The 69732-nt window shown below is 44.6% G+C and overlaps 7 protein-coding genes across 7 annotated transcripts; 2 read left to right on the forward strand and 5 right to left on the reverse strand.

The window, feature by feature from the left end:
• Positions 1-5094: 5094 nt before the first annotated feature.
• Positions 5095-25799, reverse strand: LOC311372719 (cohesin subunit SA-2-like). Its single transcript, XM_084489677.1, has 34 exons — positions 25639-25799; positions 23421-23548; positions 23224-23317; positions 22476-22619; positions 22268-22364; positions 21941-22017; positions 21534-21738; positions 21217-21368; positions 20285-20358; positions 20053-20176; positions 19846-19944; positions 19617-19696; positions 19173-19280; positions 18625-18736; positions 18398-18515; positions 17569-17672; positions 17307-17399; positions 17107-17196; positions 16704-16907; positions 16515-16585; positions 15950-16037; positions 15763-15843; positions 15560-15652; positions 14245-14419; positions 13678-13817; positions 13180-13281; positions 12933-13081; positions 12350-12478; positions 11730-11980; positions 9739-9964; positions 8971-9081; positions 8743-8869; positions 7916-7993; positions 5095-7076 (listed from the first exon to the last, which is right to left on the reverse strand). Exons 2-34 carry the CDS (start codon positions 23462-23464, stop codon positions 7053-7055), a joined length of 3864 nt encoding a protein of 1287 aa, XP_084345803.1. The 5' UTR covers positions 23465-23548; positions 25639-25799; the 3' UTR covers positions 5095-7052.
• A 631-nt stretch (positions 25800-26430) lies between these two features.
• Positions 26431-32430, reverse strand: LOC311372720 (E3 ubiquitin-protein ligase XIAP-like). Its single transcript, XM_084489678.1, has 8 exons — positions 32285-32430; positions 29866-30142; positions 28611-29211; positions 28232-28331; positions 28004-28082; positions 27705-27741; positions 27371-27547; positions 26431-27145 (listed from the first exon to the last, which is right to left on the reverse strand). The coding sequence occupies exons 2-8, from the start codon at positions 30103-30105 to the stop codon at positions 26955-26957; spliced, it is 1425 nt and encodes a 474-aa protein (XP_084345804.1). The 5' UTR covers positions 30106-30142; positions 32285-32430; the 3' UTR covers positions 26431-26954.
• A 256-nt stretch (positions 32431-32686) lies between these two features.
• Positions 32687-36507, reverse strand: LOC311372721 (uncharacterized protein). Its single transcript, XM_084489679.1, has 5 exons — positions 36334-36507; positions 36123-36221; positions 35222-35368; positions 33519-33685; positions 32687-33264 (listed from the first exon to the last, which is right to left on the reverse strand). The coding sequence occupies exons 1-5, from the start codon at positions 36445-36447 to the stop codon at positions 33111-33113; spliced, it is 681 nt and encodes a 226-aa protein (XP_084345805.1). The 5' UTR covers positions 36448-36507; the 3' UTR covers positions 32687-33110.
• Positions 36508-36699: 192 nt separating this feature from the next.
• LOC311372718 (NTF2-related export protein 2-like) lies at positions 36700-38178 on the forward strand. Its single transcript, XM_084489676.1, has 4 exons — positions 36700-36794; positions 36909-36995; positions 37127-37271; positions 37967-38178. The coding sequence occupies exons 1-4, from the start codon at positions 36780-36782 to the stop codon at positions 38149-38151; spliced, it is 432 nt and encodes a 143-aa protein (XP_084345802.1). The 5' UTR covers positions 36700-36779; the 3' UTR covers positions 38152-38178.
• An 88-nt stretch (positions 38179-38266) lies between these two features.
• LOC311372717 (long-chain-fatty-acid--CoA ligase 4-like) lies at positions 38267-48413 on the reverse strand. The gene is made up of 15 exons (XM_084489675.1): positions 48366-48413; positions 46755-47366; positions 46469-46646; positions 46028-46137; positions 44694-44832; positions 44358-44508; positions 43947-44070; positions 43044-43115; positions 42745-42884; positions 42254-42426; positions 41629-41703; positions 40834-41022; positions 40530-40644; positions 39890-40047; positions 38267-39593 (listed from the first exon to the last, which is right to left on the reverse strand). The coding sequence occupies exons 2-15, from the start codon at positions 47109-47111 to the stop codon at positions 39436-39438; spliced, it is 2139 nt and encodes a 712-aa protein (XP_084345801.1). The 5' UTR covers positions 47112-47366; positions 48366-48413; the 3' UTR covers positions 38267-39435.
• A 6119-nt stretch (positions 48414-54532) lies between these two features.
• LOC311372726 (eukaryotic translation initiation factor 4E-binding protein 3-like) lies at positions 54533-59000 on the reverse strand. The gene is made up of 3 exons (XM_084489683.1): positions 58645-59000; positions 56715-56891; positions 54533-54677 (listed from the first exon to the last, which is right to left on the reverse strand). Exons 1-3 carry the CDS (start codon positions 58769-58771, stop codon positions 54649-54651), a joined length of 333 nt encoding a protein of 110 aa, XP_084345809.1. The 5' UTR covers positions 58772-59000; the 3' UTR covers positions 54533-54648.
• Positions 59001-61705: 2705 nt separating this feature from the next.
• Positions 61706-69415, forward strand: LOC311372716 (cysteine-rich and transmembrane domain-containing protein 1-like). The gene is made up of 3 exons (XM_084489674.1): positions 61706-61842; positions 65591-65921; positions 67324-69415. Exons 2-3 carry the CDS (start codon positions 65615-65617, stop codon positions 67425-67427), a joined length of 411 nt encoding a protein of 136 aa, XP_084345800.1. The 5' UTR covers positions 61706-61842; positions 65591-65614; the 3' UTR covers positions 67428-69415.
• Positions 69416-69732: the final 317 nt, after the last annotated feature.

The raw sequence follows: 69732 nt of genomic DNA on the forward strand, positions 1-69732 counted from the left end.
GAGCTGGTATCCAGAGCGAGGTGGATCACACCTGGCCCGGGCTGACGGCAGGCGGTGGGGGGGGGGGGGGTGGATGACAGATGATAGCAGCCGCAAACTATTCCTGGGGAGGATGTTTCGTTTCTTCACGGTCAGAATGAACCAACATCTCTCAAAGTGACCTCCTTATCACAGCTGTGACCTCCCTATACTCCTGTAACCCCCTCCCTCCCTCCCCACCCACCCACCCCCCCACCCACCCCCCCCACCCCCACACACACGCCCTCCCTGCCTCACCCTCCTTATCGTTGTTCGCCTCCTCCACCTTTGCAGCTTTTACCCACTTCCTTCCTCTCCCCTTCCCGGTCTGAATCGGTCCACTCCCACCCATCAGCCAAAGTCAGCCCCATCCGCTCCGCCTGATTCACCCAACGTACTGCATGTTTATTCTGCGTGTGCGTGAGTGTGTGCGCGTACATGTGTCTGTGTGTGTGTTGGTGAGTTTATGTGGGAGAGTGAAAGAGAAAGAAAAGTGAGATAAAGAGGGAGCGACGACACACACTCAGGGACAGAGGGTGCGATTCGGGCTGTGATACGGGTTTGTTTATTGCCATCAGGTGCTGTTTACCGGACTGTGGTGTAATTTATGGCATGACCTTATCCCAACCGCTCAGCCCGCTGGTGATGAATTAACCATGGAGACGAAATGTAACACACCAATATCGCTGCGAGGAAATACCTCGTCTCCAGGTGCCGGTGGGGGTGGGGGTGTGGGGGGGGGGGGTCAGGGGTGAAGGGTGAGGGGTGAGGGGTCACGAGGCAGGACCCCAGGCCCCTGGGACCCTGACCCCTGGCGACGGCGCTGATGAATAGCGCGCTAACAAGGACCAGCACTCACAGCCCGCGTCTGTACTCTCTCCCGCTTTCTTCTTTGACGAGGACAAATCGTGCCTCCTCTCTTCTTTCTCTCTCTGTGGCTCTGCTTTGCCCCGGCTTTACCTCTCTCTGTTTCATCTCCCCCGCCGCCCCCCCCGCCCCCCCGCCCTCTCCGTCTCTGTCGCTTTTGGAGGACAGCAGGCTCAGGGCAAAACTGGTTCCCCGCTGTCCTTCTGAACCCTTAAAAATACCTTTCCCTCCCCCTGTGGGTTTATAATCATCCCTGTATTACGTTGTAACAAGCCGCTGTCACAGCCTTACATAATGGAGCTCATGCAGAACAACCACGGCTACCACTTAAGAATAGATTGAATAAATTATTATTGGGTGAGCTTTAAAAATCTTGGCACAGCGGCGGAGGTGATTGTGTTTCCCTAAGTCCCCGTGGGTGCGGACCGGATGTTTAAAAATTAAAAAAAAAGTTAACAACCCACACCCACTGATAAGGAGTATTAAAGCACATGCACACGCACACACAATGGACACCCACACACACAGTCACACACTCAGGGCTGACCACACACGCCCACTTATGAGAAGGAAAAAAGAAAATGCAAGCTCATGCACACACACACACACACACACACACAGATACGTGCGTTCGCACACACCCACTTATAAGTGGGTAAAAGCTCATGCACACACACACTCACATGAACACACACCTACTGACGCACCCAGACACACTAAACACACACACACACACACACACACACACCCAGGGGCACTGATACACATGCTGAGACACACACACACACACACACACACACACACAGAGTCGTGAACACGCGTACAAATGCTGACACAGAGACACACACACAGAAGAACACACAGACACATGAGATCCACACACAGAGGGCAATTTGCGCACTCGGATTGTGGAGCCAATTAAAGAGATGAGTCTTATTAGCGGAGGTGGCCTGGCCCCCCGTTAATCTCCCGGTCTTCCTGGCACGGACGCGTGACACCGCTCATCTTAATGGGCCCCGTCTCATCATCCCCTTGTGAGACGCTCGTCCAAACTTCAGCCAGACTCCCATGATTCAGCCGTAGCGCCCGTGCCCCCCCATCTCCATCAGACATCCACAGGGTGGGGGGGGGGGGGGGGGGGGGGGGGGGGGGGGGGGGCGGTCACCTCTGAACGAGCCTAGGAGAATTGAAGGAGAGGAGGGGGCATTACGCTGTACGCCATTACCTCACTGGCTCGGACGCCCTCTCTCTCTCTCTCTCTCTCGCCCCTCTCTCTCCCTCTCCCTCTCTGGCCCTCTCCCCTTATTGGATACCATAATAATTCTTCCTCTTCCTGCTGACAAAACCATTACGGTGCTGGGGGGCCACCCGGCAGGGCTCGGGGCCCGGCCCCCCCCACAGGGCCGCAGCGGTGCGAGGCGAGGACGACACGGGAGGGGAGGGGAGGGGAGGGGGGGAGAGGAGGAGGAGGAGGAGGAGGCGTGACTGAGAGCCTGATTGGCAATCCCACGGGTCGGAGTTATGCTGGAAAGCTTGTCCTGTCTTCACGCTCCCCCCCCCCCCATCAAGGTCAACTGCCCTGACTCGACTCGACCCCCCCCCCCCCCCCCCCCCCGGACCACCTGCGGTTCAGCCGACGACAGATCCCCTCCTCAGCGTCGTGGAGATGACAGACTGATCCTCCTGCTCCTCCTCTCCGCCAGAAGCAGCAGCAGCAACATGCCCCGTCACTCGCTCTCTCGTTCCCGCACACCCTTTCAGTTTTTCTTCCCTCCCTCCGTCTCTCTCTCTCTCTCTCTCTCTCTCTCTGCCCCACCTCCGTCGCCACGGCATTAAACCAACAGGAGCCCAGTCCGTGGTGGGTTCCCACGGCGACCTGTTCGTGGTTACCTGCAGGAATCTCTGACCTGTCCTGGCCTGTTCTGGAGCCCCCCCCCCCCCACTGGATGAAGCAGCGCTCTGTGCCACGCGGAGCCATGGATCCCTGTGTTGTTTAAGGGTTATTTAAGGGACGGATCCAGAACCATAGACAACCGTGAGACCGTCATCTGATTGTTTGCGTCAAAGTGTCATTTACGACACTATTTTTTTTTCCGAGGATTTCAGGATTCTCAGGCAGCACAAGGCCTCATCCAGGAAGAGATGCCTTCCTCTTTTTGTTTGGAGTGCTGATGTTTTATTTGGACGAGGCACTATTTCGAGCAGGGTTATAAACGGCGAATGTCAAGTATCTTTTGTGTACTTTATTGAAGGGGTGTGCGCTGACAGGAAAGGGTTGTGGTTTCTGTATTCAAATGCAGGCTTAGAGTCCATAGAGCATTGTGGCTTGTTGCGCGTTCATCTTTGTGTGTGTGTGTGTGCATGCCTGTGTGTGTGTGTGTGTGTGCGCGTGTGCGCATGTGTGCGCATGTGTGTGTGTTGAATCCGAGGAGAAGAAGTCTCCTCGGGTAAATGATTTTCAGGGGTCAGCTGGTTTTCCTTGCCCTATGAGATTACAGCTGATGTGTTCATTAATGATTCAACTGAAGCGCTTCATCCCACAGACTGATATCCATCGGTTAAACAAAACATGGAGTGCAGGGAACGGGGCCAGTCCAGTGGCTGCGTCAACAACAGTCCTCATTGATTCCCAGAAATTATTTATATGAAGAAGTGACTGATTTAATTGCAACCCCTAAAAAACAAATCGATCATTTTTTAACGTCTTGAGAAATTGTTATACAAACAAACAAACAAACCGAAAGCCTGAGTTTGGATTAGGCCCACGTTGCACTGTCCCTTTCTTCTGAATAAATGTGTGTTCCTGTGACCCTCTCTCCCTGGTACGTCCCCTATAGGTTATCAGGAGGAGATATGAACCTAACCGTGTGTTCACATCAAAAGCCAAGACGCGGACGCAAAGTCAATGAAAAAATGCAAAATAGATGCAAATTTTCCAACGCGCAGATGTGCCACTTACGAACTGGAAATTTGTGTGTTCGCTCGAGTTGAAATATTTGAATTTCGCTTAATGCTGAAACGCTTGTGTGAGAAAAGATCATTGGCCTCTATTCACGTCTTTGCATTGACTTTGTATGTATTCGCTGCAGTGCTTTGCTTTTGGTTTGAATAGCCTGGAATCAAGGCCATTCAAACCACCCCTGACCCGCCTTCAGCACAACTTAACCTGCGCTGGACCGCTGCTATGGCTTTAGAGAACAAAATAAACGCAAAATAAGAAATGCCTCGCCGTAGTAGAGGCCCAAAGTCCTTGACGGCAGTTATAAAACGTGGCAGTGTAATTGTGAAAGTGGAGCCTCATAAATTATTTACGCTTTACTTTAGTTCACCACCACCAGGATTTTGTGATTCCTACTTTCTTAGCAGTGCTGTTGAACGCCGAGAAGAAATCAGATAAGCAGCCACAGTAGTATTTTTCTTCAAGCCACTCAGCAGCCAGGTAGGAGGAATCACTGCTCCGAGAGAAGAAATCTAATTAGAGCAGCGCCGCCGACAGAAGAGCCTCTCCGTGTATCGCTGAGCTCCTCCAAGTCCCGTTTAATAAGCCCGCGTTGATCTCACCACCTTCTTATTATTCCTGCACTTAACGCTAGTCGGGTTGAGCCGTTCGTCACGTGTGCGATGCCATTTCCATTTGCGTTTCCATGACCCGGTTTCTCTCGACTCCCCACACAATGGGCCCTTTTGATCGCCAAAACAAATGGGTGTCAAATAGAGCAGGGTATGAGCAATTAAGTTACCGATTACGAGGTTGCACAGGCTTATTTTTTTCCTCTGTGGAATACAGAAACTATCACGTAGGTAGCCTTAAATAAACGTTTCGAAAGGAATGCCTACACGACGCCAGTTTAAAATGAATGGCTTTGTTTGCCAGTCCTTTCCTTAGACTCGAAGGCACAAGGGTAATGCGCAGTTATGTATCTATTCCTGGATTGCACCGCCCTCTAGTGCCAAATCCTTGCACTGACGGTTTCTAATGAGCCCTGAAACGTGTGGGGAAAAGACCGGATTCCGTCTCTTTATATTTTTCCAGTGAAAGCTCCGTGAGCTTCTTGCCCGGATATTGGGAAACCTGACCCACAAGAGCTCCACCAGTGTTGGCCGGCAGCGACGTGATGAGGTCACACCCGCATGAGCCGCCTTATGTGGAATGCTAAGTAGGGAGGACTAGTGGGGGGGAAGAGACTCAGGAAGCAGTGGAAACGCCGATGAAATGTGTAGATTTTTATTCAAAAGTCTCCAGACAAGTACAAATCAGAAACAGAGTGAGTGAAAGAGAATGGGATATAGACAAACCGAGCATGGAACTAAAAAGAGTGCAGAGGAAACTAAAACAAAATGTAAAACACAAGAAATGGTTTGAGAGGTAAAAGAAAAATAAAGCTTGAAATTTTGTATATATGTACACGTGATCCAATAAGAATTTATACCATTGTAGTGGTAGGTAAAGTAACAAACAATAAACAGTACTTTTCTTCCTTAAAAGATTTTTTTTTTTACTTACATAAAATAATTAGGCAAAACACACACACACACACACACACACGCACGCGCGCACACACACACACACACACATCATACACACACACACACACACACCTGGCTGTTCATCTACTTTATCACATTACGCCCAGCCACTTCACGTTTCATGTTATAAGAAGCCAATTATCCCCCCTTAAACATGAACATGATCCTCTGACATGGAATATTACGGTGAGAGAAGGTGATCTCCACTAGCATGTTTAAGGCTTAGGCATGGAATGACTACAAAGTAAAATATCTCAGTAGACAAACATCGCAATAAAACTTGTGTGTACGACAAGTAGTTGTCAAAATCTAAGCTTTGTCTAGCTGCCAGAGCACTGCTGAATAAACGTTCACCTTCAGGAGGGTCCCATTGACTAGCTTCGCTTTTAACATTTGAAATTAGAAGTATTTTGTGACAGGACTTTTTTTTTTTTTTTTTTCCCCACGTTGAGAAAAAACCTTAAAGCTGAATTTCACAAATCATCCCCCATTAGTTTTATCCAAACTATTTTACATGTAGGAAAAAAGGTAGAAACCCAAAGACATTATCAAGACAAACCATAAAAATACAAATTTAAAAATCTTTCGCGGCGCATGGACTCGCACATGCTCTTGATTTTTTTATTTTTTTCTTTACACATTTCTCAAACTTTGTGACCGTCGGTTGAAAATTTGAAAATAAGAAAAAAATAATAGCACATTTATAAAATCAGCACCAATTCATATATAACTTTATTTAAAATGTAGATACCCATTTCAACATTAATATGCTGGATTTCAAAAGAGAGGAAAAAAAAAAAAAAAAAAAAGAGGATATTTTCTTCAAATGCACTGTTTTTTCATACTCCACACAGTGGCACTACCAGGAAAGAAACCAGCTCACTTTGTGACGACGGGGGTGCGTTTCAGTGGGACGTAGGTGTAGGGAGTGATCCGAATCTTTGGGTGAGCGTCAAACGCTCACGGTTTAAACTGTAAAGGGGCGTTCAGCCGAGTCTCCGGGACGTTCACAGCACTAAAGGGGTCCTGACTCTACACTTACAACTCACCATGGGAACCACCACAGGCGACTGGGACCACACATCAGGTCCGACCATTAAGGGAGGGGGTTAGAAACTTAAAAACCAGAGGGGGCGAAATAAATGAAAAATATAAAATAAAAGACCTCCGTCCTTTTGGCTAACACATTACAAGCAAGCTACTACAGTCCGTTTATAAATTACTACTTCACACCTGGTTACTTACTACTATTATAAAAAGGGTTAGACATAAAAAAAAGTTTTTCTTAAGTTAACACACCAATCCATCCCCATTTGAGAAAAAAAAAAAAAAGCCAAAAAAAAGGAAGAAAAAAAGGACTAGTATGGATTTTTATTTAGACATGTCTGAGCTCTAATAGGTTTGGTAGTGGCCTGTCACTATGGATTCCGAGCAGGAAGAGCTTACCCAAGGTTATAAAAAGTAAATATTTGAAACAAAGTCCTCTCTGAGCAAGCAACACTGAGCGTGGGGGTCCTTGGTCCATGTGGAGCAACAGCCAGAAATGTTCTCTCTACAGGATACACACTTCTGCTTTCGCATCTAAAACTCTTTAAATACAAAGGTGCCTCCACTCTTCTCCCAGCTTCTTTAATATCTGTTTAAAACATCGACACTCCAAGGACCTGGGAAGTGTGTGAGAGAAGACTTCAATTAATCATCAGACGAGAGCAAATAGAGGCACTTGAGAGAAATCAATAGCCCATAGCAGTCTTTTAAATGGTGAGGAAGCGCCTCCTAATGGTTAATCTCCCAGTTCAACAGCGCTGCTGTCGCGGCTGCCGTCGCGGCTGCCGTTGAATACACATTTCTGTTTACGTCCAGACTGCCGGTTTTCCATCAACTTGCTTTAAATGTCAATAACTCATCCAAGAGAAGGTGTTTAGCAGTCGGCGTGTCTATGTGAATGAATATAGTAAAAGACAATAAATGCATAGGGATGTTTGATGGAGTTGCCTCCGGGCTGTCACTCAGGGGTATTACTGTCACCGTAACGGCTGCCAAGATTAAGAACAGTGAAGGCCTACAAAAAAAAAAAGAGTAAAAGCCAAGAGCTTCTGCTGTCGCGTCAGAATAAAACTTGGTAGAAACAAGACTGAGGAGGCTCTTGGCGGCTGCTGCACTCCATAAACCGTCCATGCGTACAAGCAGAAGCTATTTGATTCGGGTTTTGGTGGATTGCCTGTCTAATTTGTATCAAATGGGTGATGAGAGAAATGCAGAGAATATTATTATTTTACCAACCAGTAGAGCTGAATGCATTAATAGTAATTGGACGTGAGTGAAGGCAGTCAATTATAAGGACTGACGTGAGAAAATATCGACTTCCCCTTCAAGTATTTTAATGCGACAGAAGGCTCATTTGAATGCTGCTCAAAAAGAAGCATTGGTTATTGAACGCTAGTTTACCACTTGGTCGTTTGTGTTTGGGGTTGGCTGGTGCTCGAGAGAAGAGACTGCTTACCGATTCATCCATGATAGAAGCCGGGTCGAAGTAGTCTGGCTTCAGCTCGGACCGCTCACGGCGGTTCTTAGAAGGAGGCTAGAGGAGAACATTTACATTTAGGGTGTTTAGCAGACGCTTTTATCCAAAGTGACTTACAATAAGTACATTTGTCATAAGAAGTGAAGCAATATATCGCAGACGGTACAGTAAAGATGATCATAGAACCAAGTGCAAGTACTAACAGCGGAGATAGCTAGCTACTGCAGATGCTACACAACTAAGTACATGCTACACAACATGCATGCACAACATAATTAAGTACATGCTACACAATTAAGTACAATGAATGAATACAACCTGCATTAAGTGGAGAACACAAGGTTAGCACAAGGCGGATCCAATAGTACCAGTCAGTGTTCACACGCATCCAACCCAGAGTGGGGCCTTCCTCACTCTACTAAACCAAACGCTGAACCATTAGAATGACTAGAACCAGAAAGCTGTTCGTCTAGGTTGGGAAATCTTATCTTCACTTCTGGCCGCAGCGAGTGGCAGCCCGACACAGCAGCTCCCGACGACCCCCTTTTCCTATTTTCAAACTTTTTATAAATTTATTTGTATATATACTCTTGTTTCGCACTCTTTTCCCACTGTACTGCTGGTCACTTGTGAATTTCACCTAAGGGGGATTAATAAAGGACTATCTATCTATCTATCGAAATGCTTTCAAACTTCCGAAAGGGGCAATGAAAATGAAATAAAAACAACAACAACAACAACAACAACAGGTGCCTCATTCCGGAAGCCATTGCACTTGATAACTGAAGCGCGGACAAACATCTCACCAGATCTATGTCCATAGTATCAAAGTCCATGCCCTCGTTGAGGTCGTCCAGCCGTCCTTCAGAAGACATCATCACGTCCTCCACGATGGGCTCCTCGTCCTCCTCCATGAGGCCGGTACCACGGCGACTGTGGAACACAAACACAAAAACAACGGCTGTAGCGAACCGATGCCAGCGCAGCATGGCAGCCGGCCCCCCGCGGCTCGGTGGGAGTAGCGGGGCTCTTACATAGCGTGCTGCAGGTTGGTCCTGAGCTTGGCGTAATTCATGGCTCTCTCCTGCTGCTGGCGCGCCTCCTCCTGCTGCTGCCTCTGGGCCAGCATCCACGTCACCTGAGAACTACACACACACACGCACGCACACGTAGACACACAAACACACACGCACGCACGCACGCAGAGACACACACACACACACACGCACGCACACACACGCAGATAGAGACACACAGTTAGTAGTGCTCTGACTGCAGTCGTGCACTGAGTCCAGCATTAAGGATGGCCCACTGGTCCGTTGCCAGGGAGAGAAAATGAGGTCCTGTACGGCCGGAAGTAGGTTCGTCTCTGTCTCAACGGAGCCCAGGAGTTGGCAGGGAGCTCGCCGTATAATCTGTTCATTTTTATTATTTATTTTGCTGCTGAAACCAATGCCACACAAATAGGACATTACGCACCACTGTGGATGAATGCGTTTTGGCAGCGTTGCAGAATCTCTGACCCCCATGTACCGATCCGAAAGGAAAACATTATCATTAAAACGGAACCCGTATGCTCAGAGACTACAGAATCGTTCAATAACACCAGAGCAACACCGTGTTTGACAACAGACTCGCAGGCATTCTGACAAACTGCCTGGCAGGTAGGGAATGGTATTCAGTCATGGAGATACTCCATGACTGACCAACCCCGGGGTCAAGGTGAGGAATGTCCTTTATTTATTTATATCCGGTCGTGAGAGAGGCGGTTGTCGGGTTGGGGGGGGGGTGGGTCTACTCACTTGTAGTCCATGGGGGTTTGGATGTGCTGTGGGGTCTGCTGTGGATGGTGCTGCGGCGTGTGCGGATGGGGGGTCTGCTGGTCGTGGGGCAGGGGGTACACCCCCATGTAGCTGTCGTCGCGGCCCCTCTTGGGCTCACGCATGGCGGTGGACGTGAGGTGGGGTGAGGGCATCATCACGGGCGTCTGCAGGCTCGGCCACACGTCACTGCTGCTGCTGCTCTCCTCTGGATGGGGCGGGTGGGGGGGCAAAGAGAAACACGGCAAAGAGTTGAGTTCATGGCCACCGGGCAACGATCTGAAGGAGACTCGCCATTTTCTCAATTCATCTCATATTTCCATCACACTGCACAGATGGTGCATAACGTTTAGGGCTAGGATGAGACTGGGGGGAAAAAATACAGCTGCGATGGTTTTGCGGCTACGACATGACACAGAAGTCGTTTTTTATTTAATTACAATATCCCGTTATCTCGACCGCCGAATAAGCCAATCCCAGAAAGATTGCTGGCAGACAGCCGTGAGCTCGAGGGACGATATGTTAAACATTGGGCACTTTCACTTGATGTGGATTTTGGTAGAGAAGGCAATGTACCAATTTTTTATTCCATGAATTGGTGTCTTTAAAGTGTGATTACTGAACCATGCATTTCTTTGATCGTTAAAACGTAGCTGCTCTCATCAGGGGGCAAAACGCCCCAGAAAATAAAATACAGGGGAGAACTTGGCCTCATGCAAGACTGCACACGCACACGCACACGCACACACACACACACACGGTTCCATTAACATTTGAAGTTCCACAAAACAAGCATGGCATGTTTCCATTTGTTAAAAAAAAATTTTTTTCTCTTGACCCGGATGGTAATCTAAACGACCCCGCTTTAAGCGGTAAGACACAGCTCCATCTTGTGACCCTCCCACCATCTGCTCCGTAATCCCTTCCCCCAGCACAGGGGCTGGCAGAGCCCAACTGGGAGGAGGCAGGGGGGGGGGGGGGGGGGGGGGGGAAGCTCATCTGGGTTAATCCAGGTCTCTGCGTTGCCTTCATGACATAGCAGTGGGGCAACATTACAGCTCTGTAAACGGGGCTTTTCCCTTTGAGCCAAGCTACTGCTGATGCTGATGGGCGAGATAACGGGACTCGCTGGGTCACAACCAGTGTTGGAAATGTTACTAGTTATAGATACTCACTACTTGTTCCAAAAAGAAACTGAGTTAGTAACTGATTTACTTTATAATAAAATTACTAGTTACCAGGGAAAAAACTATTTGCGTTACTGTAAAAAAAAAAGTTGCTATATGTCAATGAATAAGTAGTGCTTATATCTCCACCTTGAAAATGCCAACTTTTCATCGGATTGCTCCGGACTCGCCATCTCTGCCGCTTCTTCGAAGGTGTTTGGGTGTGCGTGTGTGTGGTGTGCGTGGCCTGGCTTGTGTGTAAAAACACTGGCTCCGATTGGCTACCATGAAACATGACTCTGCCTTAGCCAATCATAATCGCTTATCTCGTTGTTAACCCACCCGGTCTCCTCCCTATCAGTTTGTGTGTGGAGCCAGGGGTGCGTTCGGATTACGCAGTTTATTCAATCAATTCATAGTAACGCACCGCATTTAACTGTCAGTAACAGTAACGGGGTTGTAACGACGGAAACAGTAATTATTTCAATTATCCCGTTACTGAAAAAAATAACGGCGTTACTTAACGCCGTTATTTTAAACGGCCAGACCTCACAGCGGTAAAGAAGTAAAGAAGCAAAAAGACATTCGCTAAAACTAAGAACAGATAAAGCCTGAAAGTGCCTTAACACCGACGCCCACCCCAGAGACAATATGTAGTTCAACCAAGATAAACTTAGAAAAAAAAGTCTAAAAATAAAAGATGTATCATTCTGTTCATGGGGCCTCGGGGGGGGGGGGGGGCCACCATAGCCTGGAAAAACCAAAACGTCTGGCGTGTGATTAATGTCCCCGTTCCATATAGGATACCTTCTGGAAGCTTCCGCTTGGCCGCGGTGGCGGCGGCGGCGGCGGCGGCAGCGGCGCTGGTGGCGGCGGCGGTGGGCTTGGCCTTCTTGGAGCGCACAGAGGAACCGCGGCTCGAGTAGCCGCTCATCACCGACATGGTGTCGTCGTCGCCGCCGGCCTGCAGGGAGTTGCGGTAGGAGATGAGGGGGAGCCAGCAGTCCTCGCGCTGCAGGGCCATCTGGAACGTCATGAAGCGCTCCAGGTACATGTGGCTGTGGAGGGGGGGGGGACGGGACGGGACGACAGGGACCATCAGTCAGGGGGCTGCTGGTTTTAGAGCCAGTTGTGTGCACACACGCACACGCACACGCACACACACAGGAAAGCACACACACCGCGGATAACAAATCAAACAGGCCCATGCACACAAAGCCAGGTGCACATTTCAACTGAAGAGGAAGAAGCAGGACGAGAGAGAGAGAGCTTGAGAGAGAGAGCAAGAGAGAGAGAGACACAGCCTTGAACCAAGCACTTGTGCAACACAAAACAGCCGTTGCGGCGGTTGTCACGGACACCTGTTGTTCCGAGGAACGAGAGGGAGACACTTCCCCTTGGCGAGCGGCTCAGACACGCAGACTTACACAGTCCTCTTGTCCTGTCTCATCAGCTTGGAGGAGAACTCGCTCAGGATGTCCAAGAAGGCCAGGTGAAGGGGCGGGTTGCCTTCTCCCTGGGGGCTCGGCTCCTTGAATGCAAACTCTATCCCGTCCCTGAAAAGAAAGACACGCGCACACACACACAGGCCAAACCATAAATCCAAGCGCGCCGTCATAATTTACTCCCCCCTCCCCCCACTGTTTGATGTCTGATTTCCGTGCGAAACCAATTTTGTCTTCTCATAATACACACATCTCAGGGATATAAACACAGGTGGCTTCCGACGCCTGGCCAATTCCCAACACTTCCATGCTTCCAAATGGAAGTGCCAGATTCACAGGGGGCAACCGCCCAGCAGGGCTCTACCGGCTAAGCCTCTGGAAAGGGCAGGACATAACACGGCTCATATACACCGTGGAAAAATAGCAACCCAGGGGTCATTTGTCTGCGGGATTTGACTGCGCCCTGGGCCAAGGGCGGTAATTCTAGATATGCGCAGTGCAACCAGATACGGTGTGGCGGCGGAGGGGGGTGGGGAGGTGGGGAGTTGGGGAGGTGAGATCTTACTTATGCAGCATGGCGATGGCATCCCTGGTCTTGACCTGGTCCAGGCCAAAGGTGAGCGAGAAGCGACGGGCCAGCTCTTTGATGCCGCAAAACGACGAGGAGGAGCGGTCGAAGCCGTGACCCAGCTCTGACAGCATCTCGTTGAAGAGCTGGAGGAATGAGGTGCGGAGGTTTAAATAAAGTCGAGCGTTCACACCTGTCCATCACGGTGCTCTCGTGTGTCATTCTGAGCGGCGGCGGCACTGACCTGCTGCAGACTGAGGATGAGCGTCTTGGCGCACTGGATCTTGTCGATCTGCCGAGTTTTACTCATCGTCTCCTTGATGATGTCGCCGTAGTCGTTGTAATACTGGAGACGGATGTGACAGTCAATGGAACAAATGGTAAATGGTCCTCATTTATAGAGCACTTTTGTCCAAAGCGCTTTACAGTGCTGACTGACATTCACCCATTCATGCACACATTCACACACCAACGGCGGAGTCGACCACGCAGGGCGACAGCCAGCTCGTCAGGAGCAATTAGGGTGAGGCGTCTCGCTCAGGGACACCACGACACTGAGCTAGTAGGAGCCGGGGATCGAACCAGCAACCTTGCGGTTACCAGCCAACCCGCTCTACCTCCTGAGCTAATGCCGCCCTTGTTCACTCACCAATCGGCCCCTTGTTTGTAAAAAAAGAAGTGGATCATCTAAACCCTAACCCTAACCCGAGAGCATCCCGCAGCGAGCCGCCGCATGCCTTACCCTCATGTACTGCTTGAAGATGTCGGCGCCGGTCTTCATCTCCACCACGCAGTAGATTATGAGCTTGCAGTAGGCGGCCAGGAGGTTCCTCCTCTTGTGCAGTGCTTCTATCTTTCCCGCCTCGTCGTCCTGCTGCCCATCTGTCGGTGCGATCGGAGCACAAACATCAGCCCACATCACGTCTCCGTTACACGCGTTAAGCTGCTGCCGTTTCTGATTAAATGGGCGCTCGCTGATTTAAAAAGTTGGGGCCGCAGAGGTCACAGCAGCGAGTCAACCAAGGGTTTAGAAAGTGGTGTCAGTCAAGAGAAAGTGTGAGTAACAGTGGCCTGACAGTTACTCGTCTGTTAGAGACATGCAAATACAAATAAATGTTTTGATTTTTAATCTATCGACTATTAAAATATTCATGACCATTGATTTATTAACATCCAATAAATGAAAGTGACCATTGACGCACACAATCAACGTCGAAGCAACCCCAATTCTACCAGACATGACTATTTGGGGATTATATTATTATATGATTTAATAGCACTACCACAGTGCTACTAAATGAGCCGCTACCTGTGCTGTTGGTCTCCTCGTCCTGGTCGATGAAGACGTGGTTGAGGATGAAGGAGAGCAGCTCCACCTGCAACGAGTCTTCAGGGCAATAGACGAGGGGCTCGAGGTGCTCCCGGCCACCTGACACCATCTGGTGGCTGAAGATGAGCAGCACATCACACAGGATGGTGAAGGCCTGCAGATGGAAAGGATGGAAGAGAAAAAAAAAAAGAGGAGATGCTTGGCGCCTTGTTCGGAGAGAAAACGGCATCGGACATCAGAACACCTGGGAAACGGGCTTCATGAAGAGAGAGCCCCCCTTTGCTCCAACTTTGAGGGAACAAAACACAGACCTGACTGATCACATTCTAACAGAGGAGCGAAGAGGAAGAGGAAAAGGGAGGATTGCTCGGAGGCAGGGATGATACACTTAAACAGAGAGGGCCTGTTAATCTCATTTGGGCCAGATTACAGCCCGGGGTTTGGTGGTTCTCAATGAAAAGAAGATGGGATCAACATCAGCCTCAGGGGCTATTAATTGATGAGGAAGTAAGGCTAACGAAATGAACTCTGTATCATACAGAGGCACTGCTAATAGGTCGTTTTGCTGTGATCTTTAACCATTTTAACATTTTGTTGCAATGTTTTTCAGATTATTCCTTCCGTTCCTTATAATTTAATAAGTCTAAATTCTTACGTATGGCATTTTCAACATTACCAACTGTGCTTTCATTAAAAAAAAACAATATACCGCCCCCATTATTGTCCCTTTAATTGTCCCTGTATTGTTGTAGGTTCCACTGCCAGGCCTCCCATAACACCGTAGCGCCGAGCCCCTTGCTTTGCAAACCAGAGGGTTCAATACGCTTTGGTTGTTGTGGAGCCAACGACTGAGTGGGAGTCACTACTTGCACTTGAAATAAAAACAGAAGGAGATGAGGTAGCAAGCTCCATTGGCAACGAAATAAAAAAGGTGTAGTGAGCCAACCACAAAAAAACAAACGCATGAAAAGAAAAATAGTCTGGGGAAAAATAATATTACATTTGTTGGAAATGTATCTGGACGAGATCAATTTTCTTCTGGTAAGAACTCAAAAAAAATGGATGTAGAACTGTGCACAGATTCTCTTGGGATGTTATAATAATAATAATAATAATAATAATTGGTGGGATGGAGCTACATTCAAGCACAAGACCACATGGTGTTAACCCAACTGTGCGCCTAAAAGCTTCTTTGAGCTTTTTTCTCAAACAGCATATTTGTACTTAACAACTTAATAGCAACAGCTTGTACAACAGCATGAAACATGGGAGCCAAATTTAAACACAGCCTTACCTGCTCTTTGACCGTCGTGTTGACGTTGGTGAGATAGCGCTGGCACATCATGCAGAACGCTCTCATCTGCTTCCTCAGGGTGACCATATCCTCCTGAAATCCCCCAAAACAATCCACATTTATTAACATTATACCTCCATACCAAATGATTCAGCGTTGAAGCCAACCGACCCAACCCACTACCCATGGGGGCCGCAGCTTACCTTTCTGGAGCTGCCTTCGGAGAGCTTGGCCAGGTTCCACAGGATCACATAGTGGGTGCACTGCAGTGACTGGATCACAATCTGCTCACGCCAAAGACAACAACGTGGTGGTCAGATGAGCCGCAAAAGAACACGCATAAATCATCATGTGATGCCTTCGCGTGCCGGCAGGGGGCTTAGTGCTCACCTGCTCTGGCATGTCTCCGTTCTCGATGCCCGTGTTGAGCAGCTTGAAGTTGCTGGTGAAGAGGTCCCACTGGGAAAGGTCATGCGCACTGAGGGAGCAGAAGAGAACAGTAAGAGTCGGCTCATGTGAGCCACAGGCACGGCGGTGATTCATGGATGACAGTACAGAGGAGAATGAATGGGAGTGGGTTTGAAGAGAGGCAGGAGGAGATGTCAGGACCCCAGACTCCCACCAATTTGGAGTGACTCATTACCGTAAATCTGTCGTCTGCGACTTAAAAAATGTTCATGGCACTGCTGCCGCTTGACTTTCATCTGTGTTTTTGATTAATATCGTGCTATGTTAATAAAAATGCTCCTCCCTAAAATTGGCGTTGCAATCACTCCGTTTTTTGTGAAATGATTTGCTGCTGCCACTAACTGTAAAACGTAGTGCCTCCATTGTGAAAAGTTTGCCTGGAGCCCTTGATGTACATTAATGAATCCCGGGCGGGATGCTCGGGTGGCAGTAGAGGGAACTCAGCTCGAGTGTGATGTATACATAAAGAGGCGGTTGGGTCACACACTTGTGGAAAGCGGTGATCCTCTTCAGAGTGGAGAGAATCTGGTAGGTGTCGTCCTCATCCACCTCCTCACCCTGGGGAAGAGACACTCGACAGTTAACCACATCATCACAGCAGTGCAACGCAAACCTATAACACCCCAATAACTCTCTCTCTCTCTTGCTGTGGAGTGACACTCCGTATCCTGCTCACCTCTTGCAGGAAGTCCTCCAGAAGCCGGTTGAACTTGTCCACCTGTTCGTCTAGGAGCTGGGAGCGAGCGATGTCTACCCGGTTGAAGATGGTGAACTCCTCGTTGCAGAGGGCGTGGTAGGTCTTGGAGCAGACCTCCAGGACCTCCGTGTCTGTGTGCTTCTCCACGATCTCTCTGACCTGACGCAGCAGAGCCTCCAGGTGCTGTGGGGGGGGCAGACCGGAGGGTGTAAAGTTAAAAGTGAGAGAGAGAGCAGATGCGTGATAGAACTTATAAATGAGCCCAGCAGGTTTGAGCTGCTGGTGCAATGACTTTAGATGACTTTGGTTAAAGCAGAAAAAAAAAAAAACACCACAGCAAGTTTGACTTTTTTTTTTAATTCCCTGATGGCTTTGTTTGTACCTTCTCCAGACGTCCTGTGGTGTATATCTCAAGGTCGAAGAACTGAGGGAGCTGTAACAGGTTAGTCACCTTCTCCGAATCCATTGCGTACTGCCAAACACAAGCAAACACACATGCATATTAAGTATACCGCTTTAAACCCCCACCCCCCCCCAAAAAAACATCATTGAGTCACTGAAGAAAAGACAACTGTAACTCACCTTGGCCAGTAGAGGGGGCAACGACACAGCGAAAAGCTCTGTTATTCTGGTTCTATCATCCAGCTGTGTTTTCTTCTCCTTAGCAGTCATAACCTGAGAACAGACAGCTTGTGTGTTCAGCTTGCAGGCTCATGCCATATGGTGGATAACTGACTCGCCCGATAACAGAGTCAATTACTGCTCAATTAGGGCCAAGGCTGTACAGTGGTGGCTCAGCGTCAGTTCGTGTCGTGTGGGTTACTGGATAGTGTTGTGGTCGTACCCTCTTCCCGGTGCCTCTGCCAACAGGGGGGTGGCACTCGGCCGCCTGACGAACCGTGCACAGCATGATCTCAATCAGCGCCGTCTCCTGCCTGTCCGTCAGAGCTTCAACAAACACGCGGGGGGAAAGAGAGTTGTACACCTTGTAACAAAAATATTAACTTTTGGTATTGCTCTCATTGTTTATATATATATATATATATATCTTTCTGAAATCTGTCAGATGCACAATCATAATATTGCCCATTCTGAAAATGAACAACAAACTGTGCAACATAATGGCACTTAACACTGAATTGCACGTCCATTAGCTCTACAGCAGCAGGCAGGGTCACAGGTAAAGGTTTTGTTTACATCAGCATGCTAGTGTTAGGACGGCAGCTTGGCTGTGATTGGAAATGTGCTTACAGCAGGCTTATTATCGTTGTACTTTATTTTATGTTAGTCTTTATCCTATTGTGCTTCTTTATCCTATTGTGCTTTGCACTTTGTTGCACTTTGTTACTTGTTTTATTTTCTTGTATTACTTCTCCACTTTTATATCGCAATTGTTGCACAGCAATTTCCCTCTGGATAAATAAAGCTTCTTGAAATCTTGAATCTATCCTGCACAGGATTTGAGTCTGCGCGCAATCTACCCAAACATTGTCCGCAAGTAGTTTTCCTTCAAGTGTGACATCAAGTAACCGCCACACTTCTCAATGCGTCGCGGCTGCATGCCTTTTCATAGTGTTATCGTCACTACACACAGACACGCGGGGGCCGCCCTGATTGGTACATCGGGACGTATGGCACCAGTTTGTCGGCCAATCAGAGTGCGTGTGTCGTACCTTCTTCTCCCGGCAGAGGGTCGTCTAGCAGTAGGCTGGTCATACACTCCCAGTCCTTGAGAAGCTCTGCGCCACACTCCCACAGGGAATCCACCAGGTAGGCAGCGTGCTCGTGGAGCTGAGGAGAGACATGAGAGTCCGTGTTCAGGAGGAGGGCTGTTTGGGGTGTCTGCACCACGGTCGACAGGCCGAACCGATGGGGGCGCGTGCGGTGGCTATCGTCATACCTCGCTCTCCAGGAAGAAGAAGACCGTCGTCTTGATGAGGTTTGCGTTGGGGCTTTGTCGTCCTCTCCTCTTGGGGGCGCCCTCCTCCTCTGGCTCCCGTTGGCTGAAAAGTCTGAAGGAGAGACACACACACACACAGTCAGTGTGTCTAATCTTGTCCAATAAATACACCCATGTCTTCCTGAAGGGGTCAAAACTTGCAACCTCCAGATTAATATCCACGCTGAATCTGATAACAGAGTAGTGGCGGTAGCCAGGTCCTTATTCCAGCAGAGACAATTATTAGACCTGCACAATCTCGCCCCGGGATCAGATTCCTCAGGACAGAATTGTAAGGGTCGACAAAAGCGTGTTTTTCTTAGCGCAATTAAAACATAGAATTCCGTCTTCATCCCTCCCCTGCTTCTCCCCCTCTCCTGACCTCTGCCTCACTCGGTTCAACACAAGCGTTGCATTAACAGTCCTCACACGCTGTGCTAACCTGGATGGGCTTCATTGTGTTACTCCTCCTACAGTACAGTAGAGACGGGGTTCGTCCCACAACATACTTTTTGAAGAGGAACTCCCCGGCTGCTATGGCGACAGGTCTGTGAGCAGAGTACACCAAGTGATAGACGCTCTCGCAGTCCTCGGGGCTCAGCACCTCATCGGTGCTACTGTGGACACAAACAGAACACACATGGTGGGGGGGATCAGCCAAACAGTGCTGACATTAACACGGAACGGTCCATTGCACAGAACACACATGCGGTTCCATCCACACTTGAAGTGCCTGATATGCCTATTTTTGGTTTGAAACATTAAACCATCTTCCACGATCTTGAACATTGTATACGCCATTTTCTTTCCCCGTTTTTACCATGTTCATATTTTTTGAGGAAAATGCTATGTTTTTGCCAACCAGGTTATTAGAAGTCGAATCGGAAGACGCGTACTTGCTTGTCGGTGCATGCATACATTCTGGAAGACAATCATGAGCGGCTGCTACTTACTGCAAGACAAGGGTGAGCAGTTTAATAGCTTGCACTGCGACGTCGTACTCCTTGTCGAGGGTCATCGAGACAATGCGGTCCTGTGCGTGTGACAGAAAAAGTCATCCTTTTAGCTCGGGTACGTGAAGCACATGTGTGTGTCATCGGTTAGTCACTGACTACATGTTTGACACAGGGTGGCATTATAAGCAATGTGTGAATCAAGTTTTATCCAGCAGGTGGCGCTGACCTTAAAGCGACTGGTGAACAGCTCCAGTCTCGTGTTGAGCTCTCTGTTGTAGTACAGACCCTGCAGCGCGGTCAGGCACTTCAAACGCACCTCTCCTTGCTGAAACGACAGGTGCACAGCGGTCAGGGGTGACCACCTCGGAGTTCATATCAGGATGTGTTAAAAGGGAAACTTTTAAAATGCGTTTTAGACGTAATCCTAACCAACCTTGTCGTGCATGGTCCATCCCACATACTTCAGATAGCTGTCGTTGAGGAAGGCGTCGCTGTATAGTTTCATCCACACCCCGATCTCTTCTATACAGATGGCTCGGATTTCTGCTATAGAATCGCTGTCGACACAATGCACACACAATGTAATAAGCACAGCGCAATGAGGCGTCAAATTCGGTACCGAGAGGTAAGCATGCGTAACAGAGATGACATATGTAAACTCTTACCGATATCGATGAACAAACACTCCTTTGAAGATGGCATTCATCATGTTCTCGATCTCGTCCTGATTTTCCTGGAGCTGGAAAATGAACAACAAAGCACTCGATTGAACACAATAGCAGACAGCTTTTGTTCAGTCAAACGGTACCAACTGATGAGAGAGAGAGAGAGCGAGAGAGAGAGAGCCTGAAAGGCATAGTTAGCATAACGAGGCAGCGTGTGACGGCCAACTATGCCACCCTGCCGTTGTGTGGCAGCAGAGTGTGCGCTAGCAGATGGATGCCCAGTGGGACCTGCTGTTGCATAACTGAATAAACTGCCAAAGCTTGCGGTATTACAGTCGGCACCAGCACCACTGTGACACCACAGTACCTACAGTGACGTTAAACTGAGAGGAGGGCCAGTGCAGTCCACATCAATGCTGGACCCGATCTCACACAACCCAATAAAAAGCCATTTGGTCTTGGGATTATTTTATTTGATGCACTTGGTGCTAAGCGGTCTGTATATATTTCATTACTTAACACTTTAACACAATGACCTGCCCAAGGGTGTAGCCCATAATTGAACCCATTGCATTAAAATGCAATAGGTCGGTAAAGATGAGCTATATAAAACTAGACTATGGTTTTTCTAGACATCGATACGTCACCGTTTAACTGCATAAGAAAATATAAATCCTGACCCCACTTATCAAGACAATTCCCCCCCATGGAAACCACAGATAGTATATGGGACAAATAAGTGCCATTAAACTAATTTCCATATATTTTAGATGCATGACAAGTATTGTAATTGCTAGCTGTACTGAACCAAGTCCCTGGAGGTAAACGTGAGTAGGAACCTTCCAATTAGTTGCATAGTTCTTCCATCATCCCGTTACGAGTTCACAAAGCAGCACCATTTGAAGCCAAACGTAAAATCTGTCTTTGGTTACCTCCTTGCGTTTCTGTAGGAGCAGCTCCAGGCGATCGTTGGCCCTCTTGGCCACAATCTTGTTCCTCTCTGACTCGTACTGGCGCTGGGTGTTGTCCATGTTGATGCTTAGGTTCAGCGCTACATTCACCAGAGCCGTCATCAGCTTCATGGCTAGGCAGAAGACATGACCGCAGTACAGTAAGAGCCAATGGTGAAACATCGCTAACTTCTCTTGGTCGGTTTGGTAGTGCAGCATGTTTACAATCGGTCAGGAGGTTACTACACCAACACACACGGCAGTTAATATTGGACTAGCAGATGGTAGCTCTGTATTACCTGCCAGTGTGGAGGTGTGTCTGAACGCACGGACTTGGGAGTCGGACAGTCCGGTAAGGAGGGAGATGACCGTGTCCATCATGTACTCGTCGTAGATGATGCTGTATTGACACTGGCGCACCAACACAGCAATGAACTCGCAGAAGCTGGTCTTGAACCTCTTCCACTGGGGCCCTGCTATAGTCAGGGGGTAATCCCCACTATCCTACAAAACACAAACAGGACATGGCGTGTTTACACAAGGACATATTTAACTCATTTACACATGTATCTATTTAATCAGACAATTAAAAGTCACAAAAATATCACTGACTTGTTCCTGCATCGATGTCAACAAATCATTTATATGCTGCACTTCATAAATTCACAACTTCCCAGGGAGTTAAACATCCCCAAGATATAGCTACCTCATCAAATTCCTCCGTCATTCGTCTGATGATTTCAGAGTTCTGCATGTTCCTGAACATCTCCCCACTGACCACACCTGAAAAGAGGGAGAAACGACATTGGACAGGGTCACTCCTCGGTTTAGTCACAGAAACTGGCTGTTTCACATATCCCGCCTGTTGAACGACTCTGTCCTTGTGTTCTCAGTCTCTCACACACACACACACACACACACACACACACACACACACACACACACACACACACACACACACACACACACACACACACACACACACACACACACACACACACACACACACACACACACACACACACACACACACCTTTACATCCCGAGCACTGTATGAAGAAATTGATGAGGTCCAGGAGGGCGACGTCTCGGTCTGTTTTATACGACTCGATCCAGTCATCAACAACCGACTGCAGGAAAATAAAAAAACATGTGTTGAGTTGAAACACCATCGGCCTCTCTTAAAAAAGGGAACCAGGATTCTTACTGGTACTAGAGGTTCAAAGAACAACAGGTTGTACCTGCATCGCACTCCGGCCCAGTTTGACCACCTCAAATAACATCATGTTCTCCATGCCGTTCTCCTGGTGGTGGCCGTTGAGCCGCCCCGTTCCCTTGGCTCCTTTTCCCTTCTCCCCGGCCGGCTTCTTCCCCTTCTTCCCTCCCTGGAGGGACGGGGGGGGAGGGGGGGGGGGGGGGGGGGGCGGTTAGTGGGGATACAACTTGTGTGTTGATTCTGGAGAAAGGGTACCAGGTGACCAGGAACCAGGTGACCCTTTTTCCAAGGGTTTTATAAAATAATGTTCTCAGTGATTTAGAATATTAGAATATTACCTCTCAGGCGTTGTTATTTTTTACATGCTATGTCCATATCAACAAAATAACATTCTGTGTTTTAGAGACTAGTTTTAACACAAAATTAGAGCACGTTAAAGTGTCGAATCCTGCTGCTTTAGAAACCTACACAGAAATGATAAAACCTACATTATAAAATCATCATTAGTACAAATTGGAAGTTGAAGAGTACAAGTTAAGGAGTATAAGTTGGACTTTACACACAAACGTGCAGTGGTGCTGGTGAAATGTGGCCATTACGTTATCAGAAAGTTACGCTGCCTCATAGTTAGACACCTTATTTGTAGGTTGGAAGTGGGTTAAGCGTACTGGCGCCTGTCCATATCAAGCTCCTCACACATATTTAAGGAAACGCTGCGGTAGCAAAAAAGTCTTTCATGTGAAGCCCCGGGGCAGTCAGGCAGTAGTACACACCTTTCCTTTGGCTGAGAGGGAGACTGTGACTGCAGTTCTTCCATCGGGATCCTCTGAGAAGTCTGTGTCTGAGGAGAAACGGGTGTCTGTGTCCCTGTTGAAGGGGGGGGGGGGGGGCAAGTGCAACAGACGTGTTCAGGTCAACCCAGACATCATTGTTAACGTAATGCGCACGGGGTCAAAAGGTTGCCACTTACTGAGGGAAGGGGAAGTCTGACGGTAATTCTGGTGCCGCTATCATTTCTGTAACATCTTCTGGACAACTGCAACTTATGACTGGCTGGAGACCCTCATAAAATTAAGGCCAGAAGTGGTTGCATGTGACCTGAAACAGGAAAACAATCCATTTAGAAAAAAAATAGACATTCACATGGTAGTTTGGAATAGATTAAAAACAAATGCAAAAAGACATTACATATCATACAATTGTTTATCTGGATATAAAGGGTTAGACAAATGTGATATATGATAATATGGCCATGATCCACTTGGAGAAAAAAAAAACGTTCACATGGTAACAGGGGGCGGGCACGAATGGGCCTGTCAAGTGAGGCCTCACTCCTATTGGTTCTTTCTCATTCTGATCCCCCCCTAGTTTACGACCAGTACAGCAGCCAGTGCAAAGGTTCTTCCTCATGGCCAAATATGGCAATGGCCTATCCGCCCTACACAAATCTGAACCAATCAGAGCAAGGCATCAACATCAACAAGAAACAGTTGGATTTAGTCGACTAAATGCACTGCTATACGCGATTCATAAAGATATTTAGGTCAATCAGGATACAAAGCTAAACGATGTGATTGCTCAAATCCACATGTTCTACAAAGTATAAATGATCCAAACATTGTCAATTATCTAATCGCCGACATTTGTATATATTAAATAAAACCACTCGACTGACAACAGATTAGTAGAGAAGGAAAACAAACTCCTCCCATTTGAGCAATGGTTCTGCTCTGGGTGTGCCTTTCTGTAGCGTTCTACTGCCATAGAAAGTATGTCATTCAAAATCAAAAGTAACCGATACACGCGGTGTACTTTAGACAAGGTCCGGGCATGTCCTCGCTGTTTACTACTTCTAAATATATCGCACGGCATTCACATGTTCTCCGGACACGCCACCATATTAAACAGACCCAGATAGAAAACGTGTCCACTCGCAACACGACACATCATGCATACAGTACAGTAGCACCGCTTAAAATGTACACTTTTAATCCACACCGTTCCTTTGAGAACCGGTGTCACCTCCTGCCCCCATTAGGTTATTAGGTTAGGCTTTGTTGACTGTCAAGTTTGGGGGATTCGGAGGGTGCTGAGTAGAGAGTGAGTATTAGAAAAAAAAAAAAAAAAAAAAGTGGCGCCAAATCACAGAGCTATAAACTTCTCCCCCGATATGAGCGGAGCGGATACCGCGAAAAAAAACCCGCACACGACCCCCGGGAGCCGACGCCACAACAACTTCCCGGTGTGTTCCATCCGACAGCACCGACAAGGGCGACCCGTTTCCCCGGCGCCTGTCAAAATTGACACCGGTGCATCGGTGGTGGTGGTGGTGGTGGTGGAGGTGGTGCTGCTGCTAGCGCTAAAGCGGCTAACCCAGGCGACGGGTCCTCCTTGGTTGCCTCGTAGTAGCCTCGCAATAGCTCCGAATATACACAACACACAGGGTCTCCTTTTACCCACACATCCACCACCGTTACACACACCCGTCTCACACGGTTCGTTCTCAAAGCACAAATGTATACGGTGCGTGGACACGACCGAGCCCCACCGCCGCGGACAAAAACAACAAAACAACGCATTCGGTGCGGCGGCACTGACGGGAGCTAACGGCGGAGCTAGCCGCGGAGCGGTCGCATATTGTCCCCGGGAACCGCGGTCGGGGGTGTCCGCGTTTTGGCTTTCCCGACCACGGGGGTTATATGGAACATTACAAACAGCCGTTAGGTATCAGTCGGGGTTTTTTAGTGTTTAAAACAACTCCCAGAACCACCACCATGTCCACCAGCAGCAGCTAGCGTTAGCGTTACCTAAAAAAAAAACATCCCGTCCTTGCGTCCTCCATCTTGCCTCGGGAGTTCAGATTGCATAAGCGGCAACCAACACTTTGTTTACATGGACGGACCCCGGGTCGCTCCGCTCGCATTCGCCCACACTTGTAATTTTTTCTCCCCGTGGCGAATAACTAACCGAACACACACACACGCGAAATCCCCAGTTTTGTGAGCCCCCCCACACAGGAAGCCCGAGCCGTTAGCGTGTGTGTGTGTGTGCGTCGCTGGCTAGCAGCTAGCAGCTAGCTGGCTCGGCTAATCTGATGCTAGCCCTGCTAGCGGGCTAACATGCTAACTAGCAGATATACCATTCAACTAACTTCCAGATTGCGCTCCGCCATTTTACAGCTAACTTACCTTGTTGTCAATCTTCGCTCCCCAGGAATACAAACTTTATATGTTCTCAAAAGGGACCCCCGTCGCAATTCCGAATTACAAATCGGGGAAAAGAGTTTGAAAGTCGCGGTCAGAGGCGGTTTCGGACGTTCTCTCGCCAGCTTGCTCCGTAGTTCGGTTTGTTGTTTCGACGACCCGGGGGTAAGAATCCTGGTGCAGAGCTACCACCTAGTGGCCACAGCGGGTAGGGCAGGGAAACGCGAGGGAAGAAGGCTGCAGGGTCACACGACATCTAGTGGACCGCAGTGGATTGCAACAAAAGACGAACTCCAAACCATTGCACGCTATCCAAACAGATCAAATGACGCTTTTTGTATCCCCATGTTTTACAAAATTAAAATTAAAAAAATACAGCTGCAGCAGAATTAAGAAGTAATGAATAAAGCAATGCAATGATAGCGTGGCACATTGTGAACTGTCTGAGTGAACCACATTCCTAATATAAGATAATCCACATATTAATTGACAATAGGGCTATATTTAGCCGAGCCGAGCCGAATATTCTATGGTTGGCCCCTCTACAGTAAATCAGCACATTTAAAGTCATAACGGCTAAATCCCTACCTTGCAATAAAATAAAAAATGGTTGATAAGATTAACAATCATTATTAAAATCAAAGTTTTATTTATTTTATAAATGTAATTAAAGATATGTATGTATATTGGTAAGGGTGTACATTAAAAAATGTGAAATTATGGTTCATAAAACGTCCCAATTCCAATTGATTCCAAGAATTAACATTTCAGACCAGATGATTTATTAGATTTCTTTAATTTGAAAACCACAGTTGCATGATGGGAGTTAACTGATTACATAAGACAAAACAAAGCCTTTATTTATTTATTACAAACCAAATTCTCTTTGTTTTAACATATTTAAGTCTACAGATATTGACAGATTTAAAAAAATAAACCCAGCGGAAGGCACATCAGGTAAAAAACATAAGGAAAGTGTCCTACTCCTAATTAGTGTCATCTCACGCATACATGGCATACCAAATCAAAGTTTGCCAATCAGCTATATAGTCTATATAGTCTATACATTATATAAATATATATAGAACAGAAGATTTTCATTATGAAAATATACTCTGCTAAGAAGCACAGTAGGCTACCCCTTACACACACACACACACACACACACACACACACACATTAAATATTAAATCTATATACATATAATTTTCAAGAATATATATTAAAAATATACAACGTTAACAGAACAGCATTAACATGGAGGGAGTCAGAGAGAAAGAGAGAATGGTTGCAGGGACTGGTTAGGCGATGTAGGTCTTTATCTTCTGAGTGATGGAGCCACAGCAGATTGGACACTTGCTGAGGGACTGGGAGCACTCACTGCAGCACACTAGGTGGCCACAAGGGATGAACACCATGCTGATGTCTCGGTCCATACAAACCTTGCACTGCTTCTCTCTCTGAAGCCGCTCGAGTACATCACTTGGATCCTCTTGTGTAAAAAAAAGAAAATCAACAAAATCCTTATTCATAAATAATCACTTTCATTCTCTTGGGATGAATCGGATTTATATATTCAATTAAATCACAGCATAGATGCTATACCACAATCATACATTATTGGTCTTCCGCGTGATAACAAAGGAGTTCATTTTGAATGCTTCTTTGTTTACACTATGGACCTTGGACCACTGGTCACACCCTTGAAAGCACACACCTTCAGACGTGGCATCGTTCGCGGGGCTGCTGCTGTTCAGACAATCTTGGACAAGTGCTTCCACGCTGGGGTATTCCGATCCCGTCCTGCAGAGTTTATCAAGGATCGTCCTCTCCACGGTTACGGGGTCCAGACCCATGGCCAAAGCTGCCGCCGCCATCTCTGATTTGAGAACTTCTGGGGAGGGGGGGGGTTGACGATGAGAAAAGGGACGCTCTTCACTTCACCCGCACTTACAAATGCACCCAAGTGCCAAAGCCAACTGGAAAAGCTTTCATGGCAAAGATAACATTGCAAATGTATAAATAACATCTCAGTGAATCAGACGCGTTACCATTCTGTTGTCTTGAAAAGCCATTCTGCGATGAAGCCTGGAAATTGGATACAAACAAATAGTATATTGACACATCATTTTAAATATCAAATAGTCTTGTTAAACAGATGTTATGTCAGATGGTGATGCACAGAGAACCTGTCAAATCATCTAGATGACTGCAATTAATGGCTTACACAAACGAGAAACCGGAATGAAACGCTCTGGGTAAGCGGCCCGTCACACACTAAACAGATCCCTTATGGTTTTGACCTGAGGGTGGCCAATCTTTGAATGCATGAGTGTTTTTAGCTGCTTACAGCTCCATTCCGTCGCGGCTCCTGTAGCTGCACTTGATTGACAAAGTCCTGTCCCTTTTCTGACAGCAAGAAATGGCATCTGTTGGAATTTAAAAAAATAAGCTAAAGATTAGATATTAAAGAAAGATTTAAGAATATGACAAAATGATCTATGGATGAGTGGACATTGATGTTGATGTGTGTGTGTGTAAATATATATATATATATATGTATTTATTTATTTATTACCCAGGGTAGTGTTTTGCGTGTTCCATCCAGGGGTCTTCGTCAGGTAGCCAGTTTTTGACCCCTCCCCCACATCGGAAACAGATGACCCGGTCTCCACCTCCTGCAACAGGGCACATTAATTACTCCTTACTTTGTCTTTTTTGTTCAGCCACATTCAAATACATGTAAGCACACACACACACACACACACACACACACACACACACACACACACACACACACACACACACACACACACACACACACACACACACACACACACACACACACACACACACACACACACACATTTAATTCATCGATCAACAGTTAAGTCAAGTATTTCATTGCAGTGCCATTGGGCTGGTTACTATTTGGAATGGCCCTTCATAAGATGTACCTGTGCTGTAGAAGCCCGCTCTGGCCAGCATCCTAGAGTCGATAGGGTGCTGGGTCCCTGCGTAGCTCTCCAGTCTCTCCTGAAAGCTTCCCATTGGCATACCGGGGCTAGGCTGTGCTCCACCACCACCACCACCATCACCACCACCAACACTCGCCCCCAGCTCCACCCTTTCCTCCTCCACCTCGCCACCTCCCTGGGACGGCACGTTGCCCACATCGTGGCCGAGGATAAAGAAACAGTTGACAAAGTGTCTGGAGTGCTCCCCCCAGGCCGTGTCCCCGGCCTCCCAGCCCCCCAGCATGCCGCCGCAGCAGAAGCACTGCACCCGGTCGCTCTCCCCCAGGTAGAAGAGGCCCGCCTGGGCCAGCGTGCGGGGCCTCACGGGGGCGCTGGAGGGCCAGGTTTGGAACGTGTGCATGCGAGCGTCCTCGCTGCACATGTGCGGGACCTTGGGGTACGTGGTCTCGTCGACCACCTCTCCGGTCCTCAGGCGGTACTGCAGGTCTTCCTCCTCCTCGCTATAGGGGGCACCGTTGCTGAACAGGCCGTGTGCACCGGACCGGTGGGTGCAGCTGAGGAACTGGCACGAGGGAGAAACCTTCAGGAAAAAAACAGAAAACGGTGATGAGAGGGTGATTCAGCATGAGAGAACATGAGACGGATCATATCAACCAACCAGACATGATGACCCCATTTCTTTTTTCATTGAAAGAATTCCTGCTTGTTGCATTGCTGGACAACAGATGTAAATTAGCCTTGTGTCTATAATCTGGCTCAATTATATATTGTGCATTGTCCCTGTCAAATAAACGTAAATTGCGAAAAACGGGCAAGATTAAATACATTCAAATATGATCTCTAGGGTTTGCTGTTCTGTAATTAGGTCCAATAAAATAGTTTTTGAATGAAAATCTATCTTCCATGTACAAGAAAGTATGAACTATATGGAATGGAAGCTTATTATCATCATCATCATCATCATCATGAAATCCATGATAACGACCAAGCACACGAAAGTTTGTTAAATTATTATGGTAAAGGCGCAGTTAGGGATAGGTGTTGCTTGTATTAATTACGTAAAAAAAACAACTCACTTAAACTCGCTATCGCCTACAAATTCTGGCCTATACTGGAAGTATTTTTCGCCATCTTCCAATTGAATAAGTTCACAAAGACTAATACATTTGCCCTTCAATTTCTATTACTATTGCTCCTAACCTTTGATTCAGCACCCCCAGACCCCGTGCATTACCTCTTTGTGTCTCTCTACCGGCCTGTCCCCTCTGCACCAGTTCTCCACGGTCTTGCTACAGCTGAAGCACTGGACCCGGTCGGCGGGGCCGGTGAAGTAGAACCCGGCCCGGGCCAGCTTCTCCGCAGACACCTGCTCGACCACCTCTGAGGACCGAAACGAGTCCACGCGGTGCTTCATGTGGGACCAGTCGAGGTAGCCGTCCGACTCCAGCTGGCTGTCGGGTGCAAGGTGAGCCATTTCTAGCTATTGAGATGATGACTGAGACAGAAGGTATCTGAATAGAGAATGGAGAAAAATGAAGGTACTTTTGGTTATCAGGACTAGAAAGTACCATCTGCATTGTTTGGTTTATTTAAATGACAGTGTTTTCCCCACATGCATCCAGCCATGGTGCCCTCTGGATTGTGACATTGTCATTACGAGAAATATTGACAGAAAGGTAGCGTTCTGCTATAGAAGAATAACAAACACATGCTACTGTAGTTGGCGCTCAGGATTGGCTTTATACTAAATGTAGGAAGCATAAAGAGAAAGTAACACAACAAGTGACTAAATAATGACAATATTTAGTATCCCACATATTTGATTGTGTAGACCAGAAGAAAAAATTATGAATCCAATCTCATAACTTCAAATAAAAAACTTTTGTCAGAATTCTTAGACAACCATTATGTTGATTCCGAAAAAAGGGCAAACTTTTTTTCTTGAAATACTTGAAAAAGTAACATTTAACTCATTTATTGTCTACTAAATGGATACATAACACATATATAATATACATAAATATAGCCAATAATATATAGACCAGTGGTTTAGGACTATATCTTTTAGTAGCCTGGACACCACCCTGATCACGTGGGCTACATTTTGTCAATCAAGTTTCAGTCTGGACCTCCGGCCGCCCACATGGATTTCCAAAAATCATCATCATCATCATCATCATGTGGTTGATGACCTGGCCGGGCGAATCAGGGTCTACGTCTGATGGTTGTTGATGTATCGAGTCGAGTAAACACAGCCATAGATAAAGTTATAACAGAAATAAGCTCAATGTCAACTATGAAACAATAACAACATTACTTTGCACTAGCGGAGTTCGGCCATTCTTTCGATGGGAATGGATAACTGAATCAATGGCTGAAGGAGTTTGAACTCCATCGATTTAAATGGAAGTGGGCGGCCAGAGGTCGACCGACCCGGCCGGGTGGCGAAACAGATTGGGAGGTCAGGTGATCAGGATGGTGTCAGGCTTCATAATGTGGAGGAAGCACTACTGTCTATCCACAGGCTGGTGTCTCTGTCCCTGTGGCTTTAAGAGGAACCGAGTCACATGGACGGGTCGACTAAATCCATGTGCAGGGCGGGATCGCGGTTGATGAAAGGAGGGTTGTTTGGTATGAGTGGGCACGCAAATACACGCCGCGCAAAAGGCATGCAAAAGGTGTAAATCATAATCGTAAAGAAATCCCAGATTTAAGAAGTTGGCTATATCACCTGGGCGCCAGCATATAATTAACTTAAGCCCTTCATAGGTTTGGAAATAGCACGCTGACGATACACCTCCCAACTGTCAGTCGTACATTTGCACAATTAGTCAAGTCTCTTCAAGTACACGGGGCGGGCCCGTTCTTTCACCTTCATACAACGTTCTTTTATAGGGAGTAACTGCTTGACTCATTTAATGTTATGATGCCGGATATGCAAGGTCGGGACATTGAACTGCACTTACTAATCTGTGGACTATGATCATAAACTCTGCCCATCCGTTTCAAAGACAAGTGAAATTCAAGATACATTGAGATCTAGTATGCAGTAGGTAAACAACGCAAATTAATAATTATTTTTCGTTTTGTTTAGAATTTATTTTCTAGTTATAAAGGTAACGCTAGTTCTAGAATAACAATGTAGCAGATGGTCAAATGAGATTAAGGGATCTTGATCAGTGTCTACATTTTTACTAACGTTAGTTGATCAGGTTATTTATCCACCTAAAGCGATCTAGTTCTGGACCGATCGGAAGATGTTTCATAATATATCACTGGACAGTGTGAGGTATGACCAGTGTCACCGACCCCCCTATTCTAGAAACGCTCACCGTGTATCTGAACAATGGTACAATAGCCAACCGCAATGTGCTTCTCAAGGTAATCAAACCGTATCCATGAAAACGGACGTTTGGACGGGAGGCTGTTTAAAGTAGTCATTATTACTAAAATAGAATAGCGCGGTACTACAATGTTACGACAAAATGCTTCTTGCGACTGACAATATCGTAGTCAAAGCGAAACCATAGCTGCGCTATGGCGGAAATGCCCTAGTAGGCTGCTGCTGCTGCTCCGCGGAGCAGAGCAGAGATAGCCTCCCCCAGCTCACTTACGGCAGGGCTAATGCTGGGGTTTTTAAGTCGCGGACCTACCTTCCGATTTTCAGGAAGCCAGCTGCAGAGTCAGACCTTATGTTCAGCTAAATGTTGTCTCAAAAGAGACTTTTTGGACAGCCCAGTCGAACTATGTACGTTACGCAAGGGACGTTCTAGTGACGGCGACAGACGTGGGAGGGGTCTGTGGTGGAGCTCCGGTGATTCCTGAGGTGAGGTGGAATTGGTGTTTCCACTGCGTGCATATTGATAATAAAAACCACTAGATCTTAAAAAAAAAAAAGATAGTGGGCGGCCTTATTAATCACAGACGGGAAATTACGATTTGTATCCTCAGCAACGTAAGTAAATCGACCCAATGCTCAATTACTAGAATTCATATTGTGGTATAAATAGTTGGACTGGACTTTTGGATGAAAAAAGTCATTGGTAACATTATCCAGTGAAAGCCAGGGGGCAAACAATTTATTAACAGGAGAATGTTCAAAGCAGGTTAATCAGTAGAAAAATAGAGTAGTCATGTAGCAAACATTACGCTATTGTATTAGAGATGCACAACTGAATCAAATAGGTATGCATTAAATGTAATGGCTATTGGAATAGTGATATCCCAAAGCAATTTGTATGCCTTTGACTTGATAAAAAATAAAATCAATATTTACAAATGTTTTCAGTTGCTTGTGGATTGACTGCTGTAGTAGGCTGTTCACAATTGTGATCTTAAATGTTAATGGTTCTTTCGAGCGAGCGAGTGATGAGTGAGTGAGTGAATGATGGCATACAGTTCCATTAAGCCTCTCTCATCACTGTGCTGGAAGTGAAATCCCGACTGTCTAATAGGAAGATGATGGCTGAGGTGGAGGCGTCATCCTTCAACCAGGCGCTGGAGCATGGAGCCCAGGCCACCCCTGGCTATCTGGACGGGCGTCTTCTCCTCCTTGTTCTCAATGTAAATACTGGCGCCGTGCCCCACCAGTAGCTTAGCAGCCTCAACGCGTTCTTCGTCACACGCCAAGTGGCTGGGCAATAAAAAGGGTAAAAAAGAGAGCAAATTATGATCAAATGAACAAACAAGTTTAGGAATCACATAGCGAAACACAGCTGTAAGTCTTCTCAAAAGGTACGGCACATTGGAGGAGGCATAGTTTAAAAAATAGTTTTAATTGCTGTTAATGATGGCTGCTTATGTTCAATTAAAGTGCACATGATGAAACTTAAGAAATATTTCATGTTCTACAACCACACAATGTCCACCACGCTCAGGTTCCCTTACAGCGGAGTGTTTCCCTCAATGTCCTGGATGTTTGTGGAGGCACTATGCTCTAGAAGCAGTGTGATGAGCCGGCAGGTGCCCTTAGAAGAGGCTCTGTGGAGTGGCGTGGAGTGCAGCTTGTCCGTGGCGTTGGGATCTGCTCCGTTCTCCAGCAGCACCAGGGCTATCTGGAAGGAATAGTAGAATATACATCTACTGATATACTAAGACACATCATCAGCCATGGAACCTGGGGTCATTGGGTGTTTCAGGTCTTCTCAAGCAGCACCAGGGCTGTCTGGAAGGAATGAGTGTCACCGGAAAGATCTACTTTAAGTCACAGCTACCGTACAACTAAATGGATTATTTAGGTTATAAGGTGACTGGAATATATGACTTGTAAATAACAAGCCATTTCTTTATCACACCTTGTGCCAAAATAATGTAAGGGTCGATCAACTGCTTGTTAACACAAGATTAACATTTATCGTCCAGACCTAGTTCCAAATTTCTAAGAAACGTGTCCCCTCAGTTTCGGTTTAGATTTCCTTCTAACGCCCCCGTGTATGGGCCACTGGCCCTGACATTCCATCCTGTGACGTAGCACAGTTCTTGGGTAGCCCCCTCTGTGTATCTAAACACACACTCTCGCTATTCATAAGTTCATGAATCCATTTGAATCAATTCTGCTTTTTGAATTATGGGGAAATCTGACTGTAGGAAGCGATACTATGGTTACTGTTGTACTGTTTAACTTGAGCTTTCAGCTTGCAGTAAATTCCAAAAAACTTAATTTATAACAAAAAATCCATCATGAAATATCCCCTTTCCATTCCACCCCACACAAAATGATGGGCCATCACTTCAGAAGAACATACCATTCAGGGGTGTGGCTTTCTTAGCTGACTAAATTTGAAGCATTATCACATTGAATGATATAACTGCGTATTTCCTACAGTCAGGTGTGTGAAATGCATCACTTCCTAAATAGTTAATATACGTCATTGGATTTTTTTGTTGGTGATACTCGACTGCATTGACAGGACAAAAGAGAGTTGTAATACTGTAACATGACTAAATCAAGATAAATATATCTTAACCTTGGCTAATGAAAACTTAGTTTGGCCCAGTCTTGCATGAAAATGAAAAATGCTTCGGTAGTTTCCCACCCAACGATGTGAAATGACATTGTCATTACGGGGAGACAACTCAACAATTACCAAAGAAAACATTACAACCAACATAATAACTAACATTACAATGGGCGGATGGAGCAGAGAGGGATATGCTCGGCGCAAAGAAAGTTAAATATTTTTATCTGTGTGTTCATTGTAGACCTACATCATTACCTTTTATTTTTCATTAATCAAATGGGATTTATAAATTATTTAAGTGTGTTACACTCCATGTAACACATGTACTCCATGTACTTGCCATGGCTTAATAATGTCCACTAGATGGCAAGTGATAAATATATTACATTATAGTATATTACAGACAAAATTAGTAGGTTGCCATGAAGTTCTCATGTGAATGTATAAAGCAATCAATATAAAACACTTGTGATATAAAAAGCTGGTAAAAATGCATCACAGGTTAGTAGAGAAGAAACTCGGAAAAGCAGCGTCTACAGTTTGTGGTATGCAGTTCCTCAATAGCAGTAGAGAATATTTTAAATACGTGTCATTTCCTAGAAGAGAAATATGAATGAGATTTGATCTGACCTCATATCTGTCTTTAGACGATGCGTAGTGCAAAGGGGTGCAGCCATTCTGATTGACCGGGTTCAGCTGAGCTCCTTTGGATATCAGGGCCTTCACAATGTCCTCTCTGCCTGCTGATGCTGCGATGTGGAGAGGCGTCCAAGAGGCCTACAAATGTGCATAAACTTCAACAACACCACACTGGTCTTACACTGTTGTATTTGACTAGTGTTTTTTATTAAGATGTTGTTTTGACAAGCGACAAATCCGTACTTCAAAAGCATGAGTTTTCTCCTTAGACGGGGTTCAATCCTACCAGTGTATAAAATCTAATTGCCGTTGACAGTGTTTGTTTTGATAGGGTTATGAGGTTGGATCGGGTTGGACCTTCCAAGAACAGCTCTATTCTACGGCTCAACACTGCCACCATTAGTCGAGTGAAAGACACGCATGCAATTTATTTTCTGGGGAACTTCTGGTGGAAAAAAAGATAACTAATAATTTAAAGTAGTAGTTTATTTGAGTGCGTGTCTGAAATGTAGACACTTTCTTGGAAACCATAGGTAAAAGCGAGCTCTTAAATTAATATGGTGTTTCCACTTTGAAAGGGCAACGAGATAGTATTATACCATGGTGGGTGGGACAGATGGCCGTTTAAGGAGAACAATCAAGCTTTGAAATTGCCTGAGAATTTTGTTCTAGAACTCACGGTTTGCAAAATACTGTCAGCCCTCTATAGAGCTAGGTCTCGCCTAGTGATGGCCATTATTATAAGAAGGTTAGCTGCTTAAATAGTAAATAAATACACTAACCATTAATAACATTGCAAATAATTTACCCAAAACGTATTAGTTTAAATAATATAAAATCATTCGCTTTAAGAATACACATTTTGCCCACTGAGAAATATCTGCAACATTACATCATCTGGTAGATTCACTTCCACTCCCAGATCAAGAAGAAACTGCACAATATCGTCGTGGCCCGCGGAACAAGCCCAGTGCAGGGCGGTCCTCTGGCCCTGAAAGGCACAACCACATGTGGATTACATTCAGAACTTTCGATATGACAAAGAACAAATAAATAGAAATCCATGTTATCGATGGGAGTCGAACGATGACTCGTACAACTACCTGGTCCGCTTTGCAGGCGAGTGTCCTGTCCGTTATAATGCATTGCCTCACTTTGTCCATGTGGCCTTCGTAGGCATGATTACAGATGTCCACGTTTGATACTGAACCTGCCATCTCCCAGTGTGCGTTTAATCAAACTATACCGATACTAAAACATAACGTGAACTACGTGAAGCATGAAATACGAGCGATGACTCTGGAAGAGAAACATTATGTTTCCGCTCAGGGTACACGACTTTTTTTTATGCCTTCAAAGTAAAACACCGTCACTTGCTTCGCCACCAGCCGAGCCACATTTCGACGCGTCTACGACTTTTAATTTGAAGACGAGATTGTGGTGCTCCGGGTGTAGTATGTTTTAACAGATTGTGGTTGTTGTTTCACAATTTAATGAAAAGAAAAGAAACAACTTATCTCCTGAAGAACAACATTCAAAGTCTGAACCCATGGCGTCCACACTGGTAACGTTACGTGTATTTCCTCGTGGTCGGAGTGCGTTTGGTTCCACATACGTCAAGCTACAAACATGTATTAATAAAACATGTATTAATAAAACACATGTTTCAAATCCTCAGGATTTCAAAACACATGCTGACCAGTCGTGCAGGTATGCAGAGGAATTCGTCAACATTTATTATGACTGCATGGACAAGAAAAGGAGGGTGAGTTGTGGGGTCTTTTCTATCTACGACGAGTCGAATACATCCATGAGCCGACTCGCCTTGGTGGTCGGAACGCTCATGTGATTGTGTGCATACATTAACTTTTTGGATTTGCTTTTGATTTAACACAGAATCTAACCCGCCTCTACCTGGACAAGTCCACCCTGGTGTGGAATGGGAATGCAGTTTCGGGCCAGGATGCGCTGAACGAGTTTTATGAGACGCTTCCATCGAGCGAGTTCCAGGTCCACACTCTGGACTGTCAGCCCGTCCATGGTGAGAAGAACCATTCGTTATTAGAACATTTCTGCTGAAATCAGTAGAACGTAGCCCACGTCATTTTAAGGAATATTCAACACATGTTGACTATTGTGTAAAGACGTTTATACCTTCGGTGAATGAACCGCAGTCGCTCACATCACAAGGACAGACTGGTCCCATCGATTATTTTCCCAACTTCATAACCCATTCTTAATTTTTCTTGACGGAACACTAATTGCTAATCTCATTGTAGGTCTAACCACATAAGGCTGCTGTTTTTCAGCTAACCAAAACAATGTTTTAAGTTTATACGTTTTCAACACTACAAATAAGTATAACAACTATAAATAAGTATTTATAGTTGGACATTTTCTTTTGTGTGTGAGATAAGTTCATTCATTTTGGGTAGTAGCTAGCTACACTAACATCTCAAATTGGCTTTAAAGTAATTGACGGACCAGGTATTTGCGTGGTCTAATTATCCATCAATTGACATCAAAATCTTGCAGTTGAGCAGACATATCCATAGACAGAGTACCGACCATATAGTAGTTATCCCTGCCTTACAGTTACTGGTAAACATTTACTCAGGCACTCATTTTGATCATTCTGCACTGATAGTGTATACAGAGTAAACAGCCTACAAATGTCTTTTTTGTCTTCTTTTTTTTGTTAACTGTTTTTACTGTTACTGTGTTTACTATTTACAGAACAAGCTACCCAGGGCCAGACAACGATACTGGTGGTGAGCTGTGGAGTTGTTAAATTTGAGGGGAACAAACAGCGTTTTTTCAACCAGAACTTTCTGCTAACGGCGCAGGCTACGCCGAATAGTGAGCAGCCCGTCTGGAAGATTGCCAGTGACTGTTTCCGTTTCCAGGACTGGCACAGCTAAGCTTTTCTTGGGACATTTTTTTATTTGCTTGGATACCTCTTTTCCCCCCCATCTGTAAGGCTCAACATACCGACATTGATTATGCCTTTTTATTTTAAATAAAATAAGCCACAAAACCGTTTACAAAATGACATTTATTTACCAAGTTTTGAACAAAGCATGGGCTCCTAATGATGGCATACGTTTAACAGCACAGAACAACCCATTTGAAAGTGACTGATTTAATGTACTAATTCGATAAAGACATTTAATGTCTTTATTGAATTGTTTACGATATTTGGCAGAATTTCTGAGACCAAAGTAGCCTTCTAATTGAGGTATAATCTGCATGAAGCTGTATTGTTATACCAGTAACCACCGTAGCTTATGCCAAAAACAAGAAACGCATGCTAATGGTTAACCTCAGAGTGCTTGTACTTAAATAAATAATTTTAAGAGCTTGGCAGAACAGTTAAACGGATGTACTTAATTCATAAATAGCCCACTATTGGCCAAGTTCAAATATTAAAACATTAATCTTCCTGAGTCCTGTTGAATCCTATACATTTGGTTGGACATTTCCAGTGTATTAGGACAAAAACAATGCTTAAAAAGCAACTTCATGGTTGGCAAGGGAAACACAACTGGAAAGCATGGAGAGGAGACATGAGTCTACCAGACCAATACTGAATTACTAACCCTACTTGACAGTAAGACGGTATCACTTGTAAACATGACATGTCTTTTGAGCCTTTCTTGTACCATGAGTACGATTGCAAAATTACATTTTTTGGTAACTTAGTGCAACCTACTTCTTCATGACTAAACATGGGCACTGCTGCAGACAAAAAAGGCACAGAAACGTCAACAATCCACCACAGCAAGAGCAATGGACACCTTGAAATTAAATGTAGGGATGGCGTGAATATCTAAATGGAATAAGTTAGAACGGTTAAGCAAAAAGCTACACACAAAAATGTAAATAACTTGACATGTTAGTTACAAAGATTTTCTTCAAAGGATGGCAGTTCAGCGCTGTCATCTGATATCCTTCGAATTGAACAAGTGGTTCTGTTGGGATCTAGTTTACCGGGGGTGGAACCTCTCGAAACTAGTTGATCTCAAATCACAACATCGAAGAGCAGCACTGCTTATCCAGCGACCACTACTACCTACAGAGTTTTTATTTATTTTTTTCAAATTGCTGAAGACCTGAAATGCTCTCTTGAAATATTATGTACATGAAATTAGTGGCATTATGGCATCAGAGTTGCTCTGCTGGAGATGAGGGCGAGAGTGGCACACCTATTTACCCCCGTACATTCTCTCTATCTGGTGGAGATAGTGGTTCTTCAGCTCTTTCCTCTTCAGCTTGAAGGCGTCTGTGACCAGACCCGTCTCTGGGGTCCATGGCTCGGGGCTCAGGTGGACCTTCATGGGGGTCTCGAACCTTTGCATTTTGACTAGATAGAGGAGAAGAGGGTATGTAGAGTGAGGGTTGGGTTCAGTGATGTTCATCTACACCTGTCACACAGGTGTAGATTGGCTTTGACATGTTGCATATTGTATCCAAAGCACTTCTGTTTCCCTTTATCAAAATGCAAAAATCAAGGCACATGCAAAGCTGTGTAGCTAAAACCGAACTTGTGAAAAAGGTACAAACGATGGAATGGCGTGACATAGAAGCAAAAAAAACCTCTGCAGCTAGGCAAGCATTATGCATCATCGGTCAATCTGCAACATGTAAACTATCCCTTACTGGAAGCAGCAACCTTCTTGATCTCATTCAGAACATGTCTCTCCATGTCTGGATGGGTACAGATCTCTTCCCAGTTCCCGACGATGCCTCTTTGCATGGCTAGTGCAGTCAGCTGCTTCTGGTTGGGCACCACAAAGCTGATGACGTAGTTCTGGTCACTGAAAATAAACAGATCATTTTTACATTTTACGTGATCATTTTCACATCAGTTTTACAGCTTATGAGTCATAGTTTTACATAGTCATGCCCCGGACTGGTAGACTCTGTCCAGCATGCATCCAGGTGGACACTCCCACTAGTCAAGTCCCAGAGCAGGAAGGATTTGAAACGGCTAATCACACCAACACCTGGTGGTACAATAGGGCCCCCTTTATAGTGGTATCCAGGATATCGGGAACCGATAAAATACAAAATATACAGTATTCCATTGTATATTGTTCACAATAAATAATCGACTCATATGAGACACACCAATATTAGGTGGATAATGAGTTTGAGTTGGAGAAGGATATTGAGTTGGACCTCTTTGCAGAACCAAGTACATAGTCGTATGAGGTGGTGGCAACACATTTGACAACACATCATGGCGGCAGGCTGTCACTGCATGGCAGTTCCTGGGACGCTCAAGAAGTTAACTGACCTGTTTGCGTAAGCACAGATGTTGTCTATGAGGTGACAGTTCTTCAACACCGACTCCACTTTGCCCAGAGATACGTACTCCCCGGCTTGCAGCTTCACCAAGTCCTTTTTACGGTCTACATGGAACAGCACAATTGCATTCATTGTACGTTAGCACTTACGGTGTACCCGAAAGCCGTATGCATGTCATGAGTATGAGTACTTGAAAACAGTTTTGGTGTTGAAAACCAAGCATCAATGGTTCTTTATGTGCCCGGTCATCTGAAAGGGCGAGTAAAGGGGGGGGGGGGGACGGTCATACACACCCACTATCTGGAGGCAGCCGTCAGGGTGAATTTCCCCCACATCCCCCGTGCAGAACCACCGCTGGCCACTCTCGTCCACGAAGAAGTCCTGATCGCCATTCTCGTGCCTGTAGTAACCCATGGTTACGTTGGGCCCACCGATCAGCACCTCCCCTCTGGGGTGCGGCATGTCCTGTTTGGTGTAGCCACCTGTTCAAAAACAGTTGATTAAGTGACTGGTATGTGGGCCTGGAATTCTATGCATGTGTGTAATGTAATTTAGTACTTCATTTAAGCAATCTTCTCTACTTGAAGCACAGGACTTCGGAACTCGGCGCAAGCGCCTCGTTCCTACGGCTGTGCTTCGCGTACCAATAATGACATTCAAGAACGCCATCTCGTGTAAGATTGTGATTCAATAACACAAGTCATCTTCATTATCAACAATATTGTAAAATATGTTCATATTGTGGGTTAATTTGCCCTCAAATTCAAGCTTTCTGCCCGAGTTCATCTCCATCAGAAAATAGTTCCTATAGTAACGATAGCCGACTCTTGGTCAGTTGAAGGTTGTTATGGAAACTAGGCTCATGAAAGTAGTTTCGGCTAGTTAGTGTAGCGATACTTTCTGTTATTAGGCACAATCTTTTTGTCCGTTCTTTCACCAGGCATTTAAACACGCTTGAGAATGGGAATTGACCAATCAGAGTGCTTGCTTAAACTTGCGTGTTATTGAATATATCATCATTATACGCATGCAGTGTGTGCGGTGATCATGTGACCCCTCATGTGACCCTTTGTGCGTCTTCTCAATACCTTCTGCCCAGTCTCGGAGTCGGATCTCACAGCATATGAGAGGGGAGCCCACTCGACCGGTGCTGATGTCTGCAACTATACAATGAAAAGAAAACACAGCATCTTGGGTGTTAGAAACTGTGCCACCACACTCATAATCTGCTGCTTGATTTACAACCGAAAGGTTCTTGGGTTCGAACCCCGATGTACCCGTTTGCATCCTTGAGCAAGGGGCCCCTAACCCCTACCATCTCCTTCATTACAGTATCACTTTGGTTGAAAGTGTATTCAGAGTGTTGTGGAGTGTTTGTTTGATAGATTGTTTAAGCAGCCTCACTTGGCCCAAGTCCGGTTGATTGGATTCTAGGGCTGGGTGAGCCTGTGGTGCATTCAGTAATAAAGACAGGTTAAACCAGCCAACACTCATGAACACGCATGAAACGCTCTAACCCTCGAATAAAAGGCTTTTATTAGCGCGTTGGCAGCAAGAGGTTATTAAATGCACCACAGGTATGCAGCCGCACCAAGCCCCAGATTCCAAATCACGCCGACTCAGTTCCAGGTAAGGCTTCTTGAACCAGCCCTCCCACACAGTCAACATTTCTGAACAACATTTTTTTTTTACCGAGATGTCCAAAAGGCTTACCTTCTGTGATGGTTCCTGCTCCACAGGTCTCGGTGAGGCCGTAGCCCTGTCCCACGGGACAGCAGAAACACACGTTCATGAAGCGCTGGGTGACCGGCGACAGCGGGGCGCCGCCCGAGAGCATCATGCGCACGCGGCCGCCGAGCAGCCCGCGCACTTTCTGGAACAGCAGCCTGCGGAGACAAGACGAGGGCCTGAGTGGCTGAGCGGCTCGGGAGCCCGAGAACAGGCTTCAACCGCTTCCTTTGTTTACACCAGGCACTGTGCGTTTGTGTGTGTTTGCATTAATGTATGCGCGGCTGGGGCATTTGTTTATATGTATGCACACAAGTCATTGGTAGGCCGACAGGCTGGACTTTACTGGCAGGGCAACAGTATAAATAGAGTCAAACAGAGATGTAGGTGTAGGTGCGTGTCTGGTGTGTACAGTAGAAACAGCGGAAAACCCATCTACTGAATGTAAATGGGAAAAATAATGGTTGGGTGCTTACGCATTGCAGAGGGGGGCGTCGTAGCCCCTCCTGATCTGCTCCAGTTTGTAGTTGTAGCCCAGCGTGAACAATGTGCGCTGAATGAAGCTCATCTCCTGCACTTTACTCATGACGTTCTTGTTGATGCGATCCATGATCTCCTAGTGAGGAGCAAAAGAAACCAAGATTAGAGATGATGGCCCCCCGAGTGAGGAGCACTCAGAGAGGAGAAGCGCTCAGGAGGAGATGGTGAGAGGAGCACTGATGGATGGATGGTGTGGATAACACAGACGGGGGGTCACGACGTGAGGGCTTCTTACTGGTACTGCAGCCATCAGGGTCGGCCTGAGGACGGATGAGTCTCCTTTGCTTCCCTTCTTTATCTTGGTGGACTAGATATGAAGAGGAGAAAACCCATCAAGATACGATTCTCACACACACACTTAAATGAGGATATGTATTGTACAGTTGTTGGGAAAAACAGTCTGTCTAGTTACTTGACCAGATAAAATGAGACGGAGAGGTAATAAAGTCTGTCAGAACACGGGCCTTGGATTTATTGAGTAAAGTAGCAAAGGTAATACTGATTCATAAAGCGTGAGAGATCGAATATCCTACGTCCCCTAACAGCGCTGAGGTCGTCTGGAGGTTCTGCTTCGGAAGAGCACGCGTGATCCGGTGCATGTGAAACTTATAGTTCTTTCCTAGCCAGGTGTGTGTGTTAGACTTTGTGTGGGTTATCGAGGGTTCTCTTGTTCTTGAGCCTCCGGGTTGTTGTATCACACAGTCTTTCAGTGTGATATGTGTGTCCCTTCTAACCAGCTGTGACTGACAGGAGGGCTCGAGGGTCATCTTGACCCTCTTGAATGTGTGGTGTGTTGTGTTCGTTAGGTTTGGACCCAGAGTTGACTATATTCGTAATGTAATGTATCCGTAATGTATCGGTTATTTTTGCCCATCACAGTCATGTCAAATATTGATAGCACTATTGATATAACCTTATATAACTTGTTATTTTTCCTGCTTTGGAATCATAACTTATAGTGTGTTTTGAAAAACATAACCAGGGATAGAGATCGAAAATGATCCTTGGCTAGAATAACCATGTCATGCACTGTTACGGTTCTCTGCCTTCTCCTTGACGAATAAACATCGCAAAATCTGCTTGTGATTATGAAGAATATAACCCATGCATCATTGGAGAAGTGGGACAGCAGGCTTACCTGATCGGATAGTGTCTGTGGGGAAGAGTAGCCGACTCTACACCCGTATGTCAGGCAGGAGATCTCCGCAGTTATTTCCAGAACATGAGCCAGGGGCAGGTAGGCGATGTAAGTATCCTTGGGCCTGGTAGGAAAACAACATAACTTGTTTTCCTTGTCAACAACAAAGCAAATGTACTTTTGCTTTGTTGTTACGCGCAATCAGTATTGTTGACAAATTGTAACGGTCATAAACACATTAGCCTTTCTAAGAACTGTTTGTGAAACATGTGATGTTTTGTTTGGTTTTTTTTGGGATAAAGCTGCGGGAATCAGTGAAAATAATCAAATTGTGAAAATAATCAAATTGCAAAAAATGTATGTTCCATTTCACAGAAGATTTGACATTTGGCAAAATCCTACTATTCTCACCCGAGCCCAGGGATGCGTTCGCACTGGCCAGTCATGCCGGCGATGATGTTGCGGTGGATGATCATCACGCCCTTGGGCCTTCCGGTGGAGCCGCTGGTGTACATCACCATGGCCAGGTCAGACGGCTGAGGCTGCACCACCGGCAGAATTACTGGAACACGGGGGTAGGACAGGAGCCTATTAGGTCAAGGGTGTCCAACTCCCCCCCCACCCTTGCAGTGCCACACCACACATTGCTACCTGGTCTGTGGGAAACACTGAGTATTATCTGTGTCTCTGGATATATGAAAAAAAACAAGCCACCCACAAGGTCGAAACCTTTGGTCAAATACTCACGGTTTTCAGGCTTTTCCCCCAACTGGCGGACACTCTGCATGCTGTGCATGGTGAGCCCTGCTGGGAAGCCTTCTGTGCTCACCATCTTTTGGTCCACGTAAATGATATGCTTCAGCTTTGGGATCTCTGATAGCACATTCTGGATGAAGAGAACAATGGGTTTTACAAATATATGCAAAAATGTGCTGTTTATCTATTCAGGTTTGAATGTAAATATCATCAAAACCTGATTGAAGATAAAGTCACTAAAGACACAATAAAGCACGCATGGCAAACTACACTGGGCTGTGGTCATAAAGAGGATCTAGTAAAAAGTATTTGTATCATGGTGGGATGCATCTATTTTCTGGCCTTGGAAGTCACATGTATTTGCTAGGGCTAGAAACCACTACTGAAAAATTTGATCAGTGGTACTTTCGCCAAAAAAACTACTACAATATTTTGTCCTCCAACCCACTCAAGTTTTTGTGAAAGTTGTAGTTTATCGAATTTGAAACATCATTCCTGTGCCGTCACTTCCATTGGTTTTACAAAAACCAAGTAACAAAACCAAGATAATATTTTAAGCTTCAGAGAATACAAATATTGCTTTTTACAGTTGACATTGTAATGGTTTTGCATTGGGTTGATTATTCTGTTGATTTAATCAATTTGGATTTAAAAAAACAACGGAAAACCTGGTTGGAGGGCCATTAAAAAATTAGCAGGATTTATTAAAAACCTGACAGAAACCAAGAAGAAATGTATTTGTTCATCTAAGATGGGAATTTAATTTGAAACATTGTTATCTCATGTACCCTGGTATAAAACTATAAACCCAAGTTGATACATGTCTTATTCATGTCTTTATCTATATAAAAAGGTTTCAAAGTGCTCCTTTGTACCGGCAGCCAATAGGCTGTACAACAGTGCCAACAATTTATATGGTCTATGCCGTGTGTTTTGTTTGCCCTGTTTGTTGTTGATTGTTCTGTTTTTTCTTGTGTTGTCCTTACTTTAGCATTTATCTTAGGGTCTATTTTTGTTTGCATTAGTACTTTTTTAATTTTAAATTGTATTGTCATTTTATCCTGTGTTAGTCCACTGCTGCTGGGCTGTTGCAACAATCTCATTTCTCCTATGGGGGATTAATAAAGTTGCATCTAATCTATTACCATTGTCATCATTATATAATGATATCTAAACCATATTTCTGGAGCTTGCTCTCCACTACCATGCTGGTGTTCCTAAATGTCATTCATTCTACATAGATATGAGGACATCATGATGATGTTCAGGTTTTCACGCCAAGTTGAGCATTAGATCTCGTTAACATCAACTGGTACATGGCTCACCTTGAGTTTATTCTCTAGTAAGTCAGCGCTGGTCACAAGATGTGTGACGCCGGTCTCGTTCAGGCCAAACGCCACTGCCTCCTCACCCAGGGTGGCGTAGAACGTCACCACTATAGAGTGAACCATACAACAACAGTAATCAGCTGTAAGGCCTCAATTATGCATACTGATTACACCATGACCCACAAGTTGCTGTAAAGTCCTTCCTCATGATTAAGCTGTTACCCCCATTATTGTTGGTCATCAATGTCACACTCAGCCCACTTTACGCCCATAGCCATTGTGGGAATGTCAATGTATTAACTTACCCGTGTATGTGCCCCACACAAGACTTGAATTAAAAACACTGATGCAGAGCAGTGTGACTTGGGGGGGGGGGGGTGTTTATGTGGTCACTTGAGGGGGATCATGAAGACCTGTATTGGTTTCAGCGCTACTTACGGGGGAAGTTATATCTGAAGCATGCCTGGGCTGTGATCATCCACTCGGCTCTGGTCTCGCAGAAAATAGCCACCGTGCTTTTGGGCTTCTGGCCCAGAGCAGCAAGCCCGCTTCCCAAATGACAGACCATGGTGTCCACTTCCTGGTACGAAAGCCAGCGATACTCGCCCAAGATAAGCTGAAAGGAATATAAATCATCATATTTCCTCCTTTCTTTTGTTTTGTTATACGAACAATCAACGCTTGATAAACAACAAATTGGAGACAAACAAACACAGAGGCATACCTTTTTAAACACTTTTCCACTGGGTTGGACCTCATTTTCTTTACTCAAAACATCCCTGGTGCCGAGGCAGTCGGCCTGCCCGTAGCGCTGAACGGCGTGCTCAAACAGCTTGGCCAGGGTGTCCTTGCCGGGCAAGTCTTCTCTGGCCAGGGAGTCGAAGCGATCCACGGAGCGGTACGGCCCCTCCCTGTTCCCCGAGGTAGTTCTGGCCTTGGTGCGCATGGACCGGGCCTTCTTCGTCCCAGCGTTGGTCATGTAGTACCATGGAAGGAAGGAGATGAGGGAATACAGCCACACCAGGAGATGAACGGGAAGCAGCAGGACGGAGTGCAAAGCAGAGTCCACGGACAGACCCATAGCGCTGGCTCAGATGGTCTGGGGGGGGGGGGGGGGGTGGGGGATGTGGTGGAGGTGTGGAGCGGGAGGAAAAGGGAAGAAAAGGCCGCTGGCTGTCTAGTTTAAGAGGAACTAGTCTAGTTTAGGGTGGTCAAAGGGAAATAAATCCTGAGGGTGGAGCTGATTGAATAACGGTTGTCGTTGATGTTAAGTCATGTTAAGATCATCAGCTGGGATGAGAAGAGAAGATACGATGACCTGGAATCCCATTCACTCCTGAAGAAGCAAACAGACGAACATGTTAAGAAATCGAACTCTAGGACAGAACAAGCATTACTAGCACAGTTCCAGAAGGTGATCTGATGAGGAGATTAAATTAAAGGAGATAGATGTGAGTTTTGGCCTGCCTATCTCAGGCGAAATGGACTTGAGCTGCTATTTTTTAGTTTTCCATTCAAACTAATGGACTGGCTGACAGAGATATCTTTAAACTAGTGAGCCCAACTGACTCGCAAGAAGATATACTTAATGATCAGTAAATTATTGTATCTCTTAAATCTCTTAAGGGGTCACCCCCCACTGGATGGCCGGAGAAAGTACACTCAAACCTTAAAGCACAGGGTGACCTCAAGAGTTAAAATGGATTAGTTCCAATGAGAGCTTCAAATGAGTCCCCTGATAGCAAGCAATACTTATAATTATAAAAAAACTTACTTCCGAGCATACACTTATTCTTAAGAAGGACGATAGACTTGACCAAAAGGGATACCAGAATACATATATATATATATATATATATTATTATTTTTTTTTTCAATAAAAGATCCGCACAAAATCGACCCGTTATCAAAAGGAATACTTTATCGTTTGTTGTTGGTCTTTATGGACGCGAATAACCGCTTGAATGGGAACGCTTGTTTAATGAATCCAATGAGTCACTTCCATCCAGCCTTTCGTGTCAATGTTCTCCACATTTTAGTCAGAAAACAAAATCCCAGAATTTGACGGCCTTGATAAACGACATATGTAACGTAAAAGCCCCTCATCCCGATGACAGTGGGGGGGTCATCACAACGCAGGTACACGTTGCTTTGGCACATAGCAGCTCCGCTAGCACCGAAACAATCACTCCACCATGTACACACTAGTGTTACTATTGCTCTTAAAGACAGGACCCCCCGGTGCGCATTTCACTTCAATGGTCCACCGTAGAAACACAGTTACAATACGAAACTAAACGGATACCCTGCTCGCTGCCCATGAGCACATCTTTACCTTAGGTAGCCTCTCCCGGTCCAAAGCCCCGTCCTGACAACGTCTCCGCTGAGTAGAGAAGAATGACCGAGAGTTACCTCTCCAGCGCCACTGGCAACACGGAACTACTACGTCATCTGATTCCATATTTCTGGACCAATGGGGGAGCGGAGCAGAGCCATCTTCGTGCGGCTGACGACACAGCCCCCCCCCCCCGACCCCCCACCCGCTTTTTTTTTTTTTACGCTGCGTTACTATTGGACGCGATTTTTGCTTTGTAGGCTACACGCCGTGGATTAAATTATGTTTGAATTATGTATAAATTGGTGGACAACTAAAACGACATGCCTGTGTTTTTGCTCCAACAACATTTCGTTGTTATTCTGTAACAATGACACAATAAAACTGAACTGAACTGAACTGGAACTTATTGAAAAAGCAGAAGATTATTATACTTAATATTGGGCGAAGTCACAAACAGATAGCCTACTTGTGTGTCCACCCTCACCCGTGAATTAGTTTTAACCTTTGGTTGATAAACTCAGACAGATAAATCCTATATAACATATCGAATATATCCTAAACGTGCACATCCATTCAAATATTCGTGAGATTAAATGGGTCAGCATCTTCTTCTTTGTCCAGGGTTCCGCCAACATGCATACATTTGAGCAATGACACTGAAATAATTTAGAAATACAAGGGGGGTTAATTAGCATATAAATATATGAAGAGTTTTCAAGAAATATGATAAGAAACAAATATTTTACCTAGAAATTAAAACACAATGAATAGGTAAGCAATATCTGAACGCTGGTTCATTGCCATGTCAGATTCAGACACATTCAGTTATTCAGTAGGCTAGTGTAGTCTTTTCTAAACACGTATGGCTCAGATGGCATAGCTACTAATGGTTGGTTTGAAGACTGATTCAAACCAACCATTATTGACACTTAGGCTAGCCAAGATGAATAGCTATTACTAAGAATAACGTATAATGTATTTCAGGATAAACAATGATTATAACATTAAAGATAACCATGATTCATTTTATTATTTCGAGTAAATACGCATATCTTTGTATTGCCTGATGCCAATAATGGTATAATCATTCATGCCATTGCCAATTGTAGTTGTGCTTAATCAAAAAAAAAAACATCATTATGATTATTATGACGCTCATCATAATTGTGGTGCGGTGCCCGCTCCAGCGCTTGGTGCCCTACGCGCAGTGCGTGATGGACGGCTCTGGTGAAAGCCCAAAAGAAACGACAGTGGTCCGGATCCAAGTTTATGATCCGAATACATTACGCGTTTCTCGAGGAATCTTTTAGGAACGTATAGAGCGCGCTCTGGTGGTTGTGGAGGGGTTCCGTCTCTCGGTAAAGACTGACATGCAGTATGCACAGTGTTGGGATCGCATTGCATCTCCTGCAAATAATAATACATACGAGGTGTATTATTCATTATTTCCTATATATTTGTTCCTTTCTTGATCAATTATTTTTAAACTGTGTTTTATTAACTATTCAATTTGTAGCAGGCATATCTATGTTCAAATAAACATAAGCAGCATACCACTAACAATGTTTGTATTTCCTTTCAGCAGAACGTACGAGTTTGTCAAGAAGGTTGAGTCAAAGTTCTATTCACACATTGTGGCCTGCAAACGTCGTTAAGAGGCTGTATTGTCGAACTGTGATCCTCTGTGTAACTTTCTGTCAATGGGTGACTTGTTTAACTCACTTGGCTATATTGGCTTAACGTTCATTGTTAGGATCTGTCACTAGATATGATCTATCATTTATGGAAATCGATGTCATAACACACACACACACACACACACACACACACACACACACACACACACACACACACACACACACACACACACACACACACACACACACACACACACACACACACGCACGCACCCCATCACACAATAATATAATAATCGCAATGTGACATCATCAAGTGCATTTTAGTGGAATATTCTATTCAATGCTGCATGCGGTCATCAATTGCTTTTAAATAAAGACAACTTACAATTCACAGATGCACAAATGCCTAACATTGGGCCTACAGTGAAGCGAATACATTTTCAGATCTATAATGCCTTAATATCAGGGGCGTATGAGTAATTTTGAATCGGGGGGGGGGGGTAGAGAAATGATTGGGGGTTCGGGGGCATGGTCCAACAAAAATATATATATTTGCACAATAAAGCACTTAAATTCTAATCATGTTGTCACCAACACGAGTCACATCTCCAAATGAATCCATTCCGTGTTCATTGAGCGAAAGTAGCCATCTCTCTGGAAATCCATACCAGGTTTTGCCTCAGTTCAAAAGTCACATCTCCAAATTAATCCATTCCGTTTTTATTCCTCGAGAGTAGCCACCTCTCTGATAATCCATACCGGGTTTTGCCGCTTGCTAACTTGGTACGAACGCTACAAGTAAACAGTTGAGCGAGCTCCCCTGACTCCACTCCGGTAACCTCACGTCGCCCAACTGTATGTGGCTACTACGCCCTTGCTTTATGTAGCAGATCGAGACCACCAATGAATGTCTGGCTCTATAGGTGTTTGGCCATTATATGATGGACATCGTGTTATTTTCAATGTGGATGAATAATCATCGATGAAACCTGAATTTTATTATACATTATTATACATCTCACTGCAGAGCAATTCGCGAAACCCCATCCAGGTTCTTGCATTCTGTCCAGAGGCACGTGGTGTTACATGAAGACACCGTGGCATGGACACTTCCATACCAGTTGCAACGACCAGCAGCTGTCATGGAAGCTACTCCCTCTTTCTTTGGCAAGGGGATGTGGATATAGGTCTACTAACGGCACATCCTGGAACAACACGAGACTATTTAACAAATAAAAGTTGGTTGAAATTGTGTTTCCCGCTGCCCAGACCAACAAACCTAGGCTAGGAACAATTTGTGTAGAGAGAGAGAGCATGATGTGAAACGGAAAAGTAGCAAACTGGAACGGCCTTAATGGAATGTAACTGTTGATATGTGTACATGTATAACATAACATGTATGACATGACACACACACACACACACACACACACACACACACACACACACACACACACACACACACACACACACACACACACACACACACTCTGTTTGACTCTATTTATACAGTTGCCCTGGTAATTAAGTCCGGTCTGTAGGCCTACCAATGTCTTCCAAGAGGGGGGGGGGGGGGGTGGTTCAAAAATAGAACCTCTTTCTATGGCTGGGAGGCGATGGTGGCGAGCCAGGCTTGGGGGGGACGCTACAGAGGCCAGTCAGGGAACAACATTTTCCAAAACAGAACTACGAGTTGTCTGATGGCCGAACAAATCGCAGCTAAACAAGGGAAAGGGTGTCCATAAGCACGTGGTGCACACATTAAGCCTACAATCAATAGCACTTAGTGTCTCTCAGTGCATGCGCTTCACGCTTTGCATGTAGAACAATATTAAATGGAGGACGTGAAAGATAGGGATGGGAAGGCGTCATGTGTCTGTGGGATCGATGGAAACACGTCGGAAACCTAACCCATTAAACATAAAATGTAAGCATGACATTACAACTTATAGTCACAATGTATGCTCAACATGCAGCAAGTTTAGGTAGGTCAGCATTATCAATGATGTTGTGACTTTTTAAGGAAATATTAACAATCAACCAGTGCATCACACAGAAAAATAAAAAGTTAGGTCGCTGCCCTTATGAGGGGTTTAGGTGGCCTATGTATTTTAATACCTGCGTATAAGCTTATGGGAAAAATAACAGGTGCCCATCAAGGTGTATTGTGTATACAATGAGTCTTTTCATTTGGCTGACACCTGTGTTGTTAGTTCTAAAATCACTTGCTACACTCAATTAGAATTGTGCATTTGTTACGACTACACAACAGAACAATTGTGCTGCACGTGTTCTTGTGGAATCGGCATTAGACAACTCGATATGATTTAAATTTGAGCACAAACTTGCAAGACAATTAAGCGGAGGACAAATTCCATAGATGTTCCTTGAAAGTGGACCAATTCCCATGATGCACTGCACATTGGCTGTCCATATCATCATCATCGGGGCTGGAACAGCCAAGCACTCTGACCCACATCCCACAGTGTATCTACAGAGAACCGTTTATCAGTTCACAGACAGACAGAGGCTTTCAGGGAATGAACGTTGAAACGATCCCAACAATCATGTTTTTCAAATCACCGGCTCAATGTGCATTTAGCACATGCAGCAAGGCATAAAAACATGTTTATGACAAATCTATGTTGTTCAGCCAGTGGCCAAAAGGCCGCATGTATTGAATCAGTTTTAAACTAACAAAGAAAATACGTTAATTAATTAATTCATTTATTTTATTTTTTTGTTTTCTGGATTTTGTAAATATTTTTGGGGTGTGGAAATCCCTGCAATCATTCTTTAAAAATAAGACAAAGGAGACAGGGTTGAAAGTTATAAAAAAAAAAAAAAAAAGTAAATATTGCCAACCCTAACTACAAGTGGTCACTTGTCAATAGAGCTCTACAGACATGAGGCCGAGACACTCTAAATGTCATTCTCTAAATGTAAAGACTCTTAAATGGCGACCAGAAGGTCCTTACGCAACCCCTCAGTCACATGGCTTCAAATTTCAGATTTTACAACCCTGTTAATCTAATTCCAGATCCTTATCGAAAATATGACATGAACAGTTTTAACAAAACTGGTGGAAAGTCTTAAGGGTACATTTCAGGAGTTAAACCCATTTTTTTTCTGGGGTTAATAAAGCATCATAATGTAATTATCTTAAAATTGGCATTTTTGTAGATCATATGCTTTTTTTTTTATTAAATAAGGGTGTTTACCCAAGTTCTAGACATGCACACATGCAATTGGTGAAATGTGATACCCAAACTATAAATAAACACTGTATGTAAGAATATACCTAAAAGATTTATGGCTGGTAATGAAAGGTTATTCCTCGTCTTGTTTGCATGCAAGGGTTGACTAGGGAAGGACATGTGTCTCAAAGTTATGTCAACAAGTTCATCACTTCACCCAAAGGCATTTGATAAAAGAAGATACTTCCTGCCAATCCAATTCCATTAAAAGCCAATCCAAACCGTTGTTTTGGACACAGCTGAGCCTGGAGCTAAGTAAGTTAGTCTGATGTAGAAATTCCTGTTGGGTTTCTTACTGTGGGTTGAACGGTTTTACAAACATAGAATGTATTGATACAACCCTGTAATGGTATGCACCATACAATAGAAAGCCACAACAGGAAAGACAGCCCTTAGGCATACAGAAAAACAGATTTTTTTTCCCCCCAGTCGCCACCATTTAGTTTACATTCATTTGAAAGAGCAACAGCTACAGTGCTCCAACAGATCCACCCAAGGCCTCATCAACCCAGGGATTGTTTCCCTACTTAAATCAATATGCTCTATGGAGAAAACAAAAAGGATCAAAATCAAGTGAACCGGGCACTGCACCAAAAAGGTCACAGTACAGGTTCATCCAAAACAACGAAGAACGAATGACTTAACAGCACAACTTAAGATTTTTTCATTTTTTATTTTGAAATTAATTACAGCAGTTATCCCTCCCATCTTCAGCTAATCCTCCCGAATGGGGGACTAGGTGGACTGGGGGGGGGGAGGGGGGGGGGGGGGGGTGGGGGGAGGCATTGAGTGCGTCACTGCAGCCTTTGATGCCTTGTGATCTAGTAGGTGTTCTGCTGGGAAATCCTCCCACGAACCAGCCTCCCACTCGGAGGAAGAAGGGTGGGGAATAACTGCTGTGGGAATGAGCCGCTGCACGACATGCATTGTGTGATCGATCTAACATGAATGCATCTACGAGTGGCGTTCCCTCGCGTACAAAAAAACGCAACGTAGAACCGTGTTCTTATTTACAAAACGTTAAAAAATACCATCTCAAAAGAAGGGAAAAAAAAAAAAAAAAAAAAGAACAGACTCCTTGGTACAACTTCCTGCTGCTGCTCTCGAGGAGTTAGCAACCAATCCGTTCATTTCAACAGGAATCGCGTGATTGGTTGGTTTTATTTTTTTGTTTGGGGTTAGTAGCACCCTAAGTTTATTCTTTTTCCATTATTTTAGTTTCCTTAAATTAGGAGATTTTCGTAAAAAAAAAAGAAACAAGTTGAAAAAAAGTTTACATATATATTTAAAAAATATATATGCATATATTTAACGCATGAGAGTCACTGGAGACCACAGAGGCGCTGGAACAAAAGCACTCTCTCCATGGGAGGTAGAATCGACTCAGATGTCCATCTCGAACTGGTTGTCATCTATAAGAGAAAATGATAAAAGGGGGGAAAATAAACAATGATCATTAGCATTCAAGTTTGGACGAGCATCCATTCCCAGGCAAATCACACTGGTTTCTATTTACCCAGTGACATTCTGGACTCAGGACATTCGGAAATCCAAGTGTTTAATTTTCCTATTGTGTTTTTTGCTCCTCATAACTTTTGAATTACATTACAACTTGTGTGTGGAGACTACTGTCTGCTCAACCTAACACCAACATTAATCCATGGCATTGTAAAATAAATGCTGGATGTTCCACACTGCCACAGGGAAGTGGGCATTGATCATAATCAAATGGTGCAGTACTTGAATGACACATTTAATCAAATTACTTTTACAATTTGCATATATAGGAGGACAACAAATATCAACAAATGATACAAAATGTATCATTGATGTACAACTGGTCATGACTTATAATCTTTAAATGTACATTTATATTTATAGTAATACGTGTTTATTTGGGTGGAATGTCTATTACTTTTAATATTTTCAGGGAACAAATTATCTTTTCCATTAGGGAACTATTAGCACTAAATCTGTGTTACATTGTTGTTAAAGATGGTCTTGCAGGATATTTCCGGACAAAAAAAATTATTTCAAGATTACCATGCTCGACTTTTCTTAGGTTTTTTAAAATGGAAAATGGACTACAATTATACAGTACTTTTCACACCTGTGACCACTCAAAGTGCTTCACAATAAATGCCTCACCTTCACCCATTCGTATACCCATTCATGCATGGCAACAGCCAGCCCGTCAAGGCTCGGTGTCTTCTCAGGGACCACACAGACACTAAGCTAGGGGGAGCTGTGTGTTTGAGTACGTAGGGCGTTCTGATTCATCGGGCGAAAAGAAGTGTACTGAAAGGACCCGGATGGTGTACTCACAACGATCAACCCGCAAAGTGTGGATCGATGCACACTTCTTGTACTCAATCGCAGCCATCTTAGCTACGTAGCGGAAGAGGGTGGAGCCAGGCTGAGCCAACGTCGGCGCATTTTCCACATAGCCCGCATTCATTTATTCATTTTGTAGCTTCTATAGCTTGTATAGCTACTATGCGTAAAGAGGTCACTGTTCAAAGCGGGATGTTTATTGCGGAGGAGTCGCGATCGTTCGATTTGGAACGACACTGACATCTGAAAATCAGCACACTTAGTGAAGGCGGATAGTGTACTACGTTTAAGTGTACTCATGGAAGTATGGATATTGGAACACAACACTGGGATCTAACCAACAACTCTCTGGTTGTCAGACAACCTGCTCAACCTCCTGAGCTACTGCCAAAAACGGCACCAGCAAGTATGAGCAAAACAAATCTCACCCCAGGAGGTATAGTTGAGTGAGAAGAGATGCATGGCGGGACAAAATCTAAATATTATTACTCAGCCTCGAGTTTAGATCTGTTACTTTAAATGCCAACATTACAATAGAAGGTAATAATTTAGCCAACAGACTCTACAGAGACAGCTCTGGCCTACTTTTGAAATTGTTGACAGCAACGTTAATCTCCTGAGGGTGGCAACCAGTGACTTTTGCCCCTTACTCAACCATACACACTGAGGCTAAGAGGCTAAGAGCTAAGAGACGCAACATAAGCCGAAGCGTATACGTCTTGACAGATGGACTGTCCACATACCTATAGACAAAAACATTAACTACCATGAACCCTTCAACCCTTTCTCAGGACAGTAGCAGTGATGTATGTCTATGTATATAAAAGGTAATTCACTGTTTACATGGCCCTCGCCTGACCTGACCAACAGGAAAGGCTCAATTGCAGGGTTTGAAATAATAACACAAAACATCAGAGACTTGACCCAGACCAAGGACATCGTTTCTCAATCGGGTGTCTGGCGTGTGTCTGTTTGCACACGTAAGCACGATGCTGAACACGATGCTGATCTAGGTCATTTTGCAATGAGGTCATTTTTCACTCCCTATACATGTAGGGTTCCCTTAAGACCACTGAACATATGAACAGTGCGTATGCGTATGTGTACGTATGTACCTGCGATGTCCTTCTCCTCCTCCTCCATCTCCTCTTTGAGGTCTTGCAGTTTTCCGATCGGGTGTGTAGCGGGTACTGTCACTCCTGGGATCTGGGGCAGGCAGCATGGGGGGGTCTTGGCGATGGGGGAATTTCGGCACTCAAGCAAAAACTTCCTGTCGTAGATGATGCGGGTTCCTGTTTTCAAAAAAGTGGGAGGAAGTCGTTTTTTTTACGCTAAAATTAAAAAGAGCCCCTAGCATTGAGATAGGAGGTGATGAAAGAGAGTGACATCGTTAGTGAGACCGTTCACCTTTTTGGTTGACACGGTTTTGTTTTGACTCAAGGTTTACTAAAAAGGGAAAGTCTAGAGAGCCCTGCGTCATGCTGGCCAGGGCCACTGGACCAATACCAAACACACCCCATGTTCCAAACTTCAGGATAGGACGAGGGGGGCAGCTGTACAGCGCTGCTGGAAGAAGGGGAGGAGGCAAACCGCTACCCTGAGTTCTAAGAAATCTGGGAACATGTTCCTTCGTTGCACCAGACAGAAACGAGATTCGCTCCACACGTGGCAGCTATAGCGTGCGGTGACACTGCTGCAATAATAACACGGACTCCAGCACCTTTTACCCATGTTCGCGTTTGTTGTTTTCATTTCATAAAAATCGACCACAGAAGCAGAGAGTTACACGGGCAAACGTTTCAGCTCCCAACAGAAGCTAACTAGCCCACTGAAAACACCACACTGCTTGGCTCAATGTTGTATTACAGTTTGTGTGTACCGTGGGTGTGGTATATACATATTGGAGTTTGAGCTACCGATGTGCAATGTACAGTATCAGTTCTCTATGCAGAAGGGAAAACATGTTATGCAATGGTGGCTTGGTGCGCTGCCTGCTCGGGACAAAGAGGGGCACAGAGGGGTGGGGGACAGATGGAATGTAAACTAGCATCAGAAAGCTAGCGGGTAGGAGCAGGCCTTTACAATGTGAAGTGACACACACAATACAGACAGACATATACCCTTATGGTCACTCCCTTATTGGGACGGTATGACGAAACTGCATACATGCATGCATGTCCTGTTAGTAACTTACATTGATTTGAAAACATAATAACGACAGCTCTGCTTTATCAACACGAGCTTATCTCGCTTGAACGTATGGATATATAGCGCTTCATGGTTTGGTTTAGCGTGCAATGCCATATCTGCGTTTCCTTGTCATTGTGTTCTGCTTGGTACATGGTGTTCTTTATCGTATCTATAAACACGAGGTGAAGGCAGCCTCTACGGACTACCGTCAAGGCCAATCACTCGCCTCCTCTTGACAGCTGAAGTACTGTGCTGCAGGTCACAGGGTGCCCGCTCGTGATCCATAGGGTGTTGTTTACATTACAGTGTCTGATCCGACTAAATAAGCGCTGGGATCACATGTACGCCACTTTGCATACTAACAGTGTTTAATATTTAGTTAAGCTGACCACTGTGGTTTTTTTAAGGCATGCCATACGTTTTGACACGTAGGGCAGACACGATCAAGAAACTTGAAGCCTGTACGTGACACCTTGCAAGGCACAAGACAGCCGTTAAGCAATCACCATAATCTGTGTATGTGAAGTTGCAATAATTTGCATTATTTGTACGATACGGATGGGTACAATGGTTTTCTTTATCCATAACACAACGTCACAGCCATAATAAACATATGACACAACATTGACGTTAGACTACATCACATTGAATATGTGCTGAGCTTGATTTTGTTTTCAAACTATGCCAAATGTGTGTTTGACCGAGCGTGATCGTGAAGTTGTGCAGCGCAGCGAGTTCAGCTGTTTTTTTGCACATGCGAGCAGGCACGTCACTCCCGAACCATGCACACACATTTGACCAGGACGAGTAATTCATATTCCAGAAATGCGGGTCATAGGCTATGCTATTGCTTACCTCCAGGCGTGGTAGAGAAAAGGGTCCCACCGGGCGTCTGGCTGTAACGGTCGGGCAGTTGAGACCAGTCGTTAAGGGTGAGGATCTTAGTGGGAATGGGGCAGCTTTTATTTGTGTTGGTCGACATTGCTATGAGCAGTTGACGGTCGAACCAAAAGTTTTTGAAGGAGAGAGAGAGAGAGAAAAAAAAGGAACTGGTTTTATTAACCAGATTTGTTGAAATCCCCAGTGCGATGTACCACTCGCTAATTGAATTGCACACAAACTGCGCCAGACATAAACACCTTCAAATGCCGTCCAAAAATCGATTGGGAACTGGAGCACAGCCCTTCAACTAGCGAGCTAACACGACCATGTGCGAAGAAAAGCATCAGACATATTATAAAGAGGGCAGGGAGCGCCGCCAGGCTCCGCCCACTCTCCGCTTGTTTAGATTGGGGTAAAATGGCCGCGGATCGGTTCCAATGCGCCATACGACTTAAATATATAATTATATATTTATAAACCAGAGCTATTTAGAGAGAATTGGCGCTGGTATAAACTACACGAGGCTCAGGGATGTCATTACATCCATCATTATTTCCACGAGTGGAAGCTGTATGTATGAGCCCACGGCGAATTTGGACATGGCACTCGGTCCATTCAATGTACACAATAATTATGATGACGAATATTATTGCTTTATTTCTTATGTAAAGTAAAAACAATACCTGTTGAGAATATGAAATACTAAGAAATAACTAACGTGTTTACCAAATTGTCCCATTTGTTTTATATATCAATTCGATAATTGGTTTGTAGATAATAAGGGATAATGGATTGTAAGCACGATTACAAATAATAAAACGATACTTGAAATAATTGTGCAATATGCTGTTTGTTATGTTCTACATGCCCTCTCTTCATCGTAGGACGTATCCCCTCAAAAACTCGTGATGTTTTCGAATAGAATATGGGCGGTGGCAGTTGTTAGATGCGAATGATCATGTGGTCCGTTGGGGTGGGGCTACAGTAGGATACACATCAACAAGTGACAACAAAGGAATAAAACCAAATTCCACACTTGGATACTCATGCAATATCAGTAACCTATATGAGTCAGCCAATATATCCCTTGCAGTTCAGCCCTTGCTAAGTGCCCGACAAAGTTGTATTTCATGCACATAGGGTCCTGATGAACAAATAACCAATATATTGGCCTATATGTAAATATTGACCTATATATATAGAGGCTATTTATGTTTATTATATATTATTTTAATAATAATACAAAGTAAATAAAAAATATATATAGGCATAGGCTTATATATATGTTAATGTTTGTTAAATGTTAAATTGATATATATGTGTTGTTGTTGTTTTTTCATCAGGAACCGATAGGTGCATGATTGTGCCCTCTTGTGGTGTATTTTATTAGTGTCCATTTTATGTATATTATACATGGCCGTGGCTTCATGGATCCGAAACGCTCGTGCTGTAGCGTGCTGGACGTGCAAACGCTCTTTTTTCGGTTTAGGCATAGGCGGTTTATCTATGAGTTCGTTATTATTACGTTTGATTGGTCTCACAAATCAGACTTTGACATAATAACCAATAACACAATCCAAAATAAACGATATTTTCTCGTATTAAGGTTTTATAATTAACTATGAAATTAGAATTACTTAATATCTGCAGGAATAAATTACTCCTCGTGATATGTAACGCTTTCTGTATGTGATAAAGGTGTACTTACTGTACATATAGTATGGATTGTCTTTTTACGTAGCCTATGCATGTACAAATGATTGGATGTGCACTGTATATATAGTTTCAACATGAAATTTGTTTCCTCTTCACTTTTGAAAAACAGATGAAAAACAAAGTCAAGAAATCCTTCTCAACTATAGTTGACGACGACTGAAAACTTACCACATTAACCGAAGGCGGTGTTCAAAATGTAGCCTATTTGAAAAATATCACACACTAAATCATTACACATTAAACAAGCGGGTCTAGTTCTTGGTCATCATTGTATAAGCGGTATAAAGAGTTGTATTGCTTTGGCAAATGGAGAAACTGTTCAGCCGAGAAGCCCATGAAATAAATGTACAGATCAAACAGTGTATGACGAAAAAGTATTTATTTTAGGACACTTCTTGACGACATTCTTTAATTTAAAGGAGCTTGAATGATCACGGTACAATGCACAATGGGAGCATTCACACTTCATCTTCCATGATGAGACAATGAGTAGGCTACCTGCTGTTTAGGAAAAACCCTTTTAAATTAACTGGTCTACCGTAATCTACTGAGAGGATTGTTTAACTGCAACTTTGTCATATTCAAACCGTAAGGGAACAAGTTACAGAGATGCTTTAGTGTCAAAAGCCTATATGTATCGTAACTTTGATTCGAAACATCCAAATTATATGTGTAGTTTAATATAGGCCCACGTAGTCATTGTGATTATACAAAGATTCACTTTGTAAGAATGTCATTATGATGCCCATGATATTCGCCTATTTGATTTGATATATCAACTCAGATCAAAAGGCAATAGGCCCACTCCAAATAACTTTGTGACATTGAATTTGATTCATATTGATTCACTGCAGCCAACCATATTTAAGCGATAGCAGCATGTCCCTGTTTCCAGTCGTTGATAATCTGACGACTGGACCCCTGGAACGGGATGCTACAAATGAGCGTTTTTACGCGAGAGGGCGGGACATACAGCTTCACGGGTTTAGCGACGAGAGAGCGGGAGGGGCTTCTGATAATGACATATTCGTTACATGTTTGTATATTGTTTTTGTTGATTCAAACAAATTCTCATGTATCCTCCTGGGCGTTGTTGTTGTGTATGTTCTTTTTTTGTCACGCTATAATATTATTCTCGCTTCCAAAGCCCAACCGTTAACGGGAAGTACACAGTTTGAGGAAGTTAGAGGAAATAGAATTCGTTCCGGTAGATAACGCTGCAATTCATGTTCCTCTCCCAGCCTTCCCCCCCTCCCCCCCCCCCCCCCGCCATAAAACCTCGCCGTTGCGCTCCCATTCAAATGACGTCACGTACCACTCTACTGATACGTACTGGTTTTTGAGACGGCAGGGTCGCCAAATGCAGTAAAACAGAAGTAAACGCCAACGACACACAGAAGGATTGCAACAAAGGATCATTCGGTTGATACGAGATCGCTACATCTGTCCATTAAGGTGAGTGGCTTCATTGTCCGGTACCACCGTTCCGTGTTTTTTTTGTCCGTAGGCCTATTCGTGATGAACTTTGGGGCTAGGGAAATTGCAACTGGATCGCTATTAGGCTGTGGCCTGCAGGTGCGACTTGAAATCAGTTAGAATGAATGAATATGATGGTGGGTTAATAAACATCTTTAGACCGTTATCCAGACCCATGTTGGACTATAATGTTATTAAGCTTTGCTGAATATAAAAAATAATGTAAACATAATTGTCCTGTAGTTGGTTGTAATGATATGTGTTCTGTACAGATAGGCCTACATGTCACGTTCAACTGCGTTTTATTGGAACTGTTCAGATCTTATCTTCATGCAATGTGTTTTTGTTATATTCTTTGTTTTTAATATATTCATTTGGTTGTCTTAATATTATAGCCTAGATCTTACAGGGCTCTCCTTAATATTCCAATGAAGACTATGAAGAATGAAGAATATGTATTGGGATAAATGGGAAATTAAAATAGCCCTCTCCGAGGTTTTTTTTATCGATAGTTTTATCGTTTAGTTCCTGCCTTATTACTGTGCTATTCTGCTATTTTGGTAAACATACTATTATTTATTTATGATTGTACTAAATATGAATTATTTGGCTAGGCCTATTGAAAGTGTTGTCAGATCAGACAGATCGTCTATAAGTAAACATTCAAACCCCTTATAAACCGATGTATTTTGGCTGAAAATGTTTTGATGTAGGCGTACAGACGTACAGTCAAGTCTACTTTTTTTTTTTTGGTAAATCTAAACATCAACATACAACATACAAACATAACATCATGCTATAGCTTTCCAAGTATATTTATAGGTCCTGGTAAGAATTCAGAGTTGCAGATATATGACCACACTATGATCAGATGAAGGAGTCAAACAAGGCGAGACTAGGCCAGTTAGACTCATTAACAGGAAGGTGAACAAGAGTTTGTCATCATGGCTCCTCTTTCATTTTCATTTACGGCATTTAGCTGACGATTTTATCCAAAAACCAAAGGCACTTACAATAAGTACATTTGTCAGAAGATAGAGAAACAACAATACATCACTGTCGGTACAGTACGGCTGTTTACAGAACAAGTGCCAAGCAATTACAATTGCTAGGGTAGCCCATTCCCCGTATACAACAAAGATAGCTAGCATAAGATGGTAAGTACTAAGTGCCAGGACGTGCAACTTGATTCCTTGATTCCTTTCTTAAACGATGCATAAGGAAGGGTATATTTGTATGTGCAAATACAGCCATGAATACCCAATCACCCAGCGATCCCTATAGTAACCATGGCCACAGAGGGCGTGCCATCTGCCACGGGCTGAATGACTCTCAGGTGGTGCAATGTTTGGTTTTCATTTCATTGAGTTAGGACAAGAGATTAGGCCTAGGTAATGTCTAACGAAAGACATTAGCAGTAGCCTTTAGGCCTACGACCAATATAAAGACACACACACACACACACACACACACACACACACACACACACACACACACACACACACACACACAGACTTTGTTTGTGTCTTTTATTTTCGCCATTGCTCTGGTGTATATCAGATCTGACACTCATTCTTGATAGGAAGTTGCCTAACCCTTAACACAGACAAAGCCAAATGTCCTGGTCCAATGAGAGCCTTCAAAAGAAGTAGTAATAAGTAGTAAAGTAATATATGTGTTTTTTCTTACATTAACGTTAGTACAAACTATACAGGTTTGGCTAATATATATCTCACTTACTAAATCTTACTTAAGACTATCTACCTTTTTGAGGAGAAGCCTATTGAAGCCAATATGGGGTCTAAAATAGTGGAGGGTGAGTGAGTGTACCCTGTGTGTTTTTTACATCAGAAAGGAGCCCATTCACTCTAAATGGGGCCTGTTTATATTTATACATTCAGGGACTCCACATATGAAACACTTCATTACTCTACCTGCCCTCATTTCCATTGCGGCTGTAAGTTAACCTGGGGATGTTGACTGAAGGCTAGGCAATATGTTTAAAATGTATGGACCTCAGCACAAACAACTCCCCAGATAGCCGGTACTGCTTGGGTTGGGAAATGTTCCTAACTCTGAGACGCAGAAGACTGAATACTAATCGTCCGATTGAGTTAATCACAAGGACATCTGTGTGATGGGAGAATTCTGCTTCACATTCTGTGTCTCTAACTGCCCTTTGTTGATTGAGTCTTTTCCCCCGACCCTTTGAGGAGGTCAAGGGTCAACTGAAAAGGCACTGCTACGTCTCCCCCTTTGTGGCAATTTCTTTAAGAGATATTGTGTCTAGTTCAGATGAGGCTTCACATTGCAATTGTCAATGATCGAATCAAATAACGTTTACCGGCTGTGTTCTCATCAAGTAGGAGAATGCATAAGGGGATCTCTGCTCCGCTTTGACTGGTTTACCAAAGGCACAAAGGTTAACGCCAGGATCAGGTAGACAGTGCAAGGAATAGGAGACAAAGCTTAGGGGAGCAGAGCTGTGCTCAGCATCTCTGAGGCCTCGGCCACTGTATAAGAAGTCCTTGCTTTGTCCAATGAATTGGACTGTGCCTCTTAAAAAAAGGCGCAGGGCGAACTCCCATCTGAGGCCTCAGATTATTGTGAGGCCTCGGATTATTGTATGTTTGTTATATGTTTGATGTTTGTTGTATGTTATTGTATGTTTATTACTGAAGTACATTAGCCTAATTGTTATAAATCCGGATGACTCTTTATTCTTAAACAGTTTATGCAGAAAGATTGGCGTGGTGCAAAATTCCAACCACAAGCTGTCATGTTGCTGTTGAGGATATTAGAATGTTGGAATATTATTATGAATGAAATAGAAAATAAGACAAGGCAAATCTTAAAACTATGGCTATAGCATTAGTTTGTATTTTAAGTGAATATATTGTGGGTTCATATCCTTGCATATTATAAAATGTTTAAATCCTTGAGCCCTGGTTTGTATGTAGAGCGGGCAATTCCTTTCAAATACCCTTTGAACAGTAAAAGTCATATAAAAGTCATACCAACCACATTGGATGTTTATATTATAGTTAATGTGTAGTAAATGTGTTACAGCTAGGTACAGCTTTTTCCATTAAGACACATACATTGTATCTGTATCCGTGTATCAGAATGTCCTTTACGATAGAGCTGCTGGTATCTGGTGGCTGATATCTTTCCATGATCTCATTAGGACCATTCAAATAATAGTGTTTGGTTTACTTAGGAGGAAAGGTTACCGATAATCTGAAATATGGCTCATTGTGAACAATGCTACGGCCACATACTTCACCATGTTGGTGAATTGAATATGCTGTGGTCTCCAGAAGGGTAATTGGATCAATCTGGGGCCACAAACCGGTTTAATATGAGGTGCTGTCCTGGGCAACAATTGCATCACTTCTGTGGCCCCTTCAGGAACACAGAGTCTAATGTGACTCTAGAGACTGGATCCTTGCTGAACTGCACGCATGCTACACAAATACAAACAGACAGCGCAATAGCATCATCAACTCGGATCACTCAACAAACTGAGTAGATGGTAGATAGTAGACTGTATTCATTTGAGTCCTTTGAGTCTAGATGATCCATTCAGGCTATTGCCCATAGGTAGCATATAGAAGCAGTACTGCCTTCATATGAGCTCAGACACGTTCATTACTATCTTATCTTCACATGACTACCGTCTCAATCTGTGGTGTTTTGTATTGAAACGCTGCTCTCCTCCTCCCAGTCAGGTGACCGTCCGACCCCACAGATGAATTTTGAGCAGCCGCCTCCATACCCGGGCCAAGGGCCAACGGCCCCGGGCTACCCACCCCAAGGACACCCACCCCAAGGTTACCCGGCTGCCGGCTACCCCCCGCAGGGATACCCCGTCAACATGGAGCAGCCTAACCCCGCCTACCCCAACTACCCTCCTGGTGCAATGGGCCCCGGGGGCCCCTACCCTGGCCCCGGGCAGCCCCCCTACCAGGGATACCCACCACAACCACAGTTCGGTTGGCAGGGAGGGCCCGGGCCGGCCCAAGGCCCCATGTACGGAGAGGGACCCAAAAACACAGGTGAGACCTGCCGAGTCATGGTCGGATATCATTTAATTGAATTGACAATAGTCAAAATAAAGGATCGGCTTCTGCAGAGTAACAAAACACGGATATACAACTGAAAGGTTCTAAAGCCTGTAGGACCCACATCGCTGGCAATGCGTTGCATTGCAAATGAGAGTGGCCGATGGTGAAAATGCAAAGTGCAAGTCAAACGTCTGCTTCCAAAGGGCACATTCAGCATGCCTTCACTGGGCCTCGGTGACGAGGCTTTACTGCCTCCACGGCTGGACATCAGCACTTTCAGGGCTGATCAAAGTGAGTGGAAATGTAGGCTAATGATTGTCTGCCTTTTATTGTGTCAATATTAATACTATCAGTACGCAGGAGTGATAAGTAGTGAGCAAGCCTTTTTTGTGGTCAGACAACAGCCACAGTCACCTGGGTGATCTGCTCCCCCCTGCTGCATGACTCAAACAAGATGGCTGCTCAAAGCCAGGTCGCTGTTCCGTATACATTATTAATCACAAACACACAAAGAGGTGCGGTGTGTTGGCACATCGCACGGCTACTGTGGCCTCCCTTGTCAATGCGTGGGAGAGAGACGATACAAAAACGGACGATCCTGTTAACTTAATAATTTAAATAGCTTGGCTATCCTATGACCGGTTAGAAGATAGGAATAGAGGTGCTACCATACACGTCATTGAGCAACATTGTTTTCCGAAAAGACGCAACGCAATATCCAGAGTCAACATAGATATGACGATAAAACTGCTACCATAATATTACAGTATTTCATTACATTAGCTGTCATTTCCCCTTTTTGCCAGATGTATATTTCACAATGTATGCAGTAAGTGAATTATAGTGAATATTAGAGGTTGTTGATATACAAGAGCTACGGTTGTAATCCAATTCAGTGGGAAAGATGTAGTATATCAGCATAGCATACGTCAGCTCTCCTTGGATACACAACAATGGCGCTATTTACTTCAAAACACATCCGTCATACACATTCACAACGGCCGCCCGTTGCTTTGATGCATCGTCCATCACACATTAACAAATACGGGAAGCATTACTCCAGGCTGTTGTTTATCCTATGGATCATCTACACCTCCTGTGATATTATGGAATCCGCTCGGTCACGGTCGGAGGACAATAGAATTCTCCCCGCTGAACATAACGAGAGGGGAGAGTAGCCACGACTGTATTGGAACAATGGACCATTCTCTCCCTCTCTCTCTGACACTGACGCTGTCCTCCTTTCTTTCTCTCGCTCATTTCTTCCATTTTCTTTATTTAACTCTACCTTTTCCTCCTATGTGCCTTCCTCTCTCTCTCTCTCTCTCTCTCTCTCTCTCTCTCTCTCTCTCTCTCTCTCTCTCTCTCTCTCTCTCTCTCTCTCTCTCTCCAGTGTACGTGGTGGAGGAGCGACGGAGAGACGACAGCGGGGACACATGTCTGACGGCTTGCTGGACGGCTCTGTGTTGCTGCTGCCTGTGGGACATGCTGACATAACCCCTCTCCCCCCCCCCCCCCCCCACCTCATCAACACCACCTTCGCCTCCATCTCTCTGTGCCTGGAAACCAATCAGACCTTCTCTCGCTCTCTCTCGCTCTCTCTCTCTCTCTCTCTCAAACACACCTTGAAGTCACTCCACCTCCCTGAAGTATCCTCCATGAAGTAACCTTCGCTCGTCCACAAAATAAAGAAACCGTCACTCCGAACCACAATCTCCCAAGGATATCTGCTCCTCGTCTCCGCCCCAGGGAGCAGAGGCTCACCTGGGTGTGTGTGTGCGTGTGTGTGCGTGTGTGTGTGTGTGTGTGTGTGTGTGTGTGTGTGTGTGTGTGTGTGTGCGTGCGTGCGTGTTCAGCCGCGCCATCTTGTCAACATGGGGAAGCACCTTTTTGTGAACCAAGCTCAAGAGTACATGCTAGTCTGTCCAATCTCAGGCTCCGTTCTGTCATCACACCCACACTACATATTGCCACACGCACACATCACGACACACGCACATCACACCCCTGATAAATGAATGTGACACACACACACACACACATGCACGAACACACACACACACACACACACACACACATATATATATCTCAGGCTTGTTACGTGTGGAGCTCTCCTTTGCACTTTATGATGTTATAACCGTAAGAAACCCGCTCCTCCTCCTCCTCCCGCCCCGTCCCACAGCCTTATCGACCCCCCCCCCCCCCACGTCCCCCAATACCTCATATGCCTGGTCCCTCATGGCTAACGCAGCTAGCACGACTGCTGGATGCTAACAAGCTACTAGGGCCCTCTGCAGAAGCCGATGCTTGAAATGTATTCCTCCGTCTTATTTGCACAGACAGTCCGGTGGCCGATGTTTGTCTTCAGGTGAATCGTGTGATGAATAAAAGATACGCTTTTTTTTTTTCTTGGGAAAAAAAAAAAAAGATGATTTATCTCTGATTGCATAACATAGTGCACCTGCTTCCCCGCTGAGCCTGATAAGAAGCTGATTTGAAAATATAACTTCCAACATGAACATTCCATAAAAAAAAAGTGAATAAAGAAAAATGCCCCCCAAAAAAAAAAATCTATAAATGATAAATGGTGAATAATAGTATATTACGTTGTCTTTTGCTTGGAAAATAAATAATCATGCATTAAAAAGTGATATACCCCAAAATAAGTCACTGACTTGTACTATGTGGTACGGTGTCGTGTGTCATATGCGTGTGAGTGAGAGTGGTGGGGTGTTGGAGTACAGAGGCCGTGGGGCCCGGTCGTCTTTCTAAAAGGTTACGGGAGTGAGCCCACAGCCAGAGCCCACGCTGGGCTTTACAAAATGGCTCCCATCTGCACGTCAAAAGAAAGCTGATGATCCTGCAATGTTGTCATTTCATACTGTTATACTGGTTTCCGATTGATACATGTGAAGTTATTTGATGCGTTTTTTTAACAGACCGGTTTACTTTCTGAAATGAACACGTATGTATTGAGTATTACCCCACCCCCGCCCGTTATGAGTGAGAAGAGGACTGCTTAAAATAAATTAAGCTTCTAGAGTTACAGATGTCGGTAAGCATGCTGGGTTCTATATTTAGAGCTGAGATATGTGCATGTGACTAATCTGCAGACACATGCGTGCTTGTAAACCTTTGCTCTTACTGGATATGGTGTTTTGGAACTCAACATGTTGGTCTGTTAGAATTATTCAATGGTTTTATTAACCATATAGGCCCCTTTAAGATTAATAATTAAAGGTTAGGGTTGGTTCACGAATGGCATGCTTTAAAATGTTTTAATTAATTGTTCTCTTGTGCTTGTTTTTTTACTTTAAGTGTAAGAAAACAACTAAATATGAATACAACTGGAAAGAAAATACAAACCTCTTTGCCATCAGAGGATTTTTAACAGCAGTTAGTTGGTAGAGGATTTTATTAATATTACCATATGTCGCCTATTGTTTGTGTCATTGTGCCTGGTTATGTTATTAAAAGCATCACAACTTCCAACATTGTAACGCCTGATGCATGTATACATTTATAAGAGTAACTTACTGTATTAGTACACAACACAGCCTTTTAAAGCAGGCGGAAATGGTTCCAGTATTCCCATAACATCTACCTGTATGCTTTTGGAGAAGGTCCAAATCAGATTACGATTGCAGGTGACAGTTGGCCTGTATTTTAATACAAAACAGAGGGATTTAATGGCATAACAGTGTGACTCTACGGGTCAAGAGTCCCTTAAAGACACAGGAGAGCTGAGGAAAACCAAAACTTGACATGGTTGAGGAAACAAGTACTTTTTATTGATAAGGTT

This window comes from Micromesistius poutassou (assembly GCF_964030765.1).
Source record: "Micromesistius poutassou genome assembly, contig: SCAFFOLD_2330, whole genome shotgun sequence".
Lineage (NCBI taxonomy): Eukaryota > Metazoa > Chordata > Actinopteri > Gadiformes > Gadidae > Micromesistius > Micromesistius poutassou.

Excerpts from the sequence above, each read along its gene's own strand:
- LOC311372719 (XM_084489677.1), bottom strand. The coding sequence starts at position 23,464 with ATGATAGCGGCACCAGAATTACCGTCAGACTTCCCCTTCCCTCA. Across the intron at positions 19,281-19,616 it reads CTGCTCACCCTTGTCTTGCA|TAGCACCGATGAGGTGCTGA; the intron begins GTAAGTAGCAGC and ends TTGTGTCCACAG. Across the intron at positions 12,479-12,932 it reads GCCATCGCCATGCTGCATAA|GGACGGGATAGAGTTTGCAT; the intron begins GTAAGATCTCAC and ends CTTTCTTTTCAG.
- LOC311372720 (XM_084489678.1), bottom strand. The coding sequence starts at position 30,105 with ATGGCTCACCTTGCACCCGACAGCCAGCTGGAGTCGGACGGCTACCTC. Across the intron at positions 27,742-28,003 it reads AGCCGCGACGGAATGGAGCT|GCTTCATCGCAGAATGGCTT; the intron begins GTAAGCAGCTAA and ends TCCAATTTCCAG. Across the intron at positions 27,548-27,704 it reads CTTTTCAAGACAACAGAATG|AAGTTCTCAAATCAGAGATG; the intron begins GTAACGCGTCTG and ends CCCCCTCCCCAG.
- LOC311372721 (XM_084489679.1), bottom strand. The coding sequence starts at position 36,447 with ATGGCAGGTTCAGTATCAAACGTGGACATCTGTAATCATGCCTACGAA. Across the intron at positions 36,222-36,333 it reads TCGCCTGCAAAGCGGACCAG|GGCCAGAGGACCGCCCTGCA; the intron begins GTAGTTGTACGA and ends TGTGCCTTTCAG. Across the intron at positions 33,265-33,518 it reads ATTGAGGGAAACACTCCGCT|CCACTTGGCGTGTGACGAAG; the intron begins GTAAGGGAACCT and ends TTTATTGCCCAG.
- LOC311372718 (XM_084489676.1), top strand. Across the intron at positions 36,996-37,126 it reads GCATGGACAAGAAAAGGAGG|AATCTAACCCGCCTCTACCT; the intron begins GTGAGTTGTGGG and ends GATTTAACACAG. Across the intron at positions 37,272-37,966 it reads GGACTGTCAGCCCGTCCATG|AACAAGCTACCCAGGGCCAG; the intron begins GTGAGAAGAACC and ends TACTATTTACAG.
- LOC311372717 (XM_084489675.1), bottom strand. The coding sequence starts at position 47,111 with ATGGGTCTGTCCGTGGACTCTGCTTTGCACTCCGTCCTGCTGCTTCCC. Across the intron at positions 44,833-46,027 it reads TACTAGAGAATAAACTCAAG|AATGTGCTATCAGAGATCCC; the intron begins GTGAGCCATGTA and ends CTCTTCATCCAG. Across the intron at positions 40,048-40,529 it reads ATCTGTGCTTACGCAAACAG|TGACCAGAACTACGTCATCA; the intron begins GTCAGTTAACTT and ends GTTTATTTTCAG.
- LOC311372726 (XM_084489683.1), bottom strand. The coding sequence starts at position 58,771 with ATGTCGACCAACACAAATAAAAGCTGCCCCATTCCCACTAAGATCCTC. Across the intron at positions 56,892-58,644 it reads TTTCTCTACCACGCCTGGAG|GAACCCGCATCATCTACGAC; the intron begins GTAAGCAATAGC and ends TTTTGAAAACAG. Across the intron at positions 54,678-56,714 it reads GGAGGAGAAGGACATCGCAG|ATGACAACCAGTTCGAGATG; the intron begins GTACATACGTAC and ends TTTCTCTTATAG.
- LOC311372716 (XM_084489674.1), top strand. The coding sequence starts at position 65,615 with ATGAATTTTGAGCAGCCGCCTCCATACCCGGGCCAAGGGCCAACGGCC. Across the intron at positions 65,922-67,323 it reads AGAGGGACCCAAAAACACAG|TGTACGTGGTGGAGGAGCGA; the intron begins GTGAGACCTGCC and ends CTCTCTCTCCAG.